This window comes from Durio zibethinus, chromosome 21 (genome assembly GCF_047325235.1).
Source record: "Durio zibethinus cultivar Kanyao isolate XHJ-2024 chromosome 21, ASM4732523v1, whole genome shotgun sequence".
In the NCBI taxonomy this organism is placed as follows: domain Eukaryota; kingdom Viridiplantae; phylum Streptophyta; class Magnoliopsida; order Malvales; family Malvaceae; genus Durio; species Durio zibethinus.
In genome coordinates this window covers 11,780,258-11,852,346 of record NC_143182.1, presented here as the reverse complement: position 1 = coordinate 11,852,346, position 72,089 = coordinate 11,780,258, and the positions used below count along the sequence as shown (strand labels likewise).

Below are 72,089 nucleotides of genomic sequence, written 5' to 3'. Positions count from 1 at the left end.
TAATAGAGAAGAAAATCTGGGACGTTGGAAGTAATATTGGGGGACACACTCTTGACATTCAAGTTAGTTAAGTGTATGAAGAGAGAAGCAAAAGAGAGCTGAAGCTAACAAAGAGAAAGTAGAGAAGATGCAGGGTAGTGTTTGATACAAGGTAATCACTTAAAAATTATGATGATCTATGCTGCACGTTGATTAGATCATCGTGTTTAGTAAACACTTAATGATCTTACATGATAGTAATCATATATTATTGTCTTAGGGTGATCTACTTCTTATCCAAAGGAATGAAAATTTTTTTTCACTGAAGTAAAGTGATATATAAAATTACTAATAGTCCATATTACTTATTTAATATGTTAATTAAAAACTTGTTTTTTCTTAAAATTAATTGTAATATTTTTTATATTATAATTTTTATATGTTTAAATTAATATTCATTGTAATAAGTTTAAAAATATTTTGTGTGATATTTTTTTAATTTTATTAAATTATTTATAATATAATCTTTTGATTTTAATGTGTTAGTTTTATTTTCTAATTCAAAATTGTTTTTAAATAATTTCTACTGTAAAAATTAGTTTATTATCTATAAATATATTTTAATTTAATAATTTAATAATATTTATTATGAAGTAAATAAAATATTATTAATAGTTTATATATAAATTATTATCTTCAAATATTATTGAAATCATTAACTTGTGTAGCTATTATAATGTGCATGGTTATCTTGATCTTGTCAAACTAAATAATGTTTGATTTCTAGTAATACCAAATACAATGATTTTTAATTACTAAGAATTACTGATTTTAAACAAAATAATGTTAAGATCTCATTGGTGATAAGATCACCTTGATGATTAAATTACCATGATGATTTTGAAAATGATATTGAACGCTATCATAGAGTAAAGAGTGTTAAATATATTTGATTTGATTCTCCTTTTTATATCTCGCAAAAGGTCTCACATGCTCTCTATCTCAATTTCTAGCAACTTCCTCCGTAATCAGATCAGAAATTTGTTAGTTACTGCTGAAAAGGTAAAATTATTTAGTGAATTATTGACTTCACAGCTATTTGTTTCATTGTATGCATACCTCACTTGTCAGAGCTGTTCTGGGAAGGACATTCTTTTATGTAGGGTTAAAAGACACATCGCCAGCCGCTGCATCTGCCTTGTCCAGCTTAATTCCATCAATAACCTTTATAATAGCAGTTTTATGCAGGTAAATCAACAATTAAAGTGAAATCTTATCAGCACATTTTTTTTCAGACATTGCAAGCTTGTGCAAAGAATCCTCGTGTGATTTATCCTTAAAGACCCTTTTTTTAATTATTTCAAACTCTTTGGGGACTGCAACTTTTTGTTTGGTTAATAACATGCAGGATGGAGCCCTTGGACATCTCCAAGCAAAGTGCCCAAGCAAAGGTTGTAGGCACTCTTGTTGCCTTAGCCGGTGCAATAGTAATGACACTTTACAAGGGTTGTGTTGTGATTTCACCACACTCTCAACTCCAACATCGGACTGGAACTTCAAAACTACAATTCAACAAGGACTGGATTAAAGGCTCTCTCATGCTCCTGGTTTCATTCCTTTCATTCTCTGCATTTTATGTTTTACAGGTGATTCAGAATCAATAATATCCCCCTTTTTTTTCTATTAATATAGGATTCTAGCTGTCAGTTACTTGGATAAGTCTCATCATTCTTGAAATTATGATCATGTCCCTTAAGTACATGTTCAACATGAATTCTAAACTGATCAATCTGTTAAAGGGAATTGATTGAGTTGATATAATTTGAATACTTATTTATAAAGTCTAAATTTGAATCCCACTGTTGGTAGATCCTTTTGGGGACAATCTTAAAATCCATTGTAAGTTCTTTATGAGGTCTGCAGTTTACTCCGACCCTGGAACGAAAAAGCCTCCCCTTACATTAAACATTTTCGCACAAAAAAATAAATAAATAAAACACTGATCAATCAACTTAATAGTATATATTTACTTACTGTTAAGTAAAATTTTAACTACTAATATTAACATATAATTCTGCAGACTATGACAGTGAGGAAGTATCCAGCTCCAATGACTCTTACATCATTAACTTGCTTATCAGGGACTTTACTTTCAGCAATCATGGCAGCTGTTCTAGATCATAAAGCATCCTCCTGGGGATTGTCCCGGGACATGAATCTTGTTGCTGTCCTTTATAGTGTAAGCTTTATAAATTCATGATTCATCTTTTCATTTTTTTTTACCATAAATACTAAAATTAAGCCTACCAATGATATTTACATTGTATCTATAATCCAACATATATATGAGAGATTATTGCAGGGGATTGTCATATCTGGACTTTCAATTTATCTCCAAGCATTAGTGGCACGAAACAAAGGTGCGGTTTTCATTACAGCATTTCGACCTTTGGGGACAGTTATTACCACAGTAATGGCACTGCTTATTTTGGGAGATGTATTGTTTTTGGGAAGGTAACTATGGTTATTTCATTTTTATCACCAATATCATATTTGTCATTTTTAAAAATATAAATAAAATATTTTTATATATTTATATTATATAATATTTTTAAAAATCTATTAAAAAGGTCAATTAATTTGACTGTTTCAATTATTAATTTTAAAATCAAAATTAAAAAATCTAAATCACTTTTTTTAACTTATCATTATCAAAAATGAATTAACCAAATCAATTTGACTAAATTCCATCGATTTTGAGTGATCAAACCGTTTAAAACTAACTTATGGTCATCCTTATGTTTATTAATAAGTGCCTTGAAAATCACTTGCTAAAATAAAAAATTTTCAATAAATTATCATAAATCATCAAATTACCTATCAATTACTACTATATCTACACGTTATAAAAATAATTTTATAAACATAATATTTTTTTATAGAATTGTTAATATTACTTGCTTTTACTTTGACCGTTTTCATTTTATAACTGATGATATCTATTTTTCATATTTTATAGTGTTGTGGGAGCTCTTATGATAATTCTTGGTTTGTATTTAACTTTGTGGGGAAAGGAAAAGGAGAAGGAAAAGAAAGTGATAGAAGTTACAGAAACAACACCTACTCAGTGCATTGAAATCAGATCAGAAAAGTGATAAACACATGGATTTTGTAGCATTTATGTAGGGATCAAAATGCTTTACTAGTAATTAGTCATATATTTATAAGGCCTTTTAAATTGTAGCAGTTTCACTTCTTGACTCTTTATAAATAATCAATAAAAATTTTTACGACACATGTTTGAATACATAAAATGCAATGGAGGATGTAAATGCAAAGGTAAGATGATTATGAACATCTTAAAAAATTTTTAAAACTTAAAATAAAAAAAAATTTGCTTAACACCCGGAAAATTATTTTAGACACTCCTAAAAAAGCTTTTTATTAATACTTATATTTAGCACATGTGTAATGTACATATAATTCTTATTTCTAAAATTTCATTTCAATAAATAAATTTTTACTATGATAATAATGATAAATACTCGTTAGCATTGAATTAATCATTATTTTGAAATGACAAAATATTAAGCGAAATAAGCTTGATCAATATTTTAAAAAAAATTTATTTAGTACATGTTCTTAAGTTTTATTATTTTTGGTACTAAATAAATAATATGATTTTCAAAGTTTAAACTAGGGACGGCAATGAAGCCCGTCCCCGACGGGTTTCGGCCTGACCCGACCTTATAGGGTCGGGTTTTTTTTTTTTGAATTTCAAGTTTCGGGTTGGGGTCGGGTCGGGTAAAATTAGGTAATAATCGGGGTTGGGTCGGGTTCGGGTATGCCTAAAACCCGACCCTACCCGACATTATTAAAAAATTATTTTTTAATTAATTAATTAATTATTTATATATATATATTTATATAATGATATTTTTAAATATTTATATTTAAAAAATAATATTTTATATTTTAAAAAATAATATTTTATTAATTTTGGGTCGGGTGGGTCGGGTCGGGTATGATTTACAGATTGTCGGGTCGGGTCGGGTTCGGGTATTAAAAAATTCGGGTCGGGGTCGGGTTTGATAAAGCATAAAATCGGGTCGGGTTCAGGGCGAGCAAAACCCGCCTCAAACCCGACCCGATGCCATCCCTAGTTTAAACAAACCATTCCTTATGTTTTCTTATTTCTCAAATCAAAACTGTTTTTAAAGATTATTTATTTGAGCTTAAATGAAAGTCAAATTGTTGTTTTTAAAGTGAACTTATTCATTTTAGACTTAATACAATTTTAATAATATTAGTTTTGAGAAATAAATTAACTTAAGAAAGTTGTTTTACAAGAACAAAATTTTTCAATGTTGAACTTGTTTTATTTTTTTGTATTAATTCACAAAGCTTTAATATTTAAATTTTATATGGTTTGAAAGCTCTTTGAGTTTACTTTCTAATGGATCAAACAAAATCAAAATCCAAATTTTATAGAAAAGATTTTGAATTTTTACTAGACACTTTGCAGTTATCTAAAAATTGCACAAATGGTAGTTTTGAAAACTCACTATAATTCGTAAACATTGAATTAGATCATGAATTTAAATGGATAGAAAAACTTTTAAGTCTAGTTTTTAAATCTTCAAATGATTTTTTATTTGGATTTGTATAACTCAAAATATGATCAAATTCGTAAGTAGAGTGCAAAAAAGGAAACAACTATCTAGCTTTGACAGGATCAATCCCCTCAAGGAATAGATCGATTGATTTTTCTTACAAAAGCATTTTTTGTATTAAAAAGGCAAGAAGGAATCGATCACCCTATGTAAGGGATCGATCACCCCTTTGAACCAATCAATCCCCTGCATAAAAGGATCAATCAAGTCTTGTTTTCCAAGCATGAAATGGGTAGTAAAACATGAACCAATCGATCCCCTCATGGAAGGGATCAGTCGAGTATTCCTTGTAACAACTCTAACGGGTAGTTTCTCAAGCTTTCAATGGTTATTTTCTTCTCCCAAGCATCCCTAACGACTAACTCTTCAATCTTTCTATATATTGGCCACTCCAACACACCAAAAATATTGATGAATCAAGAAAGCAAGATCAATAAAGCTATATATTCATTTTCTCAAGAGTTTTAGAGCTTTAAAGTTTATATTTTTGTATTTATTGTATCCAAATCATTGTTGTTCATTCATCAAATTTCTTTGTACTTCATTAGGCAAACACTTAGCCTTTGAGAGATATTTTAAGTTTGAATTTTTATTAAGTGATCTTGTAATCAATATGTGAGGTATCTTATTAAATTTGTAGGATTGAGAGGTTGCTAATTAGCATAGAAAGTAGAGAGTGTAAGATTTTTATCTTAATCCTTAGAGGGAAAAAGATAGGGTTGTACTTTCAATTCAAAAATAATGTATTGAAGCCTTAGTGTGGACAACCAAGTGAAAGGACGTAGATGCCTTATGGAGAAGGACCGAACTTCTATAAATCCTTATGTGTGATTTTTCTATCCTTATCTCTTTATTTTAATTATAGTTTATATTTGCTTCAAGTTCATCAATTTGTTGTCATTTGCATTATATTGTGATATTAATTTTAATTTTCCATTCAATTATTTCGAAATCATTATTTAGGATTTGGAGAAATCCAATTCGCCCCCTCTTGGATCACCATATTATTTAAAAAGCTAACAATTGGTATAAGAGCTTTAGTCTCTTTTTGTAAGTTTAACCACCTTGAGTAAAGATCTTATAGCTCAATTTAAGTTTCAAGATGGTGAGGAAGTCCTCGAAGCTCCCATATTCAATAAATATGAATTTTGTGAATGGAGAATAAAGATGAAGGTGTTCGTAATGGCCCATGATTTTAAAGTTTGGAATGTGATAGAGAAAAGGCTTGGAATTCCTTCAAATGAGGCAAATTATATAACACAAGTGATGGATGATGCAAAGGCCAAGTGCATTTTCTATGGAGCTCTTGACTTCTACAACTTCAACTTGGTTTTAAATTGCTACACTTCAAATAAAATATGGAGGAAGTTGGATGAGCTACATGAAAGATAAATTTTTAACCAAAATGCATCATGTCTCATGGCTCTTGAAGAGTTTAAGGTAACCTCTAACTTAATTGATTCAAATTCATATACTTTTGATGAATTACAAGATACCTTTGATGAGTTAGTTATGGAATTTGAATCAATGAGAATGAAACATAACAAAATGATTTCAAAGTTGAATGTAGAGAATAAGTTTTTGATGAATGCAAAATTTGTTTTAGAAAAAGAAAATAAAATGGTGAAAATAGATTTAGAAACCTCTCAAAGTAGAAATGAATTTTTAGAAAATGAAAATATTGCTTTGAAAAAAAAATTTGATGAATTGATGAATGAAAAACAAAAGCTTTTAAAGAGCTTATTAAGTACTAAAATGATTAAATGTAATTTTTGTCATTTTCATGGTCATACTACACATACTTATCCTATAAAAAGAAAAGTTTCATTTAGAGTTAAACAAGTATGGGTTTCAAAAGGAACAAGAGACTTGGTGACTAACTCTCAAGGACCCAATGCAATTTGGGTACCAAAAATCAAATGAGATTGTCTCTTGTAGGTAGGCCAAAGCAAGGAGTTACAATGTGAGATTGAAGATTGAATACTCTAGACACACAATGGAGATGGGCAACTTCTAAACTTTTATTTGAAGAAAAATTGAATTTGGTTACCTATTATTGATGAAATTTATGAATGCTTGATTGATTATACAAAATTTGACTGAAATTGATTACAAGACATATGTTGCATAATCTTGAGAAAATACGAGCTTAAATTAAGTATGCATTTTTTTTTTAATGTATGATTTTGATATATTCCTCATGCTTGTTGATATTGTGTTTAATACTTAAGATATATTTTATATATGCTTGATGTGATTAAGTTATGTGTTTAATTGTTTTTATGTTTATGCACAAACTTAGAGGGAGCACTCAAAGCTTAATAATTTTGAAATTTTATGTTTTGCTTTGAAAATGATTTTCACTAGAGTCAAGCTTTAAAATATGAAATATTATTTTAGCAAGTTTTTAAATGGAAATGAATTTGAATATCTTGAATTCAATGATTTGAACTTGCTCAAACAAAGAAAACTTGATAACTTGCAAAGGTTTTAATTTTTCACAAGTGTTACATGCAAGTTTTAAAATATTGTCGAGCTTAAAATATCAAATCTTGTTTTTTGAACATTTATGGGCATAAAAACCATTTGAACTTTTTGAAAATGTGATAAAAAAATTTTCAAATGGTTTAAAGAGCTTAAATGCGTGTTTAAATATATTTGCCCATCTTAATAACCTTTTTCAAGGAAATATGAGATTAAAAGTTGACTTTTTTATTTTCTTGTTTCTAATGCCAAACGACCACTTGAACAACTTTATTTTGTCATTTGAAACTTGTTGGAAAGGTTCAAGATAGTTAAAAATGAGCTTGACTAGTTTTGAGATTTATTAAGGTATTTTTCAAGAAAAAATAAGTTTTAAAGTACAAATATCAAAATCCTAGACACATATTAAGCTTTGAATAATTTATCCTATGGTATTTTTTATAAATATATTTGTTTGAATGATTTTGGCATGATGAAAATGACTTTGTGATTTTTATACATATTGATTTGTGATTGTTGAACATGCCTATATGACCATGATGTTTAAAATTGCTAAATTTGTTTATAATGCTTGGATCTTATGAATTCTTTAAACTTGATTGTGTTAGAGAGTGTAAGGTTTCTATTTTAATCCTTAGAGAAAAAAAAGATAGGGTTATATTTTCAATTCAAAATAGTAGATTGAAGCCTTGGTATGGACAACCAAAAGGGAGGACATAGGTGCCTTGTGGAGAAAGATCAAACTTTTATAAATCCTTGTGTTTGATTTCTTTATCCCTATCTCTTTATTTTGATTATAGTTTATATTTGCTTCAAGTTCATTAATTTGTTGTCATTTGCATTATATTGTGATATTAATTTTAATTTTCTATTCAATTATTTTAAAATCATTGTTTGGAAAAATTTTGAAGAAATTCAATATACCCCTTCTTAGATCACTATCCCACCTAAAAAGCTAAAAATACTAATAATTTAATTTTAATTTTGATATAATATAAGTAAAATTTTATAACTTCTTATATAATTTTAATTTCAATAACTTTTAATAAAATTTTGATAACCTCTAATACAATTTTGGTAACTTATAATATAATTTTAGTAACCATTATACAATTTTGATAATCTTCAATAAAATTTTGATAACCTTTTAATGTAATTTTAGTAACCTTTTGATAACTTATGATATATTTATGATGATTATTGATCAAATCTAAGTCATTATATATTTAGTAATAGATATATGAGGAAAGAGTGGGTTTAGTTTTGAGATAAGATAATTTTCTTTTCATATAATAACATTATTCTTTGGTTCAAATTTAGAAAATTTTTCACTAAATTTTTTTATTGAATAAGTTTATGATAGGTTTATTCTAACCTCCCAAGATGAAATTTCTAGTTTTGTTTTTATTAATAACCAAATTTCAATTCATGATAACTTTAAATATAAAAAAAAAATTATCAATGATTAACAATTAAATTATGATAAATTTACTATTATGTTATTTGCAATTTACAACAAAACTAGCAATGATATATCGTTAAATTATCAATAATTTATTACTAAATTAACATTTATTTATCATTAATTTATGAATGATTTACTACTAAATTATACATGATTTATTACTAAATTATTGATGATTTGTTATAAAGTTATAATTAATTTACTATTAATTTATCAATTATTTTTTACAAAATCATCAATGATTAACTAATTTACTACTAATTATTACCAATTTACAACTAATTTATTAATGACTTTTTATTAAGTTATCAATAATTTACATCTAAATTATCAATGAAACTATCACTAATTTATTACTAAATTAACCATGATTCATTATAAATTTATCACTTATTTATATTAAATTATTTATAATTTACTATTAAGTTATTATTAATTAACTACTAAGTTATATTTATTTATTTTTTAAGTTTATAATGATTAACTATTAAATTATCATTAATTTAATACTAAGCTATTTATGATTTACTACTAAATTTATTAATTAATTACTATTAAACTAAAATTAATTTATTATTATGTTATCACTAATTTACTACTAAATTATCATTGATTTATTATTAAATTATCAATTATTAATTACTAAGTTATTACTTATTTTTTATTAATCTATCATTGATTTACTAATATACGGTATGCATTTACAAATATGAAACATGAAATTAAAAAATCCACTAATAATATATGAAATAATTTTCATTTTATATAATAACATTATTGTTTTATTCAAGTTTAAAAATTTTTCACTAATTTTTTATTGAATAGATTTATACTAAGTTTATCTTAACTCTTAAAATAAAAGTTTTGACTTTGTTTCTACTAGTAACCAGTATATAATCTGGAGTAACTTCAAGTATAAAAAAAGATATCAATGATTAGCATTAAATTATAAGTTATTTACTACTAAGTTATAAATGATTTACTACTAAATTATCAATGATTTACTACTAATTTATAAATAATTTGCCATTAAATTATGAATGATTTATCATTAAATTGTTTGTGGTTTACCATTAAATTATTAATAGTTTATTATAAAGTTATAATTGATTTATTAATAACTTACCGATTATTTACAAAAAAATTTTCAATGATTAATTAATTTACTACTAAATTATTACTGATTTACAACTAAGTTATTAGTAATTTACTATTACGTTATTAGTGATTTACTACTAAATTATTATTGATTTACTATTATATTTTTATATATTTAATATTATTTAATTATTGATTTACTACTTAATTTTCAATTATATATTATAAAATTATCATCGATTTATCACTAAATTATCTACGAGTCAACACCAAATATTATCGATTTATATTAAATTATATACGATTTACTATTAAATTATCACTAATTAACTATTATATTATCAGTGGTTTAATACTAAGTTATACGAAATTACTTTTAAGTTTTCGATGATTTTTAATTATTTACTACTAATTTATAATTGATTACTAGTAAATTATTTATGATTTACTACTATCAATTAATTACTATCAAATTAAAATTCATTTACTATTAAATTATTATTAATGTATTATTAAGTTATTATTAATTTATTACTAAATTATTAATAATTAACTAATAAGTTATTCTTAATTAAGTACTATATTATTATATATTTACAACTATATTATAATTGATTTACCATTAAAGTATTATACATTTATTAATGTATTATTACTAATTTACTAAAAAGTTATCAATTATTAAATACTAAATTATCATTCATTTACTATTAAAATATTACTAATTTTTTACTTAATTATCGATAATTACTATTAAGATTAAAATTTTCAATAATTAATTACTAAGTTATTAATTATATATTATTATGTTATCATTGATTTGTATATATCCAAAAGAAAACTACTATAATGTATGCTAGATGATGTCAATAAAGAAATAAGAAAAAGTTCAAGTGTAAATGATTTAAAAAGTATAAGTAAATATTCTTAATTTACTATCAATAGTTTAACACATAATAATAAGTTAAAATCATAACTTTTGTACTAATGCAAATATTAAAATTAAATTAAATAAATATATACAATATATATTAAGTCAACATTTTAAAAATATTCTTGAAATTTTTTAGTTTATGGTAAAATAGTACATATGAAGATAAACTTTATTAATGATTTGATTGAATTATTAGAGTGTGTGTTTTCATACTTGTCAACAAAGTATATTTGCATATAAAAAATTAAAAAATTTTGAAGTATTCTATCACTAGTAGAAGTAATAAACTTTATTTTATATTTTTATCTATAAGTATATAATTTTGAGTAAAAATTTTGCTATATATATGATAAAAGTAATGAAAACAAATTTGCTAAATAAAATTGATAAAAATTAAACAGACAATAATTTTAAAATATATATTAAATTTACAATAATTACTTTTGTATTTTTCATAAAAAAATTTCTTCTACAAAACAAAAAATGGTATTTTTTTAATTATTGCTTCATTCTTATTACTATCATCGAAAATAACTTTTTTAATATTTTGATACCAATCAAGTTCTTAATTTGGAAAGAATAAAAAATATTGTAATGGGTTAACAACCCAAATAATATTTAACTCTATGTTATCTTTTTGGATGAATATAAACTATGATATTTCTTTCAAATGAAATATTTGAATTGTTTCCTTCAACCCATATTGCAAAAACTTGATCAACAACTAACAACTATAAACTCATTGATCTAGATTAACAATTTGAAATATGAATTTCAAAATTCTCAAAAGAAGATATATCTTTTAATCTCTGGAAGAATTAAACATAAAGATTTTTTTCTATAATTATTATTAGTATTTTCATTATTTTTACACTTAAATTTTCATTGTGTTGTATTCTCATTCTATTTTGAAATTTATTACCAATGTCATGAAAACATAATTAAAATAACATAGATTATTCAACTCAAATTTGAAATAATTCATAACTCAAATTAAGTATTAATAAATTTTTTGCTCATTTTAAATTTTAAATTATTTAAAAAATAATATAATACACATAATTATAAAAATAAACTAATTTGACTTGATTTTAATTTATTATAAAAATCAACAACTTAGGGCTAATTTGGATATCATTGGATCTCCAACGAGTTGCAAATAGCTTAACTTTTTTAGCACAATTGCACAATAAATACTTTGGATGACATCACATTTGTTGCATTTAGATCTTCTGATCATACCGAAGAGTCAGTTTTGGACCAAGGGTTAAAAGTCAAATCGACCATTAGTGTCTCAACTAGACTTTTTTACCCCCAAAATTTTTTTTTCATTCTTATATTGCCCTGAATATGTTTCTTTTCACTAAAACACTTAACATTTGTATTTTTTTTTTCTGTTATGATTTTTATTTAAAAACTATAAAGTAATTTTATTAATATTTAATTTAATATGATATATAAATAAATAAATTTTATTATTATTTTAACTAAAAATAAATAACTACATAAATAATAAAAATAAAAAAATTATTTGATATGTTAAATTATTTTTATTAATTATTAATTATTTATTAATAAAATTATAATTTAACATAAAAATAATTTAATAAATTTTCAATTATTTAATAATTTTATAAATGTTAAATAATTTAAAATTTTTGTTAAATACAAATTTTAATCTTATGTTTGTAATAGTCATTTTCTTTTTTCATTAAAATTCACCTCATTGTCCCCACTATTTTTACATCTAAACATAAATTTCACCATTTATTTTAATCTCTCTGCTACAGTAAATAATCTCACTACTACAGTAACTAATGTTACCTCCACTATTTTTTTAAATCTCACTGGAGCTAATTTCATTGCCTATCTAAATGGAAATTAGTAGTTATTTAAAACCCAAAATGGTTGAACATAACTAAAATCCAAATTGAAATAGTAACCAAATCAAAATCTAATATTTTTTATTCATCTTCTATAACAATTTAAGAGTTCTTTACATAAGTTTTCCTTTCATGTTAATGTCTTATTTTTATTATCTTTGTGGTTGAATTATTTAATTAATTTTAAGAGTATTTCTAAAGTGAAATTACATTTATAAGTAATTGAGTATATTTATTTTTTAGTTGGATTTAGGATGATTTGAATCTAACTTTTTAAACAAAAAGAAGTATACACCAATTATTGAGTCAAAATTTTTCAGTTGCATAAGGGAATAATTGAGTACATTATAAATAAAAATAGATGATAAAACTTGAATCGAGCTAATTGGTCATTGATTTTAAATCTAAAATCCAACTTGAAATTATAAAAAGTCAAAATTCAATCCTAAATACACAATTAAATAAAGTTGACTATTTAGTTTTATTTATCTTTTTTTAATTAGTTAAATTATTAGTTAAAAAAAAGGAAAAATAAACTGAAAAATGCTTGAGTTAGAAATTTGGCTAGTGATAAATTAGATTATGTGATAATCCTTGGTTTCAAATTGAATTAGAGTTGATCTAAAATTCTCTTAGTTCAATCCCATAAATAAACCTGTAAGTCACAATGAAAGAACACACAGACATCCAAGAGAAAAAAAGAACAAAAAAATTAGTGAGTTAGAATTGTGATTTCTTAGCTAGAAGTTGTTTTGAAGTTTGTTTTTAGGAAATTAGAGGTAATTAAAAGAGAGAATGACGTTGACAAATCAAATTTTGCAAACAGAAGTTTTATACAATTTTTCTAGAGATTTCTAGAAAAATTTTAATTTTTCGATTCAATTTTCTAGTGACATTCAAGTTTTTCAACCAAATTCCAATGATTTTCCAATTTTTGATGAGTTTTCCAGCTTTTGGCAACATCCCTAGATTTTCAAAAAATGTTTTCAATTTTCAACGAAAGTTTCAATAAGAAACCCAAATCCCAATCAATTTTTCAACGAGGAACAAACCTTTGACAAAACTTTATAGAATCCGATCATCGCACTTTTCTAGAAAGAGAGACAAAAGAAAAGAGAAAGAAAAAAGAAAGAGAGTGAAAAAAAAAAATTTGAAAGAAGAGAAAAATTTTCAGCTTTTATATAAGACAAAAATTGTGCCGTTTTGGAACCCTTAACCTGGGTAAGATCTGCATGTTTTACCAAAACCTGACTCAACCCTCAACACTCTTCGTTTGACTTGAAATCCTACCCTAAGCCAAACCATTTGAATTAAGCTGTGAGCCGAGTTGCCATAAACCTTGAGTGTTTTTTTTTTATTTATAAAGTCGAGCCAAATTGTCCCTTAAAGCTAAACCAATAAAAATTAAGTTATTTTAATTAATTAATTAATTAATTTGTTTGTTTGTCTCTTGTTTTCTTGTGATTGTAATTATTAATAAAAAAATATTTTTTTTCAAAAAATAATAATAATTTCTAAAAAATGAAATGATTTTTTTGAAAGGTTGAAAATTTTTGAAAAAATGAATTTTTAATAAATCTTACCAATATATTGGAAATTTTAAATTTTTGAATAATAAAAAACTTTAACAACATATTGGAAGGTTAAAATTTTACCTAAGAATTTTTTAAAAAAAATTCTTACTAACATATTGGAAGATTTGTAATTTTTTCAAAAATTTAAAAATAAAGTTTTACTAACATATTGAAAAATCTTATTAATTTTTTACAAAAATTAAATTTTCAAAAAGAAATAATTTTCAAAAAATCCTACCAATATATTGGACAATAATTTTGACAAAAAGTCTGACTAATATATTGGAATATATTTTTGAAAATGAATTATTTTTAAAATTAGATTTCGAATATCTGAGGATGGAATTACTAAAAACTTTGGAAAGAATAATTTTTATATAAATTTTTTAGTGAAGAATCTTTTTAAATTTTACCAATACATTAGAAAATTTTTTAAAAAAATTGATATCAAGATTCTAAATCTCATTTAATGGTGAATAAGAGTTTTTTTTTTTTTAAATTAAATGGATCTGACAATGATGCCTCTTCAAAATGTGACAAATAGTTTCCTTAAATACTTCTAAGGTGAGAAAATATTTATAAATTATTATCAACATATTTGAGTAATTTAAAGATAATTTTCAATAACTAATTACTTAGTAAAATTTGACTTTTGGATAACGCAAAATCAATTGATACCATTATTTGGATAAGCGTTATGAGAGTACTATAACATTTTTCTCTCATAACCGTACTTTGGACATAGTCATGATTTTATAGATTAAAATCGACATTTTAAAAATACTTAATCAAATTTAAGATTATTTTTTAAAATGAAATAGATTCAGTTAGATAATCAATTATACTTAAATAAAAATAGATTGATGACAACATTTTAAATCTAATGTCTAACAATAAATTTTCAGACTTATAAATTCTATTAAAATGCACATTTTTTGTATAATAATATATTTCTTAATTCTCTAATCGCTTTGCTCATTGTCACCATCCAATATCTAATGACAGCTTATAGTCAGTCAGTACCAACACTCAATAAATACCTAGTGCAATAAATCAATATCTCTATGAAAAAATTATGGATTCGTATTAATAAAATGTAAATTTTTAATAAAAGAATATTGAAATAAACTCAATAATATTTTTTTTATTTTTTTTACATTGTTTGCTATTATTTTCATTAATCTACCATTCTATCAATATACATAATATTTTAATCTAACTAAATCATTTCATCAAATAAAAATATAAATTATGTTATAAATTGATTATATTGGTAATGTAATATGTTATTAACATTTTTTTTTTATCTTTTCACGATAGAATTATGAATTCAGGTGGATTATACTTTATATTGACTTTTTATTTCTTTTGAAAGATGTTATAAGTGGTATGTTATTTCATTAACATTTTTACCCCTATTTTTATCATATTAGATTCATAACTTTTAGATGAAAACATTATAACCTAAAATTATGGTTGTTTATGGAAACAAATACTAATATTAATTTTTAGTTTTTACAATATCACAATTGGCAAGTTATTTATGCAGTACAATCTATACTAAAATAAATTTTAATTTAATTTAATTCAAAAAAATACTTAAAAAGTATTTAAAAATTATCTTATACCATATCATATATATATATATATATTATATTACAACATATATAGTTACCAAATAGTAATTGCTGACATGGACGTTTATGTGGACAGTTTCTTTTTTCGACATGTAAGATAATTCCTAAAACTTTTTATTATGATGACACATAAGATATTTATTAATTTTAAATTATTTATAAAAAATATATTTTAAAAATTATTAAATTATGTAAAATTTTAAAATTTAATCCAAAATCAATTTAAATTCTAATGAAATTCTTTTGTTATGTACATTACTTTATCTTAATTTAAAACTAATTTTAAAGTAATTTATATTTTCTAATTTATCTACAGTTAACATGAGTATTTAAATTTATCACAACTTTTAAAAACATTATTTCATATCTTTAATATTTTTTACAAATACTTATAACATTATCTTCAACTTTTAAATCTATTTTATAAAAAAATGTAAAAAAAAATATAAATAAACAAACACATGTCTTAACACAGTCATATTAATGCTGATAGAAATGAAGACTAGAGATTACTTTCTATGTTACAAATTAGGAACTATTTGTCTAACACTTAGTGGACTAGTTCAACTTAGTGAAAAGGCAAATGCATAATTTTCAAAATTAAAAAAAATAAAATAAAGTCAGATATATCAATGACATTCCATACTTACAACATCTCTTAAGCCTTTCATGTGAAACTAAACATAATTGATATATAATTTATACACTTTTTAGTCATACAATTGTAAGAATATTTTATGGTCTAAATCTATGATACGTTTGAAAAATTAGTTATCAGGAATCCATTTAGATTCTAAACTTTATCATACCTTTACAATAAAAATGTTAGCAATAGAAATTTTTCAAGATACCAGTTGTGAATAGAGTCAAGATATCAAACATAAAAAAAAAGAAAAACTATAAGATAAAAGTATAAAATACTAAAATTTAAATATTATTATCTGATTAGATATTTTCTATAGATAAATTTATTATTTAAATATATTTATGGATTAAAGTTTATCAAGATTTAAATGAAAAATCAATTTAAATATAAGATAATTAAATAGATAAAATTATTATTTAAATATATTTATGAATTAAATAAAATTAAATAGCTTGATTCTCTACTATCTTTCCATTCAACTTATTTTCCATACAATATTCCATTACTCTTTTACTGCATTTCCATTTAAGGTAGATTTATTTTTCTTTTCTATTTTCTAGAGCTAAGTTCTCTTAGTTTAATTTTGACATTTTTTTTATATATTACAATATACAAAATTACAAAAATACATGTATTTTTACTTTTTGTTGGTGTTATCTGCAGACCTTTTATTTTTTTATGGATTCTTCACTTAATCAGCTAATATATTTTGTCTTTTTAACTGATTCAATTTTACCCCAACAAGACCAACACGAAGATTCAACCACCCCGTCTCCTCTCCATAACAAACGTCAAAAATTGCAATATCCCAAACCAATCACTCAACATGACAACCAATCAAGCCCATGAGCCTTTGTCAGAGCTGGTACTATTTTCGAAGTTGTTGGTCAAGAACATATTCTGGGTAATATTTCTCTTCTCCGTTCTGCTGTTGACCGTAAAAGAATTCCTTCTATTATTTTTTGGGGTCCTCCTAGTGGTGGTAAGATTTCCATTGCTAAATCCATTGTTAATTCTGCTCAACAATGGTCTTTTATCTATTTGTTTCTTTGTCTGCTGTTACTTGTGGGTTTGAGGATGTTAGAGATTCTGTTGAGGAAGCTAGGAAAATGAGAGTTAAGAATAATTAGATGACTTTACTTTTTGTTGATGAAGTTCATAGGTTTTAATAAATCACAACAGGATTCTTTCTTGCCTGTGATTGAAGATGGAAAGTGTTGTGTTTATGGGGGCCACTACTGAGAATCCTTCGTTTCATTTGATTACACCGTTGTTGTATAGGTGTAGGGTTCTTACATTGAATCCTTTGAAACCTCGTCATGTGGTAACTCTTTTGAAAAGAGCTGTTAAGTAATTTCAGAGATAAGGGATTGTCACAGAGCGTAGGGATGAGGGTTGATGTTAAGGATGATGCTATTGAATTTTTGCTATGAATTTTGATGGTGATGCTCATGTGGCATTGAATGCTTTGGAAATTTCTGCCACAACAGCAGCTGCCCGAGTGGCTGGTAATCCACAAAAAGGTGTAGGAGTAGAGCCAGATAGGAATTTTGATTTGGTGGCAAGTGATGAAACTGAGATTGGTTCATTTGAACCAGTTGTTACGGTAGATGATGCTAAGGAGGCACTCCAATGCAAGCATATTGCATAAGAAAAAGCAGGGGAAAAGCATTACAATTTTGTCAGTGCGCTCCGCAAGTCAATGAGTGGAAGTGATGCAGATGCTGCGATTTATTGGTTTGCAAGAATGCTGGAAGGATGTGAGGAGCCCCTTTACATTGCACGCAGACTAATAAGGTTTGCAAGTGAGGATGTCGGGCTGGCTGATCCATTAGCCCTAAATCAGGTCAGGCTGTTTCCTGTTATCAAGGTTGTCATTTATTGGGCATGCCCCAGTGTAACGTGATTCTTGCGCAATGTGTTGCTGACTTGGCTCTGGCTCCTAGATCCATTTCTGTGTATCGAGCAATTGAAGCTGCACAGAAGGTTGTTTGGGAATCTGGACGACAGAATGAGGGAGTGCCACTTCATCTAAGGAATGCACCAACCAAGCTAATGAAGGAACTTGGATATGGAAGGGATTATATATATCCTCCAGATAATCAATTTTCATCAAGTCAATCATACCTTCCTCCTTCTCTCCTAGGAGACAAGTTCCTTGACTGGCCTAGTGGAAATTCAACAAATCAGTAAGAGTCATGTCATCATTTTTGGGGAGTCCTTGAGGAGAAAATTTCCTTGATGACCAAAATGTAAATTCCTCCACCAGTTTTTTTGGAATCGTAACAGTAACCTTTACAGGTTAGTTACTAATCAAAGTTTTTGTGGATATGCCTTTTCTATAGGTAATTTACTATAGGTATGAGAAGCAATTTACTACTATGTCTCTGTTACTGAAATTGGTCAAAATTATGATACTCTTACTACATGATGTTGGACAGTTTGATAGACTCAAGTTATGCAATGAAAGTGGTACAATTCCATGGAAGTTGTCAATGGAGAAGGGGAGGGAACCGGGATTTCTTTCAATATATTGTGAAAAATCTTTGCCAAGTAATTTTGCCTTATTGTTGCATTGTGGTGCCAGCCAAACTAACAGATTGACATGGAAACATCTGGAAATGTACGCTTCAGATGATTGGCAATTCCAATATTGAAAATTGACGAGTGAAATGGCGCTGAAGCAGCAAGTAAGACAGCAGTGGGCTGCTAAAAGCAATTGGAAAACAAACAACGTTTTACCAGCCTTCTACCATGACTTTTTTTTTTAAAAAAATGATATTTTGACAGATAAAAGGCAAGTTCCCAAGACATCAATTTTTTTTTTTTAAATGAGTTCTTAAGGGATATAAATAGATAATAAATGAATTTTTTTGTAAACATACATCAATTGAACACATGTACATTCAAGTGCAACTTGTTTATTAAACGAATTTTAGAATTTTGTTCAAAATTTATTCATTTGTCATATAAAAGGAGCTTAACGAGCTGTTTGATGAATTATTAGTTGAACTACACCCCCTAATTATAAGTAGCCAAAAAAAAGACTACTAATAAGACTTAAATTTTGAACCACTTATGTTAAAATCTTACAAATTGAATCAACTGTCAATTTATCATTAGTGAAAGTTTTTCTTTTGATATAAAAAAAATTGTAACTTAAAAATATAGTTGCAGATGTTAATATAGAAAAACTTTTTTTTTATTTATAAAATTCAATAATATTCAATCCAAGACAAATCTTTAAGGGAAAGATTTGGATGAATATTTTTAAGTGAAATTTATGAAATTATTTATTAAAATTGATTAAATAAAAGTTAAAACTAAAAATTAAAATTGATAAATCGAAAAATCTCGTTACATAGATCAAGTATGTAAAATTTAAAAAAATTTTAATATATTTTTTTAAATAAGTATTTTTAGTAAAAATGTTGATAATATTTTTAGTAAAAATTTTTACCATTAAATAAGTATCGATCAAATTTGAATTATAAATAATATTTTTAATAATTTTTTAAATTTTATTAATTTTTAAATTGAATTCTATTAATCTATTGGTTTAAATTTTTTATTAAATCATTTTTAAAAATAAACTTTACAAAATTCACCTAAAAAATTTCATATAAATTTTACTCAATCATTAGTCCTAAAAAGAATGATTTGGCAACCATATTATTAAATGATTAATGTGGAAAGTGAACAGAAATGCAAATTGCACCACATTAATAATGAATCACATACACCCTGTAAGAAAAACTGACACAAAAACACCCATATCTCCCACTTTGAATGTTTTATACCCTCTAATTGTTGAAACACTCACCAAGATCACTTTGCTTTACCAATTAAACTTCCCACCAATAAAATTGACTCCATTCACCCCCCTCCCAAAAAAAAAAAAAAAAGGCTAAACAAGCATCTTAAAAAAAAAAAAATTTAGGAAACATGTTTTCATGCATATATTACAGTATTTGGTGCATATAGAAAAATATCTATTAATTAAAGTTTGCATTACCACAAAAGATGTATAAATATAGGTTGTCAAGCTTGCTAGGTTGAAGGAATATTGAGCATGCTTATATATATATATATATATTTATATACAAAAAAAAAAATTGTACTTTGGAGACAAGTACTACAAAATTTTTTTTATATACTGACATTTAGTTATATTGACAATTAAATTGTATTAGTGAAAAAGATTTGTATTAACAGATTTTTAATATTGTTAGAATATATCATATTTATACCAACACTTTATTTAATCATTGTGATAATTAAAATTTTTTTGATAATATATAACTATCCGTTAATATAAATATATTATATACTGACGGTTATTAATGTAACCATCAGTATAAGCTTAAAATAATAAAAAAAAATATTGACTTTTATTTGGGAAAAAAATTAAGGGCATTTGATTTGCGAAATCGTAGATTTTGAAAAAAAAAGTGTGATTCTTAAGAAAATGCGATACTCGAGGTTATTCAAAGTACTTTTAGCCAAAAAAACACCTTAAATAATTTTCTCCTAAAAATTGAATGGGGTTAGTCAAAGCCTTTTTGACCAAAAACGCTTTAAATAATCTATTGAAAACCCAAAAAATGCTAAAGGGAGTGATTGAACCTACAATCTTATGGTTAACAACTATATGCTTTAACTAATTGAACTACTCTAATGTTTTTATAATTAAAATATATTATTTAAAATAAGAATAATCCCATTTGCGAAGGGATTATTTAAGGCGTTTTGAGATTATTCAATAATTCCCTCACTTTTTTTTTTAGATTATTCAAAGTATTTTTGGCAAAAAAAGGTCCAAAAAACGCCTTGAATAATTTCATTCAATTTTTTATAAAGGATTACTCAAGGTATTTTCTAGCTAGCCAAAAATACATTGAATAATCTCTTTATAAAAATTGAAGGAGATTTTACTTAAGTTTTTTGGTTAAAAATGCCTTGAATAACTCTATTCAATTTTTTATAAAGGATTATTCAAGGCATTTTTTGACTAAAAAATGCTTTAAATAATCCCTCCAAAAAAAGAAAAGGGATTACTTAAGGCATTTTTTTTTATCAAAATAACCTTGAAACGCCTTGAATAATCCCTTACAAAAAATTGAATGGGGTTATTCAAGGCATTTTTTATCAAAAAATACCTTAAATAATCCTCAAATAAAAATTAAAAGCTAAAAACACATTGAATAATCCCTTGAAAAACCAAAAAAATGCTAGAAAAAAGGATCAAACCTACAACCTTATAATTAACAAATGTATACTATAACCGATTAAGCTACTCCAATGTTTTTATAATTAAAAGGTATTATTTAAACTAAGAATAATTCCCTCTAGGAGAAGATTATTTAAGATATTTTCTATTAAAAATATCTTTAATAATTTCTTTTCATTTTCATTTTTTGGATTATTCAAGTCGTTTTTGCCCAAAAACGTCTTGAATAATTCTCAAAATATTTAAATCATTTTCTTTTTCTCCACCTCTCACCAACTCTACATACTTAATCTCCACCTCTCACCAACTCTCTCTACCTATCGGTACTTATAGCCTAATCTCTATTTCCTACCAACTCTCTCTACCTCTCATCGACTCTACAAACTTAAACCCATCGACACTCACTTTGTTTTAAAGCTGAATCAAAGTTGAAGTATCAAGATTCTTATCATTTCTCAAAGGTATTTTTCATTTTTTGCATTTCAATTTTGTGTCATCGAGCATGCCTAATTTTTTTGTCCTTCTATTGGCACTAACTTTGATGATTGAATGTTTTGTGAAAAAGTAATAGCTTAGGACAATTAAATATTTGGGGTTCATTTCAAATAAAACATAATCTCTGTTTTCTTGGTAGTTTTGGTAATGCATCTTTGTTTTAATGTTTTCTCGCAATTGGTTGACAAAATTTTCTCTATTTGGTCAAAATTTGTAAAGGATGGCAAATTCTTGCCATATTAAGGTGTAATCAAACCGTTCATATCTTATTAAAATCAATAAAAAGAAATAAAGTAAAGGTTCCTTGTGCACCATTTACTAAAAACAGCTTAAAGATGTTTGGTTTCTCAAAAGGTTGCTTACCCATGTCTAGATAGGATGAACTCAACATTTTCTTCAAAAAATTTGGGTAAGTAAACTTTATTAACATTTTCATAAACTTTGTAATTTGTCTATTTCTTAACATTTAAATAGCTAGATGGAGTTTTTTTTTTACCTAAATTCAATGCCTTTTACTTCCAACACAAGGCTATGATTGTTTTCGGCTTAAATGCACTAAATGATAGGACTGTAGGTCCAGACATTTTTGTCATGGGAGCTTGGAATTCTAGTAATGCTGAATCACTCACTAGATGCACTGTCAACTAGGGCTATACCATTCATGGTTGGGAACTTGGTAAAATCTCTCCTTCAATATGCAGTTTAATGTATAGGAAAAAAAATGATAATCTTACCTTTATTTTTTCATTAGCAAATTTTTTTTCTGCATTTTTTGTTATCTAAAACAATGAAATTTCTTAAATAACAATATGGTTGATCAGAAAATGAATTGTATGGCTTCAGCATTGGAACAATAGTTACAACATATCAATATGTATCTGATGTGAACAATCTTCAAAACATTATTTAGAAAATATATAGAGGATTTGAGGTTCAACCATTAGTAATAGCATCAGGAGGGTTCTTTGATCGAACTAATTCACACAATTTGTTCAAAAAAACCCAAATCTCTGCAAGTAGTAACTCAACACATTTAGAACCTTGGTGTAGGTACAACAAATAGTAAATTGAATTGTTTAAAAAATATTTTCTGGAATTTAGTTGTTAAATTACATATTTTCCTTGTATTTAGGTAATGATAATTAGCTTATGAACAAAATCCTAGATCTATCTTATCTAGATGGTGGGCAATAGCCCTTTAAAGACCTTCAAACAATTCTGAAGAATTCAGCAACTTTAACAGTTGTTTGGGTTGGTGAAGTAAGGGGAGCCTATAACAGTGGACAAAATCTTGTTAGCAATTCATTTGTTTATAGTTTTTGGTATGCTTGACTTGACCTTGGGAACATTTCCTATGTTAATTGAGTAGTAAAAGCTTAATTTGACATGAAATTCTTTATTAGGTTTTACTAATTAAATAAGTATTTGGACTAACTTGGGATAACATCATCTTACTTTGGGGAGTTGTTTGTTTACTTCAAGCACCATGTTTGTAGACATTCAATCAAAGATATTAATATTTTTTTTATTTGGTACAATGACGATAATTATTGACTTATTTTAAATTTGTGGATTATAAAACAATTTGATTGTTGTTTTATTTCAAATGTTATTAAATATTTTTACTTTTTTGTGTATTTTTACTTTATATGAAATCATATCATATTATGATTATAAATAAAATATTATTAATAATTAAAAATAAAATTTCAAAAAAAGTTTTTATCGACACCTTAAAATTTATATCGACGAATTTTACTATTAAAATATTTTAGATTATACTGATAGTCATCACGGACCATCTGGAAAAGTTAAAACACATAAGGCTATATTGACGGGCATTGACCGCTGGTAAAAGAAATACTAACGGAGACATCATCGGTATAAGTTGAAAAAATTAAAACATATGAGTCTATATTGATGGAAATAATCATCAGTAAAAGGTATAATGCAGAACACACAATAATTGCTATACCAACAACTATATATATAGTGACAGATTAAAATTATGAGTATATCTTTGTTACATATTTCAACAGCTTAAAAACTATCAGTATAGGTCCATACCAATGAGGTATATACTTACGGTTATAAATTTATCAGAATATATATTTTGACCATCAGTATAGGGTTTATTGTGTTATATTGATGGATTTTTAAGTTTTGCTAATGTTTTTTTAGTGTCAATAAAGAGTAGTTTTTTTTTAGTGAAGAGAAGAAATTGTAAATATTGGAATTTAAACTTTAGACTGTATAAATCCTAGAGTAAAAGTTGGATCCTTGGTTCATGTTTATATTTGACAACACATATCTTTGGAATTTCTTTCTTGTTTTGGATGATTAATATGCTTGAATACAGCAAAAATGAATAAGCATTGTATTTGAGGTATTATAAGTCAAATCCAGTGAGTGGCCCAATATATATATATAGTAATTTGATTGGATGCCTGTTATACAGGTTCTTTCGCAATTGAGTCATGAACCACATTGCCACACGAAGTGGATTCAACAACGGATGGAGTGGATGTGCGATATCATCAGAACTGGGTGCCTTTGCCTATTTAAATGTAGATGATGATCACTTGAAGGAAAATGCATGTTATCATTAATGAAAATGGAAGCACATCATCGGGATGGCGAAAACGTTGAAGAGTTGAAGCAGAGAAAGAGAAAGCTAACCATTGAAGGGGTGAAACCGTTTGCAATCTGCATAGTCTGCAATGTTTGCTTTGCAGGATACGGCATAATCTCCAAGATCTCTCTTGATAATAGCATGAGTAGTTACGTGCTTGTTGTTTATGGACATGCGTTGGGAGCTCTCACCACCGCTCTTCTTGCACTTGTAGTTGAAAGGTAATTTCTTTTCTTTCTTCCTTCTCGGCTTTAAATAATTACTGCTTGTTCTTATGGATTAATTCTCTATTTATTCTTTTTCAATGAGTAATCTTAGTGTTTTCAAAGGAAATTACTTTTTTTTTTAATTCTGATCAGTATGATTTTGATGGACAGTTGTTTTGACTACTCTTCTATATAGTTCTTTTGATTACTCTTGCACGTATAATTAAGTTCATTTCTGTATACTAATCAATTAATGCAATCTCTGATCTTCCAGAAAAACTGATACAAAATTTAGCATGGTAATCATGAGAAAGATCTTTTTCCTGGGTATCTTTGGGTGACTTTGGTTTTTCTGGCTAAAGGGAATTGAAAAAGTAGTTTGTTGATGTAATTCCTAATCTAGTGATTGAGGAGCTGGCTGGAAGTTGAGATGGAAAGTGTGTCAGATTTATAAAGAGAAGAAAATCAGGGGCATTGGAAGTAATATTTCGGGAAACACTTTGACATTCAAGTTAGTTACACTCAAGTTAGCTAAGTGTGCGAAGAGAGAAGCAAGAGAAAGCAGAAGATAACAAAGAGAAAGTAGAGAAGATGTAAGTAACGTGAGGTGATCAATTAAAAAATTATGGTGATCTAGGCGATTAGATTGGTAATCAGTTAGTGATCTTATGTAACAGTAATTTTAGATCACAAAGAGTAATTTTGGATCATCAAAAATAATTAGATCACAACCTTAGAAGGTAATCTAAAAGAGTATGAAACTTTTATTATCAGGATAAAGTGATATATAAAATTAATAATAGTTATTTAATATTATTCATTTAATATGTGAATTAAAAAATTAATTCTTCTTAAAATTAATTGCGATTATTTTATATTATAATTTTTATATTTTTATATTAATATTTATTGTAATAAGTTCAAAAATATTTTGTGTGATTTTTTTAATTTTTTAAAATTTATTTATATAATATAATCTTTTGATTTTATATATTAGTTTTATTTTCTAATTCAAATATTTTTTTTCACATAATTTATATTGTAAAAACTAGTTTATTATCAATAAATATATTTTTAATTTAATAATTTAATTATATTTATTATAAGTAAATAAAATATTATTAATATTTAATATACTAATTATGATCTTTAAATAATATTTAAATCATAATTTGTGTAACTAATATAATGCACATAATTATTTTGATACTTTCAAACAAAAAAAATTTTAATTTTTAGTAATATCAAACACAATAATTTTTAATTATTAATAAAATGATTTCACATCGAAGTGATAAGATCACCTTGGTAGTAAAATTATTTTGGTGATTGAATTTTCATTATAATTTTGAAAATAATACCAAACATTATTATAAAATAAAGAGTGTTACATTTGTATGATCTGATTCTCCCTTATATATTTTATGAATGATGATATGAAATATTACTTCCAACGTCTCCTGATTTTTTTCGGTAAAAGGTCTCACACGCTCTCCATCTCAATTTTTAACGAGCTCCTCCATTACCGCATCAGGAATTTGTTAGTTACTTCTGAAAACGTAAAATTATTTAGTGAATTATTGAATTGACAACTGTTTGTTTCAATTGTATGCATATCTCACTAGTCAGAGCTGTGATGGGAAGGACATTATATTACGTAGGGTTAAAAGACATCGCCAACCGCTGCATCTGCCCTGTCCAACTTAGTTCCATCATTGACCTTTATAATAGCAGTTTTATGCAGGTAAAACTGCATTATCAAAACTACTTTATTTAACTAACCATTATCAAAAACGAATTAATTGAATCAACTTGACTAAATTCGATTGATCAAAACTTATGATCATCCTTATTTTTATTAAAATGTGCCTAAAAAATCACTTGTTTTGTTAAAAAAATTGTGATAAATTATTTTAAATCATCAAATTATCTATCAATTACTATTATATTTACACATTATAAAAATATTTTTATAAATATAATACTTTTTTTTAATAAAATTGTTAATATTACTTGTTTTTGCTTTGACCTTGTTCGTGTTATAACTGATGATGTCTATTTTTCATATTTTATAGTGTTGTGGGAGCTCTACTGATAGTTCTTGGTTTGTATTTAACTTCGTGGGGAAAGGAAACTGAGAAGGAAAAGAAAGTGATAGAGGTTACAGCAACAACACCTACTCAGTGTGTTGAAATCAGATCAGAAAAGTGAAAAACACATGGATTTGGTAGCATTTAAGCTGGGATCAAAATGCCTTTACTAGTAATTAATCGTATATTCGTAAGGCCTTTTAAACTTTTGCAGTTTCACTTCTTTACACTTTTTAAATAATCCAAAAAAAATTGTATTACACATGTTTGAATACATAAAATGCAATGGGTTATGCAAATGCAAAGGTAAGATGATTGTGAACATATAAAAAAAAGTAAAAAAACAAAAAATTGAAAAAAATTCCTAAACATTCTAAAATTTTTCTTTAGACATTGCTAAAGTTTTCTATATGAATATATATTTCTTAATTCTCTAAATCACTTTATTTACTGTCGTTGACTATTACGTAATTATAACTCATAGTTAGCTAACAACCAACACTTAATTGATACCTGTTATAATAAATCGATACTTTTATGAAAAATTTTGAATTCATACTAATAAAATGTAAATTTTTAATAAAAAAATTAAAATAAACTCAATAATTTTTTTTAAACTTTTTACATTGTTTGCTATTATTTTCATTAATCTACCATTCCATTAATATACATAATACTTTAATCTAACTAAATCATTTCATCAAATAAAAAAATAAATCATGTTATAAATTGATTATATTGGTGATGTATTATTAACACAATTTTATTGATTTTCACGATAGATTTATGAATTCAGGTGGATTATACTTTTATATTGACTTTTTATTTCTTTTGAAAGATGTTATAAGTGGTATGTTATTTGATTAACATTTTTACACCTATTTTTGTCATATTGGATTCATAAATTTTAGATAAAAATTATATGACCTAAAATTATGGTTGTTTATGGAAACAAATACTAATATTAATTTTACAATATCATAAGTGGTAAGTTATTTATGCAATAAAATCTAGAAAATAAATTTATTCCTTTTATTTTTATAGTTCCAGCATTGCTTGTCATATTCCCCTGGTTATATTCTTTTGGCTAAATACTTAAATCAAGATCAAACGTTTGAGTAATTATTCAATTCAAGACCAAATGATTTAATTTGTACAAATAAGGATCAAACTTTATCAACTTGTGCCAATGTAAGATTTATTTCAATGAAAAATGAGATATACATATTACACGCTATTAAATTAACTACGTGTAAAAGCCATCACAAATAAACATGATGTGGAATGTAATGTGGAATTAAGTTATCCACATGTAACGACAACCTAACTAAGATTTTGACTATTTTTTCAAGCTTATTATGTTTTTATCCTGTTCTTTTTTATTCTTTTTGTCTGTAATAACATCAGAGAGCTTGAGCTTAGGGTTCCTCATTTCTAAGCAGGTCTTTTCTTTTTTTTTTTTTTCTCATTTTTTACTGTAAATTGAGAAAAATTTTAGTTGAAATAACATCTAAACTTAATGTTTTCTTCAAATATTAGTTCATCTAGTAGCACAAATTCGAGGTTGATATAAATTTTGGATTTTTTTCATGCTCTTATTTTTTTTTGAATTTGTTCTTCAAAATATTAAAATTGTAGGGTTTCTAGAGGAAGGTCTCATGATATAAAAACTAAGTTAATTTCAGTTAGTTATCCAGTAGAATAAGACTTTGAGGGAAAACCCATTTTCTATTATTGCAATATGAAGGTAGCTAAGTGGACTTCATGGACAAATAGCAATCTTAGTAGAAGATTTTATAATTGCCCACATCATCTAGTAAATTTACTGGTATTTTTTTAATGTTTTTGCTAGTATTTGTTTCTTGATATTTTCTTGGTGTGATTGCTAGAATTTGTTTACTGATATTTCTTTGGTGTGATTGTAGGAAATTGTTTGTAAATTTCATTTATGGCATTATCCTAAAACTTCTAAAAGAGCAAAAGAAATTATTTTGAAGCTGAAAAAAAGAGAAAAATTTTTATATAGTCATGTTCAAAGTTTGAAATATGAAGTTTCAAAGTTGAAAGAAAATGTTGGTGAAGCTGACATTATTGCAAAGAATATATAGCTGAGGAGAGAAGTTAGTTTTTTAGGTTGAAATTGAAAAAAATAAATAAATTACTGGTGGTGGACATGATAAAGATGGCAACTAAAAAATAATTTGGCTTATCTCATTCTTTTTTATACTTGTGTTTTGTGTAATCTTTTTCAATGCCAAAAAAATTCTGAAAACTTAACTTGTATGCTTGATAGTGGGTTAAAATTGTTATGAAGGTTTGTAAATGTTTGTTAAAACTTTTATTATGTCGATGGCAATTGAATCAATGTTATTAGCTGTGAATTCTGTTATTTTATGTTATTAGCTACAAAAATGTGGTTTAGTACAATATATTCAACTTGTAATATGCAACTAGAAAATAATTTGAGGCAATTTGATAATAGAGGTAATCTTATAACAAAGCAATATGTTGAACGTCAACAAAAACTGTTCTTACACAACATTTAATACAAAAAACATTTAACCAATAGAAGGTTGAATAGAAAGTATTCTTACAACATTAACAAGAAAAAAAATAGTTAACATCAGCAACTAACAGCAAAAATCAATAAAATAGAACATCAACTTCTTAGATTTTTTATTTCTCCTTATTTCTTTTAGAATAAAGAATTTAATTTTTTTGAGTACCAATTACATCCTTAACAACCTTCATCTTATCTCTATTTGTCCCAACAGCTATTACTTTCTGACTTCTTAATCCAGCATATTGAATAACATTTATCAAGTTATAATGGGTAATATTTAAGGAAATAAAAAAAAAATATATATGTTTGGTAAAGAATCACTTACACTTAATATTTGTCTCCATGTTTCTAAGTTTGTATATAATCCATAACCTTACATGCTTTTTGTCTTGCTTCTGGTTACACCTCTAATAGTATGCTTGTCATTGTGATTTCTAATACTATTTACTAAAATTGCTCTTTTCTCAGTGGTTGTTGTAGAAGAGATCAACTTTGATAAGAGACTTGTTTTTTCATCAGTCATCTCATAAGTCTCTCGTTCTGATTTATAAAACATATCTAGTAAATTTTATTGGCCTTTTGGACTTTAGTTTTGCATTTTCAATAGCAACAGTAGCAACAACATTGATTGGATTTGAAATTGGAGTTGAAATTGGAATGAAAACTGGATTTGTTGAAGTTGGATTTGAAACTGGATATAAGGTTTGTGCAAATGTAAAACCATTGATATTAGCTGAAGCAGATGCAGATGAGCAACTAGATCTGGATGCAAAAGTAAAAGCTAATGCAGAAGCACCATAAGTAGTAGCTAAAGCAGTAGTTGTTGCTTGGACCATGTGTAATTTCAATATGATCTACAATACTTAATGCATTTTGGTCCATGTTCTAGTTTTTAGATTTGAGCATGTGATAATCTTGTTATCATGGAAAGAATAATAAAGTTGAGTTGATAGGTTAAAGCACTTTGAAAAGAGAGGATCTATAATATTACAATGTTTATAATAATAAATAAAAACAAAATAAGAATAAAATTACCTAATTACTTACCACAAGATAACCTCTTTTGTTATGGCCTAGTTGATGACATAGTTTACATGTCATTATTATGCCCTTTCTAGATAAATTTATTGAATTGTTGGGCTTCTTTTTCTTGGGCTCATCATGATTCTTTCTTCTGCTAGTTTTGTGCTTGCCTAGCATCTTCCTAAACTCTGAAGGCAAAACATTATCTTATATCCTTGGTTTGGCCCAATCTTTTCTCCTAAGCATAAGTTATAAAGCATTTCTATAAGTCTACAAATATACCTCCTTATGATACCAATTAGGCATAAAATCTCATTATTTCCATCTAGATCTTTAATTGCACATATAGCATATGCATGTGAGATACCAAAAAGTTGGTATATTCTACAACTATATGTTTTCTCATCAAGCTGGATAATGAACCTGTCTACATCCATATTTATTCCATATTCACCATCTCTATTAATGCAACTACACATTGTAATGCTATAGTTGTATTTTTTTTTATCACTTTTACATTGTTAAAACCAATTACACCTCTCCACTTAGAGCATTCTTTCATTTTTTTTTTCTCAATTCTTACTAATAGAGACCTTCTTATGTCTTCAAATAAAGAAATTACTGATTTTTTCTTGTATCTAGCAATATCCTATTAAATGCTTTATATAAGTTGTTATCAACCAACTCACATCTAGAATCTGTGCTAAAAAAGGCTTTACACCATTGCTGAGGTAGAGCTTTTATTATGTCTATAGCTACAGTCTCATTTTTTTTCCTACAATTTTTTTATGTTTTTTTCAAATTGTATGACTATTGAAGACTTAGCGATTGTCCACAAATCTCTTTTTATCTCCTAACCCCTATGTCCCCTGAAGCCCAATTAATATATACATGCCAAGCACAGAATCTATGTTTAACATCTGAAAGTAATTTTGCAATTACATTATCAAGGCCCTACAAGTGATATGAAAATAATTAATAATTAGTTAAAGTATTTAGTTCATAATTTAATTTAAATTAGCATATAAATATTTACCTTTTATTGATTTGTCATAATTATTCCTCCTATACCATTTTCCAAAGACACTATGTTTGATTTTAACAAATCAAGAAAACATTTCTATGAAGTTATGCATTCCACTTCCACTAATGCCCAAGCCATTGGAAACATTTGATTGTTTTCATCTCTACTAATAGCACATAGTAACTCACCCTTTGTCAAACTTTTAAGCTAACAACCGTCTAGTTTCAAAAAAAGTCTACAACCATTCTCTAAACCTTTTTTAAATACCTTAAAACATATGTAATACCTTTCAAATACAGGTGGAGAACTTGACAATGGCCTGTGAACTTGTATCTTCATTGTGCTGCTTTTATTAGTTTCTCTATTACATTAGCATAATCTCATAAAAGTCCAAACTCATCCTAATAATTAATAACAACTTTATCAACCACTTTTTTAAACCTTTCTTATCATGCTAATATTCACTCATGTATCAAACTCTTTCCTAACTAACTCATGCACTTCTGCATTTTTAAAAAAGATCTTTTATAAATCTATTTATGTACAACTTAGCCAAAAGAGCTTGACTCATCCTTGGGCTTTTGAAAATCTTATTACATTCATGATTGTTATTATAAGTCTTCACTTGAAATTATTGCATTTTTATCATATGTTGCATAAATTATCCAAGGACATTATTTTGCAACACATTTACCTCAAACAAAATTTTTATGGTTCTTTGCCTAAAATATACCTCTATTTGTCTAATAGACAGTAAATAAATAGCATATTTAAATTGTTTTAAATTCTTAAACAACATGCCTAACTTAATGTAAGGGTCTTTACATTGGGATCATACACTAAAAACTTATTTCTCATCTTAGCAGCATTATCAACCATTTCATCCTTATCACTAATAGGCTCACTATAATCATCAGAGTCATAGTCTCACTCTAATATCTCCTATCAACATCATCATTGACTAGTGAGGTTGAATCTGGTTCCATCCTAAGGTCATCCATTTTACTGCTATTTTTATTAGCTACATCTTCAATTTTTACCCTAACCGCATCTTTATTTTCTACCCTTATTGCCCTTCCTTCTCCAACCATGTCTTCATTTCCTACCCCTACTACCTTAATATCATCTTTAGTTCTTACCCTTGCTGCCTCAATTACATCTTCATTCTCTACCCTTGCTTCTTTAATCACCTCTTTATTTTCTATCCTTTCATTCCCTACTACCTTATCTATATGTTGATTTTTCACCATTTTATTCCTTACTGCATTAGCTAAATGTTGATTTTATACTATTTCATTCTCTACTACCTTAGCTACATCTTTCACTTCAAGTCCTATTAATAGCTCAAAAACTAAAATAGCTTCACGTATACCATGTATTATATATACATCAACTATACCTAGATCCATCTTATACCTAATCATATCAAGAGTACTTTTATCATCATTAACTATCATCAGGCCATTAGTTAGTGTTTTCAAGATTTTAAATACAACATCTAATTAATATTCATATATCCAGTCTCATTACAAATGTCTAACAACTCATAGTAAGATATATTATCAGGATCAATTGTTAAGTCCTCTACTATCTCATTTATATACATTAGATTATGACCATTACTAATAAAAGTTCCAGCATAGTGAAATTATAGAATACAATAATAAAAACTCATACTGCAAAACCAAGAAAATTAAATTTTATCACAATAAACCCTAAATTCCATCAATAAAAGTTGATAAATGCTATAAAAATCATTTTCAGTAAAAATTTATGCTATAAGTGTTATAAGAAACCCTAAATCTCTAACAGCGAAAATTGCAATTAGTTTAAATGTGTATGTCTCTTACATTGTTATCTAATTTCTGTTATAAGCTTTTTCTTTGTTATAACTTATGGTCATTCTTTGAAATGCAATTTTCTTTTACAATAGGTCTTTTATGTGTACATCCTAGCTTAAAAGTTTAGCATGTTTTTCCTGTGTTATTTTGTTTTTAGAATTAAAATTCACATGATTGACTTGATGCTATTATTTGCTAATATTTTTGGCAAGATAATTTATAAAGTGGACTTGAGGTTGTGATCATATTTATAATTAAGCTTGGTTATCTTTCTGATGATTTTGTGACTGGTTCTGCAGCTATCCTTATCATAATTTTATTTTTGAATTGCTATAATTGACAATTATATTAGACTTGCTCAAATTTTAGAAGATGTCTTGAAAGTTAGATTTTTAGTGTATATTTTTTGAATCTTTTTGGTCAAGTAATGATATGGAGATTTAATTCCAATATTTTGACACAACAGCTTAATTACTAAAAAAAATTTAGGTTGTAAGTATTTTCAATCCTAAATTTAACCATATTTATAATCTTTGCTACCATGAATTATTGGTTTCTTTTAAGTAAATTTTTTTATGAAATAACATTTATTTTTATGCTGATTAATTAGCTTTACTTATGCTATAAATTAAGGCAACAATGATGGGTGATCACTTATGCTAGCACTAGTGGAGGCCTAAGTGATGGGTAACCATCAAAAGGCTATATAAATAATTAAACAAGTATGATCAACCACATATCAGAATATGCCTAAATAGCAGAAAACCTTAACTATAAATTCGAGCAATTAAGAATAACAACAGAAAACCTTAACTACAAATTTGAGCAATTAAAAACAATAACAAAAAACTATAAATCAGAATATGCCTAAGAATGAAGAATTATAGAAAATCCTAAACCAAAATATGCCTAACTTTGAAGAACAAAAAACCCTTAACCACAAAATGGCTAACTATGAAGAACAACAGAACCTAAAATATGCATACATATTATTCAACTTACACAAATCTAGCAAAAAAACAACAACTAACCTTCTAAAATTTCAAAGTCTAAACGATTGAACCTTAAACAAAATCAATTCTTGAAGCATAATCGATTGAACCGAATGTTGGTTCCCTAAAATAGGCTAAATGTTTATCTCATATAAATTAACAAATGAAATTGAATCAGTGATTGAAATAACTTGTCTAGGTGATTAAGGTTAAAGATGATCTGCTTTAGGTTTAGGAATTTTTTTTGTTTTTTCTAATTTAGGTTAAACATAGGTTTTTTTTTTTCCAAATAAGTTTTCATTTCTTTTTTTTTTTTTTGAAATAGTAAAAAAAATCTGAATCAGCATAGAGTACAACCACCAAATTGAAGTCCCTATTCGTATTCTTTTTACGTTTTATAACAGCGCGTAACATGCACATTCCATTTTCCTTTGAAATAAATCCTACATTGTTATAAGTCGATAATATTTAATCCTTATTTGTATAAATTAAAACTTTTGGTCTTGAATTGAACTACCACCCAAATGTTTGATCTTGATTTGAGCATTTAGCCATTCTTTCATGGGATAAGAAAAGAAAAGAAAAAAGATGGAGCATCTCTTAAGCAAGAGAAAACTTACATAAAATTTTTAGATGAAATTTGTGAAATTTTTTAAAAATATGATTTAATAAAAACTTTAATAAAAAATCTAAACTGATAGATTGATAGAGTTTAATGTGAAAATCAGTAATATGTAAAAACAATTATTAAAAATATAGCTTATAATTCAAATTTAATCGATACAACGATAAAAATTTTATCAATATTTTTACTAAAAATATTTATATCAAATTATATATAAATTTTATTAATTTTTTTAAAAATTTTGTCCACTTAATCTATATAATAAGACATTTCAATTTATTGATTTTGATTTTCAATTTTAATTTTTATTTAATCATTTTTAATTATAAATTTCACCAACTTCACCTTAAATACTTATCTTTAGTCTTCTAAGCATGGGGTTTCCAAGTGAATTAGCGGTACAAGCCCTTGCTACTATCGGCGGTAAATCCACCTTCAAAGCCACCGAATGGATTCTTTCCCACAAATCCTCCAATCCCAGGCCAACTCCTCCTCCTTTCCAACCCAAACTTGACCCCTTCTTTCATTTTCGTTCCAAACTTTCCAATTCTCCTCCATCTTCTGAACGCACAGTCACAGCTCCAATCATCCGAATTTCACCCTAACAAGACCAACACGAGGATTCCACCACCCCAACTCCTCTCCATAACAAACGTCAAAAATTGCAACATCCTAAACCAATTACTTAACACGACAAAACCAATTAAACCTATGAGCCTTTGTCGAAGCTCTTACTATTTTCGAAGTTGTTGCTGAAGAACATATTCTCGGTAACAATTCTCTTTTTCGTTCTGTCGTTGACCGTAACAGAATTCCTTTTATTATTTTTTGGGGTCCTTCTGGTACTGGTAAGACTTCCATTGTTAAATCCATCGTTAATTCGGCTCAACAATGGTCTTTATTTCGATTTGTTTCTTTGTCTGCTGTTACTTGTGGGGTTAAGGATGTCAGATATACCGTTAAGGAACTTAGGAAAATGAGAGTTAATAATAATAAAAGGACTTTACTTTTTGTTGATGAAGTTGATAGGTTTAATAAATCACAACAGGATTCTTTCTTGCCTGTGACTGAAGATGGAAGTATTGTGTTTGTGGGGTCCACTACTGAGAATCCTTTGTCTCATTTGATTGCACCATTGTTGTCTAGGTGTAGGACATTGAATCCTTTGAAACCTCATCATGTGGTAACTCTTTTGAAAAGAGCTATTATTGTCTAAGAGAAGGGATTGTCACAGAGCGTCGGGTTGAGGGTTAATGTTAACGATGATGCTACTGAAATTTTGTCTATGAATTGTGATGGTGATGCTCGTGTGGCATTGAATGCTTTAGAAATTTCTGCCACAATAGCAGCTGTCTGAGTGGCTGGTAATCCAGTAAAAGGTGTAGGAGTACAGCCCGATAGGGAATTCGATTTGGTTTTAAGTGACGAAAATGAGATTGGTTCATTTGTAGCAGCTGTTAGGGTGGATGATGCTAAGGAGGCACTCCAATATAAGCATATTGCGTACGATAAAGCAGGGGAAGAGCATTACAATTTAATCAGTGCGCTCCACAAGTCAATTGGGAGAAGTGATGCAGACGCTGCGATTTATTGGTTGGCAAGAATGCTTGAAGGATGTTAAGTGCCCCTTTACATTGCGCACAGACTAATAAGGTTTGCAAGTAAGGATGTCAGGTTGGCTGATTCATTAGCTCTAAATCAGGCTTTTCCTGTTATCAAGGTTGTCATTTCTTGGCCTTACCTAAGTGTAATGTGATTATTGCCTAATGTGTTGCTTACTTGGCTTTTGCTTGTAAATCCATTTCTGTGTATCGAGCAATTGAAGCTGCACAGTAGGTTATTAAGGAATCTGTAGGACAGAATGAGGGAGCGCCACTTCATTTAAGGAATGCACCAACCAAGATTATGAAAGAACTTGGATATGGAAAGGATTATAAATATCCACCAGATAATCCATCTTCATCAAGTCAATCATACCTTACACCTTCGCTCCTAGTACACAAGTTCTTTGATTGGCCAAGCGAAAATTCACAAACTAGTAAGAATCATGTCATGATTTTTAGGGAGTCCTCGAGCAGAAAATTTCCTTGATTGACCAAAATGTAAATTCCTCCAGTAGTTTTTTTGGAATTGTTTGTAGATATGCCATTTCTATAGGTAAAATATCAGAAACAATTTACTATGTTTTTGTTGCTGATATTGGTCAAAATTATGATACAATTACTACATGATGTTCGATAGTTTGATAGACCGAAATTTTGTTATGAAAGTGGTTAAATTCTATGGAAGTTGTCAATGGAGAAAGGGGAAGGAAGTGGGAGGATTTCTTTCTAAGAAACCTTTGCCAAGTAATTTTGCCTTATCGTTGCATTATGGTGTGAGCGCAAACCAATAGATTGACATGGAAACATCAGGAAATGTTTGCTTCAGATAATTGGCAATTCCAATATTGAATATTGACGAGAGTGAAAAGGCACTTAAACAGCAAGTATTACAGCAGTGGACTCCTAAAAGCAATTGGAAAATAACGCTCACCAACCTTCTACCAAGACTTTTTTTGAAACTAATATTTTGACATATATTGTGAGAAAAAATAAATAAAATAATAGAAATAATAAAAAAATAAATTTGGCTTTAGGGTGTGAAGAATATTTTTTTAAAAGGTAATTATGACTTTAGAGTACACCAACCTTTTACCAAGACTTTTTTTTAAACTAATATTTTGATATATATTTTTAGAAAAAATAAAAAAAAAAGAATAGAAATAATAAAAAAAATTTGGCTTTAAGGTGTGAAAAATTTTTTTTAAAGGTAATTATACTTTTAGGGTACAACAAAATTTTAAAACTCTCAAATCAGAAGTAGTGAAAATAATTATACTAAAAAATTTATTTATAATTAATGAACAGACATAAAGTTATATTCAAATAGTTATAACTTTTTGTATAATCATAATCTTTATGAATAATAATTTATTTATATTCAAATAATTATGACCATTTGTCATATGATAATTGTTTCTATGCAAACATAAATATATAAAATATGAATGAAATTAAGTCAAAAATTAATTTTATTTACCAATAATTAAGTTTTTCTATCCAATGTAGGATACATCACATTCTAAACTACTAAAAAATCTCTCACTAGTTTGGAATGTTGATGTTTAATTTTTAACTTTTCACACAAATAAATGTCATGAATGCAAAAAGATATTTTTCAATTTAAACCTTTAATTCACATATATACTTTAAAATTCTAAAGAAATTGACGATGTCTGCAGATTAAATCTCAACTTATAGTGTTATAATTGAAAATATAATACACATAATACTTATTTATTCTTCTGTCAAAGGTTTATAACCACTTTAGCACTATTATAACAATGTGCTTATCCTATTTATAAACATTTAGAAGAGAAACCCAAATTCTTCTTATTGAAACGGCACCGGTTTTATGTTTATATAAGTTAAGTTTCCATTATGTCTCTATTGTTTGACATTTAAAAATCCATTAAAAGTATAAAAACTTATCCTTCCTGCGCAATGGATCACATTAATTTCGAAAATTTGAATGAATTTTATAAGTACTTAACAAACATTTAACAATAACTTATTTTTACTCATTAAACTTTGTAATTAGAGGTTACTAATTTAAAGTTGGATTCTCATTATTAGTGTTTAATAGTAAGGGTTTAAATCCATTCTACTTGTAATACTACTAACAAAATATCTTGAAATTCAATTTTCTTTTATGGTAATTACTCTCACTTGAGATTGAATCTCAATTATAATCACTTCAGGTTAATATATCTAAACTTTTTATTTTGCATATCATTTATATGCTTTTATTGGCTCATTCTTATCATTTTAAGAAATAATTTGTATTGATTATGGCCACAACTCTATACTCATAAATTTCAATCATTATATTTTCATATTTTTATACATTTTTAATACAATTGAATAAAATGAATAAATAAATCAAATCATTTTAGTCCTTTTAAGATATATAAGGACTTTTTTTTATGGTTTTGCTTTAACAAGTATACTAAACTTATTAGTTGTATAATTTACTCATAACATTATAGTGGTAAGTTTTTTAATTCTTTTGATTCTTATCACCCCACCATATGCAAATATGCATTCTTTTATTAAAGAATGTCCTATTTAATTATCAAAATATCATATATACTTAATCAAGCTGTCATTTCTTTTATCTTTTCACTGTTTGACGGGTTTTTTTTTTAAGCAAAAGACCTTCAAATCCACTTTTAGTGAAATATAACTAATAAATATTCTATATCTTAATATTTTCTTTCCATAAAAGTTTCAAAATTTTATATTTTTAACTCAATATGAGAGTATACATCAATAAGTATGATATTAAACATAATCATCCTAAAAAATATTTTTTTTTAGTAAATTCATGCTTTTTATAGTTTCCTTTTGAGACTTTTATACCAACTCATTGATACTTATAAAATTATTTTATTATGAATATTAAAATTATGTCCACTACAGTTTATATCATTAAAAACAATTAAAATTTCATGCATAACCAAACAATAATATAAATTTTGTGTCCAAATTATAAAATACAGGAAATTCTTTCACCCAACATATAGAAAGCATTTTAACTAATTACAAAATATTATATAATTTCTCCAATTGAATTCAAATTATCTTAGATAATATGTTTATTTCTTGTCAAACTAATATTATATAAATCAAACAATATGAATCATGCATTATTCTTTTGTTAATAAAATGCATTCATTGAATATGAATCATAAAATCTGATTTTATGATAAAAACATATATACTTGCTTCTTTTTCAAAAAATTTATAAATTCATAATTTTTTTATGTCTTAAAATAATTTTCAAAAAATTTATTATTTTGATCAAATAACCATGGTCTTATCAAAATATAACAAGGCTATAAAATATTCATAACCAAAGCTAGCAAGTACTCTATGTCTATTTTATGCTCATAACCATTCAATGCTATGATCAAGAAAATCCATATATAACATTTCATAAAATTATGAATTATAAATTAAATAATTTAATTCAAAATCAAAAGATTAAAAGAATAGTTAATAAAGAAAGCAAAATTCAATTAAACTTAAGGCCTTTTATGAATTATTAATCATCTATTCTTTTAGTAGAATATAAAAACTAGAAAGATAATAACAAGAAACTTATCTTGTGTTAGTATTTATTTCACAAAAAAACTATTTGGATAATTGAAGCATTTCATGCTAATTTCAAAAGTTGATTTTGCCAACTTTACCAATTTTTTTTCCTTATATCGTTTTCATACGAAATATGAATTTCCTAATTGCCTTTAAATTGTTAGAAAAATAAATTAATTAATAAAAATAATAAAAAAATTGGCTTTGAAACGTGAAAAACATTTTTATAAAGACAATTATACCTTTAAGATACAAGAAAATCTCAAAACTTTTTAATTAAAAGTAATGAAAATGATTATACTAAAAGATCTATTTATAATAAATGAACAGATATAAATTCCTATTCAAATAGTTATTACCTTTTATATAATTATTACTTTTATAAATAATAATTTATTTATATTCAAATCATTATTATTATTTATCATATGATAATTGTTTCGATTCAAGCATAATTATTTAAAATATGAATAAAATTAATATAAAAATTAATTTTATTTACTAATAATTAAAATTTTTTTTTATCTAATGCAGGATGTAACGCATTCTAAAATTACCAAGAGATATAAGTCAAATTTCCAAGACATCATATGATCATAAAATGAAGGGTATCAAGAAAAATGCTGCTCGGAGTTGCAGGGGAACAATTTTCTTCAACAGAATGCCCGTGAAGAAAACTCCATATTAACTTAAACACAGAGATTTTAACAGATTCATAATATTCTCAGCAACTGTTGACCTCTAAACAATGTGTATTACAGGAATAATTATTGAACCACATTCAAATGGTTTACATCTAAAGTCCCCTATCACCTTAATACGATCAAACCACAAATCTAAGTTACAACTTCTGCGGCAGGAAAACACTCCGTAGGAAAAAATAACGGAAAAATATGGAAACCGTTGCGAAATTTCAAAATGATACAAAGACACTCAACCAGTAGGTATTAGATCCACCCTCAGGGTTGACGCATAAGGATCAGATCCATTCCTTGGGATTGATGTAGGCATCTAATAACTTCCACTCATCAGTTCCCTCTTCCTGTTTCTGTACGTCAAACAAAGAAATAGGCCTCTCATTACCAGTTACAGTTACAGTTGCAGCTTCTTGGTAACATATCTCGGTGAACATTTAGTAAAACTGGAGAAGGGTATATTCTGATTTCTTCAATGCCACCGCCTAGTTGGCCTGATGCCCCTCTTCCCCACGAAAGGACTTGCAGTGTTACGGCTGCTGAAAGAAGACGAGAGGCGGCGGGACAGAGGAGTTGAAAGGCGGTGTGCCATCATTCTGTAGTCCCATTCTGCACTCTGCTATTTTCACTGTTTAAGCTTTGGTTTTTTGGATTTAAACAAGATCTATTAAACAATGGAGCATTGGGCTTGGCCCAGAAAATTTCTTTTACCAAGAAAATTAAATATGTTGCTTTAACTCTTTTTTTTTTTCAATATTTTAGGTTTTAATCTAAAATATATTACTCCTGTTATTTTATTTTAATCTAACAATAAGCAAGTTTGCTTTAAATGAGTTCTTAAGGGATATAAATAGATAATAAATGAATTTGTTTGTATACATTCATGAACTAGACACATGTACGATCAAGTTCAACTCATTTATTAAACGAATTTTAAAAATTTATTCAAAATAATTTATTTATTTTATAGAACAAGCTTAATAAGCTGTTCGGTGAATTATTAGTTGAATTACACACCTAATTATAAGTAGCCTAAAAAGACTGCTAATAAAACTTAAATTTTAAACCGCTTATGTTAAAATTTTATAAATCAATCAACTATCAACTTATCATTAGTGAAAAATTTTCTTTTGATATATATAAAAGAAATTGTAACTTAAAAAAGTAGTTGCATATGCTAATATAGAAAAACTTGTTTTTTACTTATTAAATTCAATATTATCCAATCCATGCTAAATTATTAAGAGAAAGATTTAAATAAAATTTTTTAGGTGAAATTCATGAATTTTTCTATTAAAAATGATTAAAATAAAAGCTAAAAATCAAAATCAAAATTAATAAATTGAAATGTCTCATTATATAGACTAAGTATGTAAAATTTGAATAGATTTTAAGAAAATTTGATATAATTTTTTAGATAGATACTTTTAATAAAAATATTAATAAAATTTTTACTGATAAATAAATATCGATCAAATTTAAATAATAAATAATTTTTTAAATATTTTTTTTATATATTATAATTTTTACATTGAATTCTATCTATTTATAATTTAATTTTTTTATGAAAATTTTATTAAATCATTAAAAAAAATTTATAAACTTTATCTATGAAAATTTACTTAAGTTTTACTCCATCATTAGCCCCAAAATAAACGAATGATTTGGCAACCATACTATTAAATAATTAATTTGAAAGTGAACAAAAATGCAAATCGCACCTCATCAATGATGAATCATACACATATATACACATAATAGGAAACCAAATTTGCTTGTATCACCGTAAACATAAGAAAAAGTCACACAGAAACACCCATATCTCCCACTTTAAATGTTTTATATCCTCTAATATTTGAAGTACACTCACCAAGATCACTTGCTTTATTGCCACCAATAAAATTGAAGTCATTCTCCCCCCGCCCCCGTTTAAAAAAAAGGCTAAACAAGTAGCCAAAAATAAAATTTAGCAGACATGTTTTCATGTATATATTTGTCGCATTCGGTGCATATTGCAGTTTGAAAACAAGATAAAAAATTGTAGATTTTAAAATTTAAATTTTAAACTACATAAATTTATTGAATTAAATTTGGACTCTTAGTTTATGTTTATTTTTGACAATACGTATCTTTGAAATTTCTTTCTTTTTTTGGATGATTAATATGCTTGAATACAGCAAAAATGAATAATAATTGCTTTTTAATTTTTAATCTACCCTCAAATCATTCTACCTTACCATTTTTCTAGTTAAAAGGAACATTTTGAGCATAAATTTTTTTAAACTCGTAACTTTCAAGTGCTATTTTTAATAACATACCAACTGAATCAAGGGATAATAAGGAAGCATTTGTATTTGCGGTATTATATGTCAAATATAATGAGTGGCCCAATATATATATAGTAATTTGATTGGATGCTTGTTATTAAGCCTCTTTCGCATCATCTTTCGCATCTGAGTCATGAACCACATTGCCACACGAAGTGGATTCAACAATCGATGGAGGGGATGTGAAATGTCAGAAGAACTGGGTGCCTTTGCCTAGTTAAAAGCAGATGATCATCATTAAAAAAAAAATGCATGTTATCATTAATGAAAATGGAAGCACATCATCAGGATGGTGAAAACGTTGGAGGGATGAAGCAGAGAAAGACAAAGCTAATGATTGAAGGGGTGAAACCGTATGCAATCTGCATATTTTGCAGTGTTTGCTTTGCAGGATTCAACGTAATCTCTAAGGTCTCTCTTGATAATGGCATGAGTAGTTACGTGCTTGTTGTTTATGGACAAGCACTTGGAGCTCTCACCACTGCACTTCTTGCACTTCTTTTTGAAAGGCAATTTCTTTTATTTCTTCCTTCTTTGCTTTTAATAATTACTGCTTGTTCTTATGGATTAATTCTCTATTTACTTTTTTTCAAGGAGTAATCTCAGTGTTTTCAAAGGAAATTACTCTTTAATTCTGACAAGTATGATTTTGATGGACAGTTCTTTTGATTACTCTTGTATATATAATTTAGTTCATTTCTGTATATTAATCAATTAATGCAATCTCTGATCTTACAGAAAAACTGATACAAAATTTAGCATGGTAATCATGAGAGAGATCTTTTTCCTGGCCATCTTTGGGTCAGTTTTTCTCACCTCACCAAAATATTGGTTTTTCTGCTTAAACCGAAATCAGAAAGGGTTTGTTCATGTAATTTTTGGTCTGGTGATTGAGGAGCTTGCTAAAAGTTATGATGGACAGCGAGTAAGATTTATAATAGAGAAGAAAATCTGGGACGTTGGAAGTAATATTGGGGGACACACTCTTGACATTGAAGTTAGTTAAGTGTATGAAGAGAGAAGCAAGAGAGAGCTGAAGCTAACAAAGAGAAAGTAGAGAAGATGCAGGGTAGTGTTTGATACAAGATAATCACTTAAAAATTATGATGATCTATGCTGCACGTTGATTAGATCATCGTGTTTAGTAAACACTTAATGATGTTACATGATGGTAATCTTAAATTATTGTCTTAGGGTGATGTACTTCCTATCCAAAGGAATAAAAAACTTTTATCACCGAAGTAAAGTGATAAATAATATTAATAATAGTTAATATTACTTATTTAATATGTTAATTAAAAACTTGCTTTTTCTTAAAATTAATTGTAATATTTTTATATTATAATTTTTATATGTTTAAATTAATATTCATTGTAATAAGTTCAAAAATATTTTGTGATATTTTTTTAATTTTTTTAATTTATTTATAATATAATCTTTTGATTTTGATATGTTAGTTTTATTTTCTAATTCAAAAATTTTTTTAAATAATTTCTACTATAAAATTAGTTTATTATCAATAAATATATTTTAATTTAATAATTTAATTATATTTATTACGAAGTAAATAAAATATTACTAATAGTTTATATATAAATTATTATCTTTAAATAATATTGAAATAATTAACTTGTGTAGCTATTATAATGTGCATGGTTATTTTGATCTTGTCAAACTAAATAATGTTTGATTTCTAGTAATACCAAATACAATGATTTTTAGTTACTAAGAATTACTGATTTTAAATTAAATAATGATAAGATCACATTGGTGATAAGATCACCTTGGTGATTAAATTACCATGATGATTTTGAAAATGATATTGAACGCTATCATAGGGTAAAGAGTGTTAAATATATTTGATTTGATTCTCCTTTTTATATCTGGCAAATGGTCTCACATGCTCTCCATCTCAATTTCTAGCAACCTCCTCCGTAATCAGATCAGAAATTTGTTAGTTACTGCTGAAAAGGTAAAATTATTTAGTGAATTATTGACTTCACAGCTATTTGTTTCATTGGATGCATACCTCACTTGTCAGAGCTTTGCTGGGAAGGACATTCTTTTATGTAGGGTTAAAAGACACATCGCCAGCCGCTGCATCTGCCTTGTCCAACTTAATTCCATCAATAACCTTTATAATAGCAGTTTTATGCAGGTAAATCAACAATTAAAGTGAAATCTTATGAGCACATTTTTTTTTCAGACATTGCAAGCTTGTGCAAAGAATCCACGTGTGATTTATCCTTAAAGACCCTTTTTTTAATTATTTTAAACTCTTTGGGGACTGCAACTTTTTGTTTGGTTAATAACATGCAGGATGGAGCCCTTGGACATCTCCAAGCAAAGTGCCCAAGCAAAGGTTGTAGGCACTCTTGTTGCCTTAGCCGGTGCAATAGTAATGACACTTTACAAGGGTTGTGCTGTGATTTCACCACACTTTCAACTCCAACATCGGACTGGAACTTCAAAACTACAATTCAACAAGGACTGGATTAAAGGCTCTCTCATGCTCCTGGTTTCATTCCTTTCACTCTCTGCATTTTATGTTTTACAGGTGATTCAGAATCAATAATATCCCCCTTTTTCTTCCATTAATATAGGATTCTAGCTGTCAGTTACATGGATAAGTCTCATCATTCTTGAAATTATGATCATGTCCCTTAAGTACATGTTCAACATGAATTCTAAACTGATCAATCTGTTAAAGGGAATTGATTGAGTTGATATAGTTTGAATACTTATTTATAAAGTCTAAATTTGAATCCCACTGTTGGTAAATACTTTTGGGAACAATCTTAAAATCCATTGTAAGTTCTTTATGAGGTCTGCAGTTTACTCCGACCCTGGAACGAGAAAGCCTCCCCTTACATTAAACATTTTCGCACAAAAAAAATAAATAAATAAAACACTGATCAATCAATTTGATAGTATATATTTACTTACTGTTAAGTAAAATTTTAACTACTAATATTAACATATAATTCTGCAGACTATGACAGTGAGGAAGTATCCAGCTCCAATGACTCTTACATCATTAACTTGCTTATCAGGGACTTTACTTTCAGCAATCATGGCAGCTGTTCTAGATCATAAAGCATCCTCCTGGGGATTGTCCTGGGACATGAATCTTGTTGCTGTCCTTTATAGTGTAAGCTTTATAAATTCATGATTCATCTTTTCATTTTTTTTTTACCATAAATACTAAAATTAAGCCTACCAATGATATTTACATTGTATCTATAATCCAACATATATATGAGAGATTATTGCAGGGGATTGTCATATCTGGACTTTCAATTTATCTCCAAGCATTAGTGGCACGAACCAAAGGTGCGGTTTTCATTACAGCATTTCGACCTTTGGGGACAGTTATTACCACAGTAATGGCACTGCTTATTTTGGGAGATGTATTGTTTTTGGGAAGGTAACTATGGTCATTTCATTTTTATCACCAATATCATATTTGTCATTTTTAAAAATATAAATAAAAATATTTTTATATATTTATATTATATAATATATTTAAAAATCTATTAAAAAGGTCAATTAATTTGACTGTTTCAATTATTAATTTTAAAATCAAAATTAAAAAATCTAAATCACTTTTTTTAACTTATCATTATCAAAAATGAATTAACCAAATCAATTTGACTAAATTCCATCGATTTTGAGTGATCAAACCGTTTAAAACTAACTTATGGTCATCCTTATGTTTATTAATAAGTGCCTTGAAAATCACTTGTTAAAATAAAAAATTTTCAATAAATTATCATAAATCATCAAATTACCTATCAATTACTACTATATCTACACGTTATAAAAATAATTTTATAAACATGATATTTTTTTATAGAATTGTTAATATTACTTGCTTTTACTTTGACCGTTTCATTTTATAACTGATGATATCTATTTTTCATATTTTATAGTGTTGTGGGAGCTCTTCTGATAATTATTGGTTTGTATTTAACTTTGTGGGGAAAGGAAAAGGAGAAGGAAAAGAAAATGATAGAAGTTACAGCAACAACACCTACTCAGTGCATTGAAATCAGATCAGAAAAGTGATAAACACATGGATTTTGTAGCATTTAAGTAGGGATCAAAATGCTTTACTAGTAATTAGTCATATATTTATAAGGCCTTTGAAATTGTAGCAGTTTCACTTCTTGACTCTTTATAAATAATCAATAAAAATTTTTATGACACATGTTTGAATACATAAAATGCAATGGAGGATGTAAATGCAAAGGTAAGATGATTATGAACATCTTAAAAAATTTTAAAAACTTAAAATAAAAAAAAATTTGCTTAACACCCTAAAAATTATTTTAGACACTTCTAAAAAAGCTTTTTATTAATATTGATGTTTAGCACATGCGTAATGCACGTATAATTCTTATTTCTAAAATTTCATTTCAATAAATAATTGTTTTACTATGATAATAATGATAAATACTCGTTAGCATTGAATTAATCCTTATTTTGAAGTGAAAAAATATTAAGCAAAATAAGTTTGATCAATATTTTGAAAAAGATTTATTTAGTACATGTTCTTAAGTTTTATTATTTTTGGTACTAAATAAATAATATGATTTTCAAAGTTTAAACAAATCTTTCTTTATGTTTTCTTATTTCTCAAATCAAAACTGTCTTTAAAGATTATTTATTTGAGCTTAAATGAAAGTCAAATTGTTGTTTTTAAAGTAAACTTATTCATTTTAGACTTAATACAATTTTAATAATATTAGTTTTGAGAAATAAATTAACTTAAGAAAGTTGTTTTACAAGAACAAAGTTTTTCAATGTTGAACTTGTTTTATTTTTTTTTGTATTAATTCACAAAGCTTTAATATTTAAATTTTATATGGTTTGAAAGCTCTTTGAGTTTACTTTCTAATGGATCAAACAAAATCAAAATCCAAATTTTATAAGTAAAGATTTTGAATTTTTACTAGACACTTTGCAGTTATCTAAAAATTGCACAAATGGTAGTTTTGAAAACTCACTATAATTCGTAAAAAATGAATTAGGTCATGAATTTAAATGGATAAAAAGCCCTTTAAGTCTAGTTTTTAAATCTTCAAACGATTTTTTATTTGGATTTGTATAACTCAAAATATGATCAAATTAGTAAGTAGAGTGCAGAAGAGGAAACAACTATCCAGCTTTGATAGGATCAATCCCCTTAAGGAATAGATCGATTGATTTTTCTTACAAAAGCATTTTTTGTGTTAAAAAGGCAAAAAGGAATCGATCACCCCTTTGAACCAATCAATCCCCTACATAAAAGGATCAATTAGGTCTTGTTTTTCAAGTGTAGACACCCAATTTGGACCAGGCCCGGATCAATTAGGCCTGGTCCAAATGGGTTGTTCTGCTTTTTTTTTTTTATTATTTTTGTATTTTATATTTTATTTTTATTTTATATTTTATATATATATTTCTTTTCTTTTAAGTATTTCTTATTTATTTATTTATTTATTATTACTATTTATTAATATATGTATATCTTTATTTTTTTTTCTTCTTTTCTTTCTTTTTCTTTCTTTTCTGTTAATATTTATATATATATATATTATTTATCTAGTTATATATTTATTTATTCATTTATATATTATAATTTATCTATTATTATGATTTTTTTATTTATCTTGTAATATTTTTTATTTATCTTATAATTTTTTTTCTAATTATCTATTAATATTTTTTTATTTTTATTTATTTATCTGATTTTTTTTTTTTTTTTTGGGCTGAGATTGAACTTGTTGAAGAATCCTACTGTGAATGAGGATTCAATCAGAATCCAGATTGGATTCAAAGATTGAATCCCCATCCAAAAAGGAATAGGGATTGATCAGAAACTCTTCTGATCAATCCCTATAAATAGGTACTGGAACAGAAGCAAAAAAGGAGAGAGAAAAAAAGAGTACTGGTTGAGAGAAAAGGTAGACACAGAGAAGATTTAAAGGCTAAGAAGGTTCTGGTGCGTTTAGAACAACTCTAGGAATCAACAGGAATTTTCAGAGAATTTTTGTGATTTTTTTTTCTGGGAATTTTTGAAAAATTCTAGATTCTGGTTGAATTTTTCGGTGAATGTTAAATTTTTCGACAACTATTCCGATCAAGTTTGAAGTTTTCGGTCAACTTTCCAGTTTTCAATAACATTTCTAGAAACCAATCAGTTTTTCGACGAACTTCCGACGAAAAACTCAGATTTCGGCAAAAATTTTCAGAATCCGATGAATATTCAACCGGAGTTCTTTGGGTATTCTAGAGAAAATGAAGAGAAGAGGAAGGAAGAGAGAGAAGGAGGAGGCTCGATCTGCTGAAATAACAAAGGAATCAGCCTTATATACCCTCCCAAAATGATACCGTTTTTGTGTTAAGTAAACTAAAAGATCTGTGCGTTTTGCCAAGATCCGACCTGACCCGAACGTCGACTCGCGCGTGACCCGCCTTTTCGAACCATTAGCCGAGCCGAGCCGACACCTCGAGCCGCGTCTCCGAGTCATTTTTCGTCCTTGAGCCAAGCCGAGCCGAGCCGTTCCCAGGTTTTTTTTATATTTTTTTATTATTTATTATTTATTATTATTATATTATGATTGTTTAATATTTTTTTTATTTATTTTCATTATTTTATTTTATTTATTTATTTTATTTTCTCTAAATAAAATTAAAAAAAAACAAAAAAAAAATTTTGAGGAAAAGTTGAAAGTATCAATTTTTCTTAAGAATAAAATTTTTAAAAAAAGATTTTTTTGAGGAAAAGTTGAAAGTATCCATTTTCTTCGAAATTAAAAATTTCAAAAAAATATTTTTAGGGAAAAGTTGAAAGTATCAATTTTTCTCGAAATTAAAGTTTTCAAAAAAATATTTTTAAAGTTTCCAAAAATATTTTGGGGAAAAGTTGAAAGTATCAATTTTTCTCTCGAAATTAAAATTTTTAAAAAATATTTTAGGGAAAAGTTAAAAGTATCAATTTTCTCTGCACAAAAGCAGTCATTTTTTTCTTCTTCCTTTTTATTTTCTTTTTAAATAATCTGACGATAGAGCCTCTGCAAGTGAAACAGTAGTTTTCTTGCATACTCTTGAGGTGAGGGGATTTTTTCAATTTTTTGCTAAAAGTATTAGAGTCAATTGAGAATAATTTCCAACAACTAATTACTTGGTAAATTTTTAAGGCTTATTGGATAACATAAAATTAAGCTGATACTATCTTTCGATGGGCATTGTAAGGGTGCTATAACCTTCCTCACACGTAACCGAACTCTCGAACCCTGTTCTGATTAGTAGACTCGAACCTATTCTTGTAGGAACCCTTAAACTTAGGTGTTCCCTGAAAGGATAGATTCATTAGGTGGCCAATCGTACCTAGATAAAAAAGATTGGTGACGACTCCTTTAAGTCAATGTCTAGCGATAAATCTTCGGATCTAAACGTTATGATAGCTTGACAACTCCACTAGGGAATCTGAGAGTCAAGCCAGCAAATAAATTTGTGTTATCCAAAAGCCCAATAAAATTGAACCTTTTTGTATAGATTTTTTGTTCATTCATGTTTATTTACTTTATTAATTATGTCATTCATATGCATATGCATAACATGAGCTCTATACCCGAGCTCCATCCCTCTAGGAGGGAGTAAAGTACCTATTGCTTTCGTGAGGTCTAATGCTTTCGCAGTGGCTAGCGAAATACTGCCACTCAAATTGAACCTTTTTCGCTCGTAGCCTGTAATGGGTGAGGATTAGGGTGTTTTACTAGTCTGTGATGGACAAAGATGTAAGGAGCAATTTGAAAACCTTTAGATTTTAACCTTGAACTACATATAGTAAACCTTAGAAGTGCCTAAACCTAAGATAGAGCCCTTTCTACCCAATGATAGATATACCTTGAAATTAGGACACAAAAAAGGTGTTTATCTAATCATTTTGATTGTTTGACTTTATGCGTCATTTTCATTATCATATGTAACATTATGCATCAGCATCACTTTCATTTCATCCATGAAACTAACTATGTTGTTTGTCTGATTTTATGCATCTGCATTATTTTCATGATCATGTTTTAACACAATCATTTGCATCCATTTCATATTAGATTTCATTCGGGAAAATGTACATTTCATTCGTGCATCAAAGTATCATACATAAAGCATAGCATAACATTTTTAATCATAATTGTGTTACTAAAGGTTCAAGGATAGCTCCATCTAGCGAGAACCCTACCCATCGATACAACACAAGATCTAGAGCCAGACAAATGGAGCAAAAAAATTTTCACAGATTTGAAAAGATAGAAAAAGCACAGGAGAAAATTAAAAGTGAGTTGAACAAGATTCTGAATGCTCTCAATAAGCTGAATAAGGGAAAAAGAGTTGAAGACAATACAAGCCAACAAGTTCCTCCATTGCAAGAAGTGGCTAACCCTTTGTATCCTCCAGGTTTTGGCCCACCTCAAGCCCAGTATGCTCAAGAGGTTCCACCGCAACACTTCACATATCCAACATATCCTGAAATACCGTCAGCTTCCAACCCAGGGTATTATAATAGCTATGTAAATCCTGTCTTTACTGAAAAAGTAGTAGAACCAATTTCTGATCTAGATGATTTGAAAGAAAAGGAGAAAGAAAAAATAAGAGTGAAAACTTAGAAAAGCTCTAAGATTAGTATGCTAGAACAAAGGCTACGGGCTGTGAAAGGATTTGATTTCTATGGTTCAGTTGATGCTGCTGGGCTCTGCTTAGTCCCTGATGTGGTCATTTTTCATAAGTTCAAAGTACCAGAATTTAAAAAATATAATGGTACGAAGTACCCGAAAACCCACATCACCATGTATTATCAGAAAAATGGTAGCTCATTCTCATGATGAAAAACTCTTGATGCATGTCTTTCAGGATAGCCTTACAAGCTCAGCGGCCAAGTGGTATGTTCAGCTAGACAAAACCCACATTCGCTCTTGGAGCGATATGACTGATGACTTCATCAGTCAATATCGACATATTATCGATTTGGCCCCTGATCGTTTGTCTTTACAGAACCTAAAAAAAAAAGGCAAATGAGTTTTTAAAAACTATGCCCAGAGGTGGAGGGATATTGCTTCTCAAATACAGCCTCCTCTGATTGAGAAAAAAACTACGGTGTTATTTGTCAGTACTTTGAAATCTCTCTATTATGAAAAGATGATAGGGAATGCAACAAAGAATTTTACCGACATGGTGATATCTGAAGAAATTATTGAAAGTGCCATAAAAAATGGCAAGTTGAAAGGAGGAGAAACCAAGAAGGCATCAGAAAAGAAAGAAACTGAAGCTCAAGCTGTGAGTTTTGATAGACAATAATTCAGGGGTTATCAACCCTATCCATCCTAAGGTTACTCTCCATACTATCCTGCTATGAATAATGCCCCATCCTACCCATACCAGCTAGTTCCACAACCACCTTATTCATCCACACACCGATCAATTTTTAGCCCTCAAGATCTTACATATAGCCTCAACATTCAAGCTTCTGCAAGAACCCAAATTCACCCTACTAACCCAGCAAGTGGTTCACGAGAACAATGGACTACTCGAGAAAAACTTATATTTGATCCAATCCTCATAACTTATATAGAGTTATATCGAAAACTCTATAATAGCCACTTAATTACCCCTAGCCATGTGGAGCCACTTAAGCCACCCTATCCTAAGTGGTACGATCCTACAGCCTACTGCGACTACCACTATGGAATTACTGGTCATTCTACTGAAAATTGCACTGCTTTAAAGCTTAAGGTGCAACGGTTGATCAATGATGGAATGATAAGTTTTGATCAAGGAAAAGTAACAACACCTGATGTTAGTGCTCTGAGTGACAATCAAGAACATATTGGTCAGAAAGGGTCCGGAGAGTCACAATGAATTGAGGGGCAAGATGTCAATAGGGATTCTTCACCTGATCGCATAGGGGGACAATTTTAAAGAATGGAGATAAGGCTGGTTGAAGGTTTTTTTTATCATTTTAGGATTTCTTTTTGAGTAATGTTAGATTTCTTTTTGCCATATGACTTCACTTGTTATCATTTTAATAAAGGCAAGTTAATGCATTTCATTACATTTTCTCTTTCACTCGACCATTATTACATGTTTTGTTACCTTTCATAACTTTACATTCCCATTCTCAAATTTCAGATGATGAGTATTTAGACAATGATAATAATAATTTCAGGATTTAATTTTGAGAACTCATCCACATTAATATGTGGAGATCATTTGAGCAAAAAAGTAAGCTGTTACCAGAGGTGAAATGGATATGTCTTGAAGATGTGTAATCTTTTATACAGATTCATAAGCTTTGTTCAATAGATGATGTTCAAGAAAAGTATTCACAATTGAGATGAAAAATAGCCATCTTTCTTTTACCACTCGAAAAACCATTCATTGCTACCCCTTTAAACCTATTATGATTTCTTTTTCTAAAGAACCCCAACCAAGGATCACCTTCTACACTAGAGGGTAATTTTTGAAAAAAAAAGCACAAAAGGTCTCAAAGATGGAAAGAGAAAAAAAAGTAAAAGAAAAAAATGCCACACATGATTTGGGGTAAAGTAATGAGAATCCTTTGTGTGAGGAAAGAAAAAATGGTGAAATGAAGTAGGGGCAAAATGCCAAGTTGCATCAAATGATCCTTCGATCTTGAACCTTTTTAATATATGTTTTGAGCCTATTATATCCATTTCTTTTATGACCCCTCACCTTGACCTACATTACAAACTTGAAAAGCCCATTTAGATCAAGTTTGAATGCTTAACTTGAATGATTATATGTTGAGCGAAAGCACGCTCATGATGAAATAATGGAATCATGCTACATTGCTCTAAAGTTAGATGTGTGAAAGATATCAACAATGGATGAAAAATGAGAAAAAAAAGAAAGAAAGAATAAAAAATGAAAAAATGAAAAAAGAGATTCAAATTGAAAACTTGAAAGGGTGATTTTGGTATAAAAAGATCCAGGTCAAATGGCTCACATAGATGAAAGATCAGAGATATCTGAAGATCTCTCAAAGATGGGGCAAAGTTCGCCAAACTCAAAATGACTCCAACAATAAATGAAATGAGTTTTTAAAAAAGAATCCTAGATTAATGTTGAGAATTATCTGAATCTTCATCGTTTGGACATACCATTCATCCCTATGACATGTATCCAATTTATTTCCTTTCCCATTTGTTTTGTACCAAAATAGATTTTCATTGATTATCTTTACCATAATTCACCTTATGTTCTCTTATTGTTACACCTCTAGAATAAATTGAGAAAATACTTGATTGCATTGTATTTGTCAAGAATTGAAATGATAATGAATGAATGAATATGTGCTTAAAAGAGTCTTGCATTCATTGAAAAAGAAATCTAAGATGATGGTGGTAACAAAATGAAGAAACGGTAGAAATCTAAAAGAGATGATTTGAAAGGATATATGATGATGAAGAATATGATTGGACAATAAAATGAAGATGGGGCAAATCTAAAAAAGTGGTATAACCAAGTGATAAGTATAAGGATGAATTGGTCGATATGACTTGCAAGTTATGATTGAATGATGAAAATAACCAGTGGACAAAGTTTGTTTTGGAATGGTTAATGCTGAGACACCTATGAGTAATGACCTAGTGATGGTGGATGAAACTTGTTCTGATATTTGTTAGTGCTGAGAAGTCCATGAATGGTGGTCAAGTGATGATCGATTGATGAAACTTGTTCCAAAGTATTGAGAAACTGAACAAGGAAGACATGCGAAATAGTGAAGTTTTGAGAGCCATATCACCACAATTATTTAGAATTTTGTTACATAGACATTCGTATTACATGCATCATGGTAGAATCGTCGTTTGAATAGTACATGCATATAATTTGATGAATTAAACTTTGTATGGACATGCATGGCACTATGAGAATATAAGTCACCGCATTTGCATCATTAAGAAGGCATTTGCATCTTTGGTCATAACATTCATTCATGCAAATTGTTGAGTCACTTGAAAAGAAATTGTGAATATTTTGATGAGAATTTTTGAGAACTCAAATAAGAATCTTTAAGTTTCAAAATGAAAATCTTTGAGAAGTGAAACCCTAAAGTTCGTTGAATGTGAATCTTCGAACAAATGAAAAGTTTTGAACTTTTGGATGTGAATCTCCAAAATACAAAGCTTCATTTTTTAGATATGAATTTCTAATGTTTTAAATGAGAACTTTTGAACTTAGATGCGAAACTCTAAGTTTTATTACATGTGAGCCTTTGAACTCAAATGAGAAGCTTTGAATTTTTGGATGTGAATCTCCAAAATTCAAATGAAAAGCTTTAGATTTTTGGATTTGAATTCCAAGTTTGCCAAATGAGAATCTTTGAAAAAAAAGCCTTGAACTTTTGGATGTGAATCTCCAAAATTCAAATGAGGAACTTTAATGTGAGTCTTGCAAGTTGCAAATACAAATCTTGAGATCTTGCAAATTTGAATAAAACTGAAATTTTGAGAATCAAATTTCAGTAAATTCTTACGAAGTTGAAAGGTTCTTGTGAATTTGAACCTATGAATGTGAACTCAAATTGTGAATCTTTCAGTTCCTATTACAAAATTTCTTCAATCACGATCTGTAACTCTTTTGGACATGATTTTCAAGGAACCATTTACTTTTCAAAGTCGTGGTGCCTCTGTTTAGAGGAGCAATTTATTTTTCAAAGTCGTGGTACCTCTGTTTAGAGGAGTAATTTATTTCTCAAAGTCGTGGTTGCCTCTATTTAGAGGAGCAATTTACTTTTTAAAGTCATAGTGCCTCTGTTTAGAAAAGCAATTTACTTTTTAAAGTCGTGGTGCCTCTGATTAGAGGAGCATTTTATTTTTTCAAAGTCATTGAACCTCTGATTAGAGGAGCATTGTTTATTCATTTTCAAAGTTGTTGAGCCTCTGATTAGAGGAGCATTGTTTATTCATTTTCAAAGTCGTTGAGCCTATGCTTAGAGGAGCCTTGATCAAATCCTAAACACAAAAAAAAAAAAAATAATGAAAAAAAAGGGTCAAGTTGAGTTTTGAATGGGTGTCTATGTTTTTGCGCAATTTCTGTTTCACAGAAAATATGCAAAGAGGGACAGCTGTAGACACCCAATTTAGTCCAGGCCCGGATCAATTGGGCTTGGTCCAAATGGGTTGTTCTGTTTAGTTTTTTTTTATTTTTGTATTTTATATTTTATTTTTATTTTATATTATATATATATTTCTTTTCTTTTAAGTATTTCTTATTTATTTATTTATTATTACTATTTATTAATATATGTATATCTTTATTATTATTTTTTTTCTTCTTTTCTTTCTTTTTCTTTATTTTCTGTTAATATTTATATATATATATTTTATTTATCTAGTTATATATTTATTTATTCATTTATATATTATAATTTATCTATTATTATGATTTTTTTATTTATCTTGTAATATTTTTTATTTATCTTATAATTTTTTTTCTAATTATCTATTAATATTTTTTTTATTTATCTGATTTTTTTTCTTTTTTTTTGGGGTTGAGATTGAACTTGTTGAAAAATCCTACCGTGAATGGGGATTCAATCAGAATCCAGATTGGATTCAAAGATTGAATCTCCATCCAAAAAAGAATAGGGATTGATCAAAAACTCTTCTGATCAATCCCTATAAATAGGTACTAGAATAGAAGCAAAAAAAGAGAGAGAAAAAAAGAGTATTGGTTGAGAGAAAAGGTAGACACAAAGAAGATTTAAAGGCTAAGAAGGTTTTGGTACATTTAGAACAGCTCTAGGAATCAGCAAGAATTTTCGAAGAATTTTTGTGACCTTTTTTCTAGGAATTTATGGAAAATTTTAGATTTCGGTTGAATTTTTCGACGAAGGTTTAATTTTTCGATGACTATTCTGGCCAAGTTTGAAGTTTCCTACCAACTTCCTAGTTTCCGACAATATTTCCAGAAATCGATCAATTTTTCGACGAACTTCCGACGAAAAACTCAGATTTCGGTGAAAATTTCTAAAATTCGGTAATTATTCAACCGGAGTTCTTCAGGTATTCTAGAGAGAAGGGAGAGAAGAGGAAGGAAGAGAGAGAGGGAGGAGGCTCGGTCTACTAAAACAACAAAGAAATCAGCCTTATATACCCTCTCAAAACGACATCGTTTTTACGTTAAGTAACCCAGAAGATCCGCGTATTTTACCAAGATCCGACCCGACCCGAGCGTCGACCCGCTTTCGACCTACGCGTGACCTGCCTCTCCGAGCCGTTAACCGAGCCGAGCCACGTCTCCGAGCCATTTTTCTTCCTTGAGCCAAGCCGAGCCGTAAGCCAAGCCGTTCTCAAGTTTTTTTTTTCGTTTCTTTTTATTATTTTTATTATTTACTATTATTATATTAGGATTATTTAATATTTTTTTTCTATTTTTTATTTATTTTATTTATTTATTTTATTTTTTCTAAATAAAATTAAAAAAAACAAAAAAAAATATTTTTGAGGAAAAGTTAAAAGTATCAATTTTCCTTAAGAATAAAATTTTCAAAAAAAGGTTTTTTTGAGAAAAAGTTGAAAGTATCCATTTTTCTCGAAATTAAAAATTCCAAAAAAATATTTTTAGGGAAAAATTGAAAGTATTAATTTTCCTTAAGAATAAATTTTCAAAAAAAGTTTTTTTTTTGAAGAAAAGTTGAAAGTATCAATTTTTCTCGAAATTAAAGTTTTCAAAAAAATATTTTTGGGGAAAAGTTGAAAATATCAATTTTTCCTGCACAAAAGCAGTTATTTTTTTCTTCTTCCTTTTTATTTTCTTTTTAAATAATTCGACGATAGAGCCTCTGCAAGTGAAACAATAGTTTTCTTGTATACTCTTGAGGTGAGGGGATTTTTTCAATTTTTTGCTAAAAGTATTAGAGTCAATTGAGAATAATTTTCAACAACTAATTACTTGGTAAATTTTTAAGGCTTATTGGATAACACAAAATTAAGCTGGTACTATCTTTCGATGGGCATTGTGAGGGTGCTATAACCTTCCTCACATATAACCGAACTCCCGAACCCTGTTCTGGTTAGTAGACAAAAACCTATTCCTATAGGGACCCTTAAACTTAGGTGTTCCCTGAAAGGATAGATTCATTAGGTGGCCAATCGCACCTAGATAAAAAAGATTGGTGGCGACTCCTTTAAGTCAATGTCTAGCAATAGATCCCAAGATCTAGACGTTATGACACCAAGCATGAAATGGGTAGTAAAACATGAACCAATCGATCCCCTCATGGAAGGGATCAATCGAGTATCCCTTGTAACAACTCCAACGGGTAGTTTTTCAAGCTTTCAATGGTTATTTTCTTCTCCCAAGCATCCCTAACGGCTAACTCTTCAATCTCTCTATATATTAGCCACTCCAACACACCAAAAATATTGATGATTCAAGAGAGCAAGATCAATAAAGCTATATATTCATTTTCTCAAGAGTTTTAGAGCTTTAAAGTCTATATTTTTGTATTTGTTGTATCCAAATCATTGTTGTTCATTCATCAAATTTCTTTGTACTTTATTAGGCAAACACTTAGCCTTTGAGAGATATTTTAAGTTTGCATTTTTATTAAGTGATATTGTAATCAATAGGTGAGGTATCTTCTTAAATTTGTGGGATTGAGAGGTTGCTAATTAGCATAGAAAGTAGAGAGTGTAAGGTTTTTATCTTAATCCTTAGAGAGAAAAAGATAGGGTTGTATTTTCAATTCAAAAATAGTGGATTGAAGCCTTAGTGTGAACAACCAAGTGAAAGGACGTAGGTGCCTTATGGAGAATGATAGAACTTCTATAAATCCTTATGTGTGATTTTTCTATCCTTATCTCTTTATTTTAATTATAGTTTATATTTGCTTCAAGTTCATCAATTTGTTGTCATTTGCATTATATTGTGATATTAATTTTAATTTTTCATTCAATTATTTCGAAATCATTGTTTGGGATTTGGAGAAATCCAATTCGCCCCCGCTTGGATCACCATATTATTTAAAAAGCTAACAATTAGTATCAGAGCTTTGGTCTCTTTTTGTAAGTTTAACCACCTTGAGTAAAGATTTTATAACTCAATTTAAGTTTCAAGATGGTGAGGAAGTCCTGGAAGCTCCCATATTCGATAAATATGAATTTTGTGAATGGAGAATAAAGATGAAGGTGTTCGTAATGGCCCATGATTTTAAAGTTTGGAATGTGATAGAGAAAAGGCTTGGAATTCCTTCAAATGAGGCAAATTATATAAGACAAGTGATAGATGATGCAAAGCCAAGTGCATTTTTTATGGAGCTCTTGACTTCCACAACTTCAACTTGGTTTTAAATTGCTACACTTCAAATAAAATATGGAGGAAGTTGGATGAGCTACATGAAAGATAAATTTTTAACCAAAATGCATCATGTCTTATGGCTCTTGAAGAGTTTAAGGTAACCTCTAACTTAATTGATTCAAATTCATATACTTTTGATGAATTACAAGATACTTTTGATGAGTTAGTTATGGAATTTGAATCAATGAGAATGAAACATAACAAAATGATTTCAAAGTTGAATGTAGAGAATAAGTTTTTGATGAATGCAAAATTTGGTTTAGAAAAAGAAAATAAAATGGTGAAAATAGATTTAGAAACCTCTCAAAGTAGAAATGAATTTTTAGAAAATGAAAATATTGATTTGAAAAAGAAATTTGATGAATTGATGAATGAAAAACAAAAGCTTTTAAAGAGCTTATTAAGTACTAAAATGATTAAATGTAATTTTTATCATTTTCATGGTCATACTACACATACTTGTCCTATAAAAAGAAAAGTTTCATTTAGAGTTAAGCAAGTATGGGTTCCAAAAGGAACAAGAGACTTGGTGACTAACTCTCAAGGACCCAATGCAATTTGGGTAACAAAAATCAAATGAGATTGTCTCTTGTAGGTAGGCCAAAGCAAGGAGTGACAATGTGAGATTGAAGATTGAATACTCTAGACACACAATGGAGATGGGCAACTTCTAAACTTTTATTTGAAGAAAAATTGAATTTGGTTACCTATTCTTGATGAAATTTATGAATGCTTGATTGATTATACAAAATTTGACTGAAATTGATTACAAGACATATGTTGCTTAATCTTGAGAAAATACGAGCTTGAATTGAGTATGCATTTTTTTTTAATGTATGATTTTGATATATTCCTCATGCTTGTTGATATTGTGTTTAATGCTTAAGATATATTTTATATATGCTTGATGTGATTAGGTTATGTGCTTAATTGTTTTTATGTTTATGCATAAACTTAGAGGGAGCACTCAAAGCTTAATAATTTTGAAATTTTATGTTTTGCTTTGAAAATAATTTTCACTAGAGTCAAGCTTTAAAATATGAAATATTGTTTTAGCAAGTTTTTAAATAGAAATGAATTTGAATATCTTGAATTCAATGATTTGAACTTGCTCAAACAAAGAAAACTTGATAACTTGCAATAGTTTTAATTTTTCACAAGCGTTACATGCAAGTTTTAAAAGATTGTTGAGCTTAAAATATCAAATCTTGTTTTTTGAACATTTATGGGCATAAAAACCTTTTGGACTTTTTCAAAATGTGATAAAAAAATTTTCAAATGGTTTGAAGAGCTTAAATGTGTGTTTAAATATATTTGCCCATCTTAATAACCTTTTTCAAGGAAATATGAGATTAAAAGTTAATTTTTTTATTTTCTTGTTTCTAATGTCAAATGACCACTTGAACAACTTTATTTTGTCATTTGAAACTTGTTGGAAAGGTTCAAGATAGTTAAAAATGAGCTTGACTAGTTTTGAGATTTATTAAGGTATTTTTCAAGCAAAAATAAGTTTTAAAGTACAAATATCAAAATCCTAGACACATATTAAGCTTTGAATAATTTATCCTATGGTATTTTTTATAAATATATTTGTTTGAATGATTTTGGCATGGTGAAAATGACTTTGTGATTTTTATACATATTGATTTGTGATTGTTGAACATGCCTATATGACCATGATGTTTAAAATTGCTAAATTTGTTTATAATGCTTGGATCTTATGAATTCTTTAAACTTGATTGTGTTAGAAAGTGTAAGGTTTCTATTTTAATCCTTAGAGAGAAAAAGATAGGGTTACATTTTCAATTGAAAATAGTAGATTGAAGCCTTGGTATGGACAACCAAAAGAGAAGACATAAGTGCCTTGTGGAGAAAGATCAAACTTCTATAAATCCTTGTGTTTGATTTTTTTATCCCTATCTTTTTATTTTGATTATAGTTTATATTTGCTTCAAGTTCATTAATTTGTTGTCATTTGCATTATATTGTGATATTAATTTTAATTTTCAATTCAATTATTTTAAAATCATTGTTTGAAAAATTTTTGAAGAAATTCAATATACCCCCTCTTAAATCACTATCCCACCTAAAAAGCTAAAAATACTAATAATTTAATTTTAATTTTGATATAATATAAGTAAAATTTTATAACTTCTTATATAATTTTAATTTCAATAACTTTTAATAAAATTTTGATAACCTCTAATACAATTTTGGTAACTTATAATATAATTTTGGTAACCATTATACAATTTTGATAATCTTCAATAAAATTTTGATAACCTTTTAATGTAATTTTAGTAACCTTTTGACAAATTATGATATATTTGTGATGATTATTGATCAAATCTAAGTCATTATATTTTTAGTAATAGATATATGAGGAAATAGTGGGTTTAGTTTTAATATAAGATAATTTTCTTTTCATATAATAACATTATTCTTTGGTTCAAATTTAGAAATTTGTTCACTAAATTTTTTTATTGAAAAAGTTTATGATAGGTTTATTCTAACCTCCCAAGATGAAATTTCTAGTTTTGTTTTTTTTAATAACCAAATTTCAATTCATGATAACTTTAAATATGAAAAAAAAAATTATCAATGATTAACAATTAAATTATGATAAATTTACTATTATGTTATTAGCGATTTACAACAAAACTAGCAATGATATATCGTTAAATTATCAATAATTTATTATTAAATTAACATTTATTTATCATTAATTTATGAATGATTTACTACTAAATTATACATGATTTATTACTAAATTATTGATGATTTGTTATAAAGTTATAATTAATTTACTATTAATTTATCAATTATTTTTTACAAAATCATCAATGATTAACTAATTTACTACCAATTATTACCAATTTACAACTAATTTATTAATGACTTTTTATTAAGTTATCAACAATTTACATCTAAATTATCAATGAAACTATCACTAATTTATTACTAAATTAACCATGATTCATTATCAATTTATCACTTATTTATATTAAATTATTTATAATTTACTATTAAGTTATTATTAATTAACTACTAAGTTATATTTATTTACTTTTAAGTTTATCATGATTAACTATTAAATTATCATTAATTTACTACTAAGCTATTTATGATTTACTACTAAATTTATTAATTAATTACTATTAAACTAAAATTAATTTATTATTATGTTATCACTAATTTACTACTAAATTATCATTGATTTATTATTAAATTATCAATTATTAATTACTAAGTTATTACTTATTTTTTATTAATCTATCATTGATTTGCTAATATACTGTATGCATTTACAAATATGAAACATGAAATTAAAAAATCCACTAATAATATATGAAATAATTTTCTTTTTATATAATAACATTATTATTTTATTCAAGTTTAAAATTTTTTCACTAATTTTTTATTGAATAGATTCATACTAAGTTTATCTTAACTCTCAAAATAAAAGTTTTGACTTTGTTTCTACTAGTAACCGGTATATAATCTGGAGTAACTTCAAGTAGAAAAAAAGATATCAATGATTAACATTAAATTATAAGTTATTTACTACTAAGTTATAAATGATTTATTACTAAATTATCAATGATTTACTACTAATTTATAAATAATTTGCCATTAAATTATGAATGATTTATCATTAAATTGTTTGTGATTTACCATTAAATTATTAATAATTTATTATAAAGTTATAATTGATTTACTAATAACTTACCGATTATTTACAAAAAAATTATCAATGATTAACTGATTTAAATTATCACTGATTTACAACTAAGTTATTAGTAATTTACTATTACGTTATTAGTGATTTACTACTAAGTTATTATTGATTTACTATTATATTTTATATATTTAATATTATTTAATTATTGATTTACTACTTAATTTTTAATTATATATTATAAAATTATCATCAATTTATCACTAAATTATCTATGAGTCAACACCAAATATTATCGATTTATATTAAATTATATACGATTTACTATTAAGTTATCACTAATTAACTATTATATTATCAGTGGTTTAATACTAAGTTATACAAAATTACTTTTAAGTTTTCGACGATTTTTAATTATTTACTACTAATTTATAATTGATTACTAGTAAATTATTTATGATTTACTACTATCAATTAATTACTATTAAATTAAAATTAATTTACTATTAAATTATTATTAATGTATTATTAAGTTATTATTAATTTATTACTAAATTATTAATAATTAACTAATAAGTTATTCTTAATTAAGTAGTATATTATTATATATTTACAACTATATTATAATTGATTTTCCATTAAAGTGTTATACATTTATTAATGTATTATTACTAATTTACTAAAAGTTATCAATTATTAATTACTAAATTATCATTCATTCACTATTAAAATATTACTAATTTTTTACTTAATTATCGATAATTACTATTAAGATTAAAATTTTCAATAATTAATTACTAAGTTATTAATTATATACTATTATGTTATCATTGATTTGTATATATCCAAAAGAAAACTGCTATAATGTATGCTAGAAGATGTCAATAAAGAAATAAGGAAAAGTTCAAGTGTAAATGATTTAAAAAGTATAAGTAAATATTCTTAATTTACTATCAATAGTTTAACATATAATAATATGTTAAAATCATAACTTTTGTACTGATGCAAATATTAAAATTAAATTAAATAAATATATGCAATATATATTAAGTCAACATTTTAAAAATATTCTTGAAATTTTTTAGTTTATGGTAAAATAGTACATATGAAGATAAACTTTATTAATGATTTGATTGAATTATTAGAGTGTGTGTTTTCATACTTGTCAACAAAGTATATTTGCATATAAAAAATTAAAAAATTTTGAAGTATTCTATCACTAGTAAAAGTAATAAACTTTATTTTATATTTTTATCTATAAGTATATAATTTTGAGTAAAAATTTTGCTATATATATGATAAAAGTAATGAGAACAAATTTGCTAAATAAAATTGATAAAAATTAAACAGACAACAATTTTAAAAAATATATTAAATTTACAATAATTACTTTTGTATTTTTCATAAAAAAATTTCTTCTACAAAACAAAAAATGGTATTTTTTTTTAATTATTACTTCATTCTTATTACTATCATCGAAAATAAGTTTTTTAATATTTTGATACCAATCAAGTTCTTAATTTGGAAAGAATAAAAAATATTGTAATGGGTCAACAACCCAAATAATATTTAACTCTATGTTATCTTCTTGGATGAATATAAACTATGATATTTCTTTCAAATGAAATATTTGAATTGTTTCCCTCAACCCATATTACAAAAACTTGATCAGCAACTAACAATTATAAACTCATTGATCTAGATTAACAATTTGAAATATGAATTTCAAAATTCTCAAAAGAAGATATATCCTTTAATCTCTGGAAAAATTAAACATAAAGATTTTTTTTCTATAATTATTATTAGTATTTTCATTACTTTTACACTTAAATTTTCATTGTGTTATGTTCTCATTCTATTTTGAAATTTATTACCAATGTCATGAAAACGTAATTAAAATAACATAGATTATTCAACTCAAATTTAAAATAATTCATAACTCAATTAAGTATTAATAAATTTTTTGCTCATTTTAAATTTTAAATTATTTAAAAAATAATATAATACACATAATTATAAAAATAAACTAATTTGACTTGATTTTAATTTATTATAAAAATCAGCAACTTAAGGCTAATTTGGATATCGTTGGATCTCCAACGAGTTGCAAATAGCTTAACTTTTTTAGCACAATTGCACAATAAATACTTTGGATAACATCACATTTGCTGCATTTAGATCTTCTGATCATACCGAATAGTCAGTTTTGGACCAAGGGTTAAAAGTCAAATCAACCATTAGTGTCTCAACTAGACCTTTTTACCCCTAAAATTTTTTTTCATTCTTATATTGCCCTGAATATGTTTCTGTTCACTAAAACACTTATCATTTGTTTTTTTTTTTCTATTATGATTTTTATTTAAAAAATATAACGCAATTTTATTAATATTTAATTTAATATGATATATAAACAAATAAATTTTATTATTATTTTAATTAAAAATAGATAACTACAAAAATAAGAAAAATAAAAAAATTATTTGATATGTTACAATTATTTTTATTAATTATTAATTATTTATTAATAAAATTATTATTTAACATAAAAATAATTTAATAAATTTTCAATTATTTAATAATTTTATAAATGTTAAATAATTGAAAATTTTTGTTAAATACAAATTTTAATCTTATGTTTGCAATAGTCATTTTCTTTTTTCATTAAAATTCACCTCACTGTCCCCGTTATTTTTACATCTAAACATAAATTTCACCATTTATTTTAATCTCTTTGCTACAGTAAATAATCTCACTACTTCAGTAACTAATGTTACCTCCATCATTTTTTAAAATCTCACTGGAGCTAATTTCATTGCCTATCTAAATGGACACTAGTAGTTATTTAAAACCCAAAATGATTGAACATAACTAAAATCCGAATTGAAATAGTAACCAAATCAAAATCTAATATTTTTCATTCATCTTCTATAACAATTTAAGAGTTCTTTACATAAGTTTTCTTTTCATGTTAATGTCTTATTTTTATTATCTTTGTGGTTGAATTATTTAATTAATTTTAAGAGTATTTCTAAAGTGAAATTACAATTATAAGTAATTGAGTATATTTATTTTTTAGTTGGATTTAGGACGATTTGAATCTAACTTTTTAAACAAAAAGAAGTATACACCAATTATTGAGTCAAAATTTTTCAGTTGCATAAGGGTATAATTGAGTACATTATAAATAAAAATAGATGATAAAACTTGAATCGAGCTAATTGGTCATTGATTTTAAATCTAAAATCCAACTTGAAATTATAAAAAGTCAAAATTCAATACTAAATACACAATTAAATAAAGTTAACTATTTAGTTTTATTTATCTTTTTTAATTAGTTAAATTATCAGTTAAAAAAAAGGAAAAATAAATTGAAAAAGGCTTGAGTTAGAAATTTGGCTAGTGATAAATTAGATTATGTGGTATTCCTTGGTTTCAAATTGAATTAGAGTTGATCTAAAATTCTCTTAGTTCAATCCTATCAATAAACCTATAAGTCATAATGAAAGAACACACAGACATCCAAGAGAAAAAGAGAACAAAAAAATTAGTGAGTTAGAATTGTGATTTCTTAGCCAGAAGTTGTTTTGAAGTTTGTTTTTAGGAAATTAGAGGTAATTAAAAGAGAGTATGATGTTGACAAATCAAATTTTGCAAACAGAAGTTTTATACAATTTTTCTAGAGATTTCTAGAAAAATTTAAATTTTTCGATTCAATTTTCTAGTAACATTCAAGTTTTTTGACCAAATTCCAGTGAGTTTTCCAATTTCTGATGAGTTTTCCAGCTTTTGGCAACATCCTTAGATTTTCAACAAAAATTTTCAATTTTCAACGAAAGTTTCAATAAGAAACCCAAATCCCAATCAATTTTTCAACGAGGAACAAACCTCTGACAAAACTTTATAGAATCGATAATCGCACTTCTCTAGAAAGAGAGACAAAAAAGAAGAGAAAGAAAAAAGAAAAAGAGTGAAAAAAAAAATTGAAAGAAGAGAAAATTTTTTAGCTTTTATATAAGACAAAAATGGTACCATTTTGGAAACCTTAACCTGGGTAAGATCTGCATGTTTTATCGAAACCTGACTCAATCCTCAACACTCATCGTTTGACCTGAAATCTTACCCTAAGCCAAACCATTTGAATTAAGCTGTGAGCCGAGTTGCCATAAACCTTGAGTGTTTTTTTTATTTATAAAGTCAAGCCAAATTGTCCCTTAAAGCTAAACCAATAAAAATTAAGTTATTTTAATTAATTAATTAATTAATTTGTTTGTTTGTCTTTTCTTTTCTTGTGATTGTACTTATTAATAAAAAAATATTTTTTTCAAAAAATAATAATAATTTCTAAAAAATGAAATGATTTTTTTGAAAGGTTGAAAATTTTTGAAAAAATGAATTTTTAATAAATCTTAACAGTATATTCGAAAGTTTAAATTTTTGAATAATAAAAAACTTTAACAACATATTGGAAGGTTAAAATTTTACCTAAGAATTTTTTTAAAAAATTTCTTACTAACATATTGGAGGATTTGTAATTTTTTCAAAAATTTAAAAATAAGGTTTTACTAACATATTGAAAAATCTTATTAATTTTTTACAAAAATTAAATTTTCAAAAAAAAATAATTTTAAAAAAATCCTACCAATATATTGGAAGATAATTTTGACAAAAAGTCTGACTAATATATTGGAATATATTTTTGAAAATGAATTATTTTTAAAATTAGATTTCGAATATCTGAGGATGGAATTATTAAAAACGTTGCAAAGAATAATTTTATATACATTTTTTGGTGAAGAATCTTTTTAAATTTTACCAATATATTAGAAAATTTTTTTAGAAAATGGATATCAAGATTCTAAATCTCATTTAATGGTGAATAAGAGTTTTTTTTTTAAATTAAATGGATCTGACAATGAAGCCTCTTCAAAATGTGACAAATAATTTCCTTAAATACTTCTAAGGTGAGAAAATATTTATAAATTATTATCAACATATTTGAGTAATTTAAAGATAATTTTCAATAACTAATTACTTAGTAAAATTTGACTTTTGGATAACGTGAAATCAATTGATACCATTATTTGGATAAGCGTTATGAGAGTACTATAACATTTCTCCCTCATAATCGTACTTTGGACATAGTCATGATTTTATAGATTAAAATCGACATTTTAAAAATACTTAATCAAATTTAAGACTATTCTTTAAAATGAAATAGATTCAGTTAGATAATCAATTGCACTTAAATAAAAATAGATTGATGACGACATTTTAAATCTAATATCTAACGATAAATTTTCAGACTTATAAATTCTATTAAAATGCACATTTTTTATTTAATAATATATTTCTTAATTCTCTAATCGCTTTGCTCATTGTCACCATCCAATATCTAATGACAGCTTATAGTTAGTAAGCACCAACACTCAAAAAATACCTAGTACAATAAATCAATATCTCTATGAAAAAATTATGGATTCGTATTAATAAAATGTAAATTTTTAATAAAAGAATATTGAAATAAACTCAATAATATTTTTTTATTTTTTTTACATTGTTTGCTATTATTTTCATTAATCTACCATTCGATCAATATACATAATATTTTAATCTAACTTAATCATTTCATCAAATAAAAATATAAATTGTGTTATAAATTGATTATATTGGTAATTTAATATGTTATTAACAATTTTTTTTTTTTATCTTTTCACGATAGAATTATGAATTCAGGTGGATTATACTTTATATTGACTTTTTATTTCTTTTGAAAGATTTTATAAGTGGTATGTTATTTCATTAACATTTTTACCCCTATTTTTATCATATTAGATTCATAACTTTTAGATGAAAACATTATAACCTATATGGTTGTTTATGGAAACAAATACTAATATTAATTTTTAGTTTTTACAATATCACAATTGGCAAGTTATTTATGCAGTACAATCTATACTAAAATAAATTTTAATTTAATTTAATTCAAAAAATTAATTAAAAAGTATTTAAAAATTATCTTATACCACATCATATATATATTATATTACAACATATATAGTTACCAGATAGTAATTGCTGATGTGGACGCTTACGTGGATAGTTTTTTTTTCGACACGTAAGATAATTCATAAAACTTCTTATTATGATGACACATAAGATATTTATTAATTTTAAAATTATTTATAAAAAATATATTTTAAAAATTATTAAATTATGTAAAATTTTAAAATTTAATCCAAAATCAATTTAAATTCTAATGAAATTCTTTTGTTATGTACATTACTTTATCTTAATTTAAAACCAATTTTAAAGTAATTTACATTTTCTAATTTATCTACAGTTAACATGAGTATTTAAATTTATCGTAAATTTTAAAAATATTATTTCATATCTTTAATTTTTTTACAAATACTTATAACATTATCTTCAACTTTTAAATCTATTTTATAAAAAATATAAAAAAAATATAAATAAACAAACACATGTCTTAACACAGTCATATAAATGCTGATAGAAATGAAGACTAGAGATTACTTTCTATGTTACAAATTAGGAAGTATTTGTCTAACACTTAGTGGACTAGTTCAACTTAGTGAAAAGGCAAATGCATAATTTTCAAAATTAAAAAAAATAAAATAAAGCCAGATATATCAATGATATTTCATACTTACAACATCTCTTAAGCCTTTCATGTGCAACTAAACATAATTGATATATAATTTATACACTTTTTAGTCATACAATTGTAAGAATATTTTATAGTCTAAATCTATGATACGTTTGAGAAATTAGTTATCAGGAATCCATTTAGATTCTAAACTTTATCATACCTTTACAATAAAAATATTAGCAGTAGAAATTTTTCAAGATACCAGTTGTCAATAGAGTCAAGATATAAAACATAAAAAAAAAAAAAAAAACTATCAGATAAAAGTATAAAATACTAAAATTTAAATATTATTATCTGATTAGATATTATCTATAGATAAATTTATTATTTAAAAATATTTATGGATTAAAGTTTATCAAGATTTAAATGAAAAATCAATTTAAATATAAGATAATTAATAGATAAAATTATTATTTAAATAATTTATGGATTAAATAAAATTAAATAGCTTGATTCTCTACTGTCTTTCCATTCAACTTATTTTCCATACAATATTCCATTACTCTTTTACTGCATTTCCATTTAAGGTAGATTTATTTTTCTTTTCTATTTTCTAGAGGTAAGTTCTCTTAGTTTAATTTTGACATTTTTTTATATATTACAATATACAAAATTACAAAAATACATGTATTTCTATTTTTTATTGGTGTTATCTGCAGACCTTTTATTTTTTTATGGATTCTTCACTTAATCAGCTAATATATTTTGTCTTTTTAACTGATTCAATTTTACCCCAACAAGACCAACACGAAGATTCAACCACCCCGTCTCCTCTCCATAACAAACGTCAAAAATTGCAATATCCCAAACCAATCACTCAACATGACAAAACCAATCAAGCCCATGAACCTTTGTCAGAGCTCGCACTATTTTCGAAGTTGTTGGTCAAGAACATATTCTGGGTAATATTTCTCTTCTCCGTTCTGCTGTTGACCGTAAAAGAATTCCTTCTATTATTTTTTGGGGTCCTCCTAGTGGTGGTAAGATTTCCATTGCTAAATTCATTGTTAATTCTGCTCAACAATGGTCTTTTATCGATTTGTTTCTTTGTCTGCTGTTACTTGTGGGTTTGAGGATGTTAGAGATTCTGTTGAGGAAGCTAGGAAAATGAGAGTTAAGAATAATTAGAGGACTTTACTTTTTGTTGATGAAGTTCATAGGTTGTAATAAATCACAACAGGATTCTTTCTTGCCTGTGATTGAAGATGGAAAGTGTTGTGTTTATGGGGGCCACTACTGAGAATCCTTCGTTTCATTTGATTACACCGTTGTTGTGTAGGTGTAGGGTTCTTACATTGAATCCTTTGAAACCTCGTCATGTGGTAACTCTTTTGAAAAGAGCTGTTAAGTAATTTCAGAGATAAGGGATTGTCACAGAGCGTAGGGATGAGGGTTGATGTTAAGGATGATGCTATTGAATTTTTGTCTATGAATTTTGATGGTGATGCTCATGTGGCATTGAATGCTTTGGAAATTTCTGCCACAACAGCAGCTGCCCGAGTGGCTGGTAATCCACAAAAAGGTGTAGGAGTAGAGCCAGATAGGAATTTTGATTTGGTGGCAAGTGATGAAACTGAGATTGGTTCATTTGAACCAGTTGTTACGGTGGATGATGCTAAGGAGGCACTCCAATGCAAGCATATTGCATAAGAAAAAGCAGGGAAAAAGCATTACAATTTTGTCAGTGCGCTCCGCAAGTCAATGAGTGGAAGTGATGCAGATGCTGCGATTTATTGGTTTGCAAGAATGCTGGAAGGATGTGAGGAGCCCCTTTACATTGCACGCAGACTAATAAGGTTTGCAAGTGAGGATGTCGGGCTGGCTGATCCATTAGCCCTAAATCAGGTCAGGCTGTTTCCTGTTATCAAGGTTGTCATTTATTGGGCATGCCCCAGTGTAACGTGATTCTTGCGCAATGTGTTGCTGACTTGGCTCTGGCTCCTAGATCCATTTCTGTGTATCCAGCAATTGAAGCTGCACAGAAGGTTGTTTGGGAATCTGGAGGACAGAATGAGGGAGTGCCACTTCATCTAAGGAATGCACCAACCAAGCTAATGA

General features: G+C 26.8%; 2 protein-coding genes and 4 pseudogenes across 3 annotated transcripts; all 6 read left to right on the top strand.

The window, feature by feature from the left end:
• The first annotated feature begins 946 nt into the window (after positions 1 to 946).
• LOC111306514 (WAT1-related protein At5g07050-like) lies at positions 947 to 3,145 on the top strand. The gene is made up of 5 exons (XM_089750955.1): positions 947 to 1,227; positions 1,388 to 1,625; positions 2,060 to 2,218; positions 2,342 to 2,493; positions 2,999 to 3,145. Exons 1-5 carry the CDS (start codon positions 1,091 to 1,093, stop codon positions 3,132 to 3,134), a joined length of 822 nt encoding a protein of 273 aa, XP_089607081.1. The 5' UTR covers positions 947 to 1,090; the 3' UTR covers positions 3,135 to 3,145.
• A 12,638-nt stretch (positions 3,146 to 15,783) lies between these two features.
• LOC111306244 (uncharacterized) lies at positions 15,784 to 19,175 on the top strand (annotated as a pseudogene). Its single transcript, XR_016331743.1, has 3 exons — positions 15,784 to 15,802; positions 17,224 to 18,674; positions 18,815 to 19,175. The product of XR_016331743.1 is annotated as an uncharacterized LOC111306244 (transcript).
• Positions 19,176 to 35,804: 16,629 nt separating this feature from the next.
• Positions 35,805 to 37,185, top strand: LOC111306245 (uncharacterized; annotated as a pseudogene).
• Positions 37,186 to 43,584: 6,399 nt separating this feature from the next.
• Positions 43,585 to 44,320, top strand: LOC149512891 (WAT1-related protein At3g56620-like). Its single transcript, XM_089751107.1, has 2 exons — positions 43,585 to 43,823; positions 44,053 to 44,320. The coding sequence occupies exons 1-2, from the start codon at positions 43,585 to 43,587 to the stop codon at positions 44,318 to 44,320; spliced, it is 507 nt and encodes a 168-aa protein (XP_089607233.1).
• Positions 44,321 to 46,309: 1,989 nt separating this feature from the next.
• On the top strand, positions 46,310 to 47,382 carry LOC149512890 (WAT1-related protein At5g07050 pseudogene; annotated as a pseudogene).
• A 23,300-nt stretch (positions 47,383 to 70,682) lies between these two features.
• The window catches only part of LOC111306512 (uncharacterized), a 1,836-nt pseudogene continuing 429 nt past the window's right edge, over positions 70,683 to 72,089 (top strand).

Coding starts and splice junctions, on each gene's coding strand:
- LOC149512891 (XM_089751107.1), top strand. CDS start 43,585: ATGGAAGCACATCATCAGGATGGTGAAAACGTTGGAGGGATGAAGCAG. Junction 43,824..44,052: donor CTTGCACTTCTTTTTGAAAG/GCAATTTCTTTT, acceptor CTGATCTTACAG/AAAAACTGATACAAAATTTA.
- LOC111306514 (XM_089750955.1), top strand. CDS start 1,091: ATGCATACCTCACTTGTCAGAGCTGTTCTGGGAAGGACATTCTTTTAT. Junction 1,228..1,387: donor ATAATAGCAGTTTTATGCAG/GTAAATCAACAA, acceptor AATAACATGCAG/GATGGAGCCCTTGGACATCT. Junction 1,626..2,059: donor CTGCATTTTATGTTTTACAG/GTGATTCAGAAT, acceptor ATAATTCTGCAG/ACTATGACAGTGAGGAAGTA.